General features: G+C 37.7%; 1 protein-coding gene across 1 annotated transcript; it reads left to right on the top strand.

The window, feature by feature from the left end:
- The first annotated feature begins 21,784 nt into the window (after positions 1–21,784).
- On the top strand, positions 21,785–68,098 carry LOC139718033 (uncharacterized). The gene is made up of 17 exons (XM_071629523.1): positions 21,785–21,860; positions 40,094–40,230; positions 41,655–41,766; positions 42,998–43,093; positions 44,721–44,812; positions 45,534–45,599; positions 46,981–47,053; positions 49,212–49,444; positions 50,337–50,393; positions 50,910–50,994; positions 57,360–57,627; positions 58,198–58,409; positions 60,451–60,635; positions 61,190–61,294; positions 64,819–65,033; positions 66,178–66,315; positions 67,108–68,098. The coding sequence occupies exons 1-17, from the start codon at positions 21,785–21,787 to the stop codon at positions 68,096–68,098; spliced, it is 3,141 nt and encodes a 1,046-aa protein (XP_071485624.1).
- Positions 68,099–72,089: the final 3,991 nt, after the last annotated feature.

The raw sequence follows: 72,089 nt of genomic DNA, 5'->3' as shown, positions 1-72,089 counted from the left end.
GAACCAGAAGGCATACTTCCTATCCTGTTTCAACCGTTTTTGGCAACGAACAGGAGACGTTGATATTGATATGTCACACTGAGAGAGGTTTTAGCAAAGGTTGTGTTACAACATACATGTACCTTGGTAGAAGGAAAAAATGACTACCAGTATTTTTACCTTTTGGTATTCAATGTGGCTTTGAAAAAATTTGGATCACATTTCATGTCATTTGTTTCAATAGTGTTCACACACACACACACACACACACACACACACACATGTACATATAATCAATAGATTTTAGAAATCCAGGATGAATATTTGTGCTCTTTTTTTAGCTTGTTCAAATTCTACAAAGCAATGCATATTGAGTATAACTAAGTTTGGTTGGCTTGCTTTGATTATGTTCTGGTCTTTCTTGGTAGGGGCAGGGGTGAGGGAGGGGGAAGAAAGAGGTTGGAGGGGAATCTCTTAAATATTCAATACATGTCCTTGAATGGAGTCAGTGTAAAGAAACTTCCCTCCATACCCACTGATGACACTGTGATTCACCTCTTAGCTGTATATCTCAAGATGATTTAGTGCTTAGCACTGTATACAAAGACTGAATGACTGACTTGATTGATTACCAAACCTGGTTTCTTCTTCTTCTCTTCCTTCAGTACCTTCACTTTTTAAGTCCTCTTCTTCAATATGTTTTCAAGGCATCATACATTTTTAACCATTTTTCACTCCTTTTCTGTATTTGCCTCTCTTTCACTTTCTCTCTCACTCTTCCAGTCAGATTATTCTTGTTTTTCCTATATTCAGATTATTTTCTCAGCATGAGATGCTGTCTTTTGTGGGAGTGAAAAGAAAAGGAGTGCTGATAAAATGTGAGCCTCATGTGTGTCACCCAGTAACACAATTTATTTCAGTTGACTGCCTATGGTAATCTAAGTGGTGATGGCAATTGATTAAGGTTCATTCTGATTCTATTTTCTGTTTTCCTCACTCCACATGTCTTTTCCTCATGGTCAAATCAAAGTGTATTTTCTTGTTTGTTGTCATTTTTTTAGCCATCTCTATGAATACTTATTTTATATTCATATTTCTTTTTTATTACTTTGCCTCATTCATATGAGATTGATATATCTCTATACTGATGTTTATTTCTATCCTTAAAGGGTGTGTACAGTTCTGGTTGAGGTGAGGATTTAGCTTTTAACGTTTTGCGAGATATTCAGAAGCCACTGTATGAGATGTCAAAGAGCATGCAATTCTAAGGGGTATCAAAAGTTTATTTGATGAAAATCGGTTTTGAAATGGCTGAGATATCCAAAAACAAGGTGAAACAAAGAGATCCTAATAAAAGGCGTGGCCTGTCGCCTTTTATTATTATCACTTTTTTTAATATCTCAGCCATTTGAAAACCAATTTTCATCAAACAAACGTTGAATCCTTCTTGGAATTACATGCTCTTTCATATTTCATAAGAGGTTTCTCATTAGGAATGTTAAAAACATGAATCCCCACCTCAACCAGTATTGTACAATCCCTTTAGAATATCACATCTTAATATTTCCACACCAATAATCATGCATTACTTATTGGAGTTCCTCCATGTCAAGCTTTGTATTCTTTTCTACAGGAAAACTTAATGAAATTATCTATGAATACCACCATCTGGTTGATTTTGTTGTAGTTTCAATGCACACATATAGTTGCAATGTGTTGTTGATATGCTACAAGAGCTGGTGTTTACAGCTGAGGTAGGGTACCTTTGGAATAAGATAAAAACTATGTATGATAGGCATTTTTGTGTAGTCGATGATGTAGATTCCTTCTGTGGTAGTGTTCATTTGAGTTTACTGAGCAGAATACATGTATGTGCCTGCTAGTGTAGCAAGCATACCTCTAACTTAACCCATTCCATACTGAATTCTGAAATGCCCATAGACTTAATACGCAGGCCACCAGGCTCCCGTACAGAATCGGTTAAGGGGGATGTGACATGGTTGGAGTGTTTGTATGTCTAGGTGTGTGATGGGTGTTGATTTGACCCAGATGTGATAGGGGCTGTAAAGCCATCTTTCAGGAAATCTTAATTTCAGTGGCAGCCACCTAGCACCAAGCCAAGGCCATCATTGATCCCAGTGTCCCTTCATCACTGGGGATTACACCAAGCATCACAAGCATGGATATAATTAACATGTTGGAGACACATTAAACCAGCAGGTATTTGAGGTTCCTTTTTTCAAATGCTTGAATGCTTGAATTCGGTGAACTTTCTTTGAACGCTCCATTTACGCAGATATGTGTGGCACTATGGCAACCACCTCCGGCTTTTTAGTGCTCTTTATGTGGGGTTGAAGATCGGATTTGTTTTATTGTCACAAACATTGGTGATCACTGGAAACAGAAATTTGTTTGGGGAGGTATATTATTATACAACAATTTATGGCATATTTATTGAGTCCCCCAAAGGAAATCCAGAAGTAATGACCATATAATCTGAATAGAAAGTTTGTTTCTGTAATTTGGAAGAAAATTATAATTCTCCTCAAAATGGATATTATAGATAAAGTTTGGCTATACAGTATGAAAGTAAGTTATTTTCGAGGCTAGTTTGTGTCAAATTGCTGATTACCTGAAATATAGTTGTTACGTACATCAATGGAGAGGTAAATGTTGTACAAATAATTACATGTGTGGTCAGCTGCCTATGTTTGTCTTCATAAGATGTGGAAATAGTTCAAGTTCCAACAGAGCTAAAATTGTATCAAAATGCATTGTTAAAAGTCTGCAATTGGATACAAACATTTCTACTGTGAAACCGTGTTCAGATCAATCCTTGAAAATAGTTTTCCCACAGACACTATGCATATACAGAGGCTTTTGCAGATTTCCCAGGTATTTACAGCCAGAATTCTTGCATTAAGCAATCACCCACATCGGGAGAAATGTATGAATATGAAGGAATTAAAGGCAGCCGATCGCCATCCCTCATGGTACGTAAACTCCGAACGACCGAAGTTTGTGTAATGCTACCACCGAGACAAGTTTTAGTGTATGTGTGTGCGTGTGTGTGTACGCATCATACACAAACATTGTCACCGCGAGCTGCGGTGATTGGAGGAGAGAGGCCAGAAGACGCTGCGGCGTGTGTGTGTGTGTGTGTGTGTGTGCGCGTGTGTGTGTACGCATCATACACAAATATTGTCACCGCGAGCTGCGGTGATTGGAGGAGAGAGGCCAGAAGACGTGAGGCTCTTTTGGCCTCTCTTCATGCGCATGCGCACTGAGAGTGTGCGTCCATTCGGAAGCTCTCGGGACAGCCATTTTGGGTTAGGAGATAAGCACAGGGAGCTCTCTTGTAGCCTACCGTATTTTCGCTGACCCATTGAGCCAGCGCTATTCTCATTCGGGGGTCACTACATTTGATACAGAATGGGGGAGGCAGCGCGTTGCGTTCGTCTCCGTGCCGCACAAACCACTCGCCACGACCGAGTGTCTTTAAGATCATAAATCACTTTGAAAACGTTCTAGATTGATACAGCACATGTCCATTTAACAAATATTTACATCTGTGGTATACACCTGTTGATTGTTTCTTCAGCAGGTGACATTTGTACTGTTTATATCTGTAAAATCCAGAAAGTGTAACCCAAAGTCTAGAGCAAAATCATTCATCTGCATGAAGGGGAATGGAAGGTTGAAATATGCCCTTCATCAGATATATTTTTAGTGCCAAAATCCTCCATTTTTCTTGTAGAAATTACTGGGGCATTCATGTATTTTTTGTATTAGACAAATGTGAGTCTTTTTTTTTCTCTTTTGTCTGTTTCTTCCCCTTGTGTGTCTGTCTTTCAGTCTTTTCTTGTCTCTCTCTATCTCTAATCTACATGTACATCTCTACCTTAAAGGACGATTTCACTTTCATATACATGTGGATTAAGTGAATGCAGCAATATTATTAGAACACATTAGTGAAAGTCTGGGGAAAATTGGACAATTCAAAAGTTATGAATTCTTAAATTATCTGTGCAGTCACTGCTGGATGAGAAGAATACTACAGTGTATGATGTCACATGCGTACAACGGTATAAGGAAAATATAAAGAGAATTTCACAAAATTTTATTTAAGAAAAAAAGGTGCACATTTTCTCAACCTGTCACTGACGTATGTTAAGGGTAATATCATTTCCTCTGCCTTCCGAAAGAGGTGAGTTAAGCGTTCTTTTATTATACGAGAAAAGTGAAAATATCTTGAATTTTCTTTAAGTATTCTTTATATCATTGTATACATGTGACATCGCAAGCTGTAGTAGTCTTCTCACCGAGCAGTGTCTGGTCAGAAACTTCAAAAATTCATAACTTTTGGACAGGTTGTCCAATTTTCCTCAAACTCTCATTGGTGTGTTCTACTAATATTTCTGCATTCACTCAATCCACATGTCTATGAAGGTGGACTTGTCCTTTAAGATAATTGTCCTTCATTCACTTTTGTTTTTCTTTATGACTCATGGTCTTTTATGTCTCATTCACTGTTAATTTGCATCTGCTATTGACAGGTGTATTCCTTACCCCCAGTGAAGCTCCCATACTCTATGGATATCTTTATAGTTACAGTCTGAAGTGACATACCACTTACTTCCAGAAGGCTTCACTTCAGAAAAACTCCTGTTCACTAGACTACTTCAGGGCCGACGCAACGTGTGTGTTGGGGGGGGGGGGGGGGAAGGGGGCTGAGGGGGCTCGCTCCCCCCCCCCCCCCCCACACACACACACTTTTTTTGCACTATACAGAGGAAAACATGGGATGTAACCACTTTGCCCCCCCCCCCACACACACACACGCACACACACACACTTTTGGAATTTTTTGCACATTTCACCTGACATGAAATAAGCACAAAAATAAAAGCATGCAAATTCTTTGCTTGTTACACATAATGTTATTTTACATCTTTGATTTCAAGGTACATTGTAGGGATATATGTTAACTGCAATTTATTTGTAAAAATTTTCTTCATGTTAGCAAGTCCTGTAGTGTGCAGGAATTGCTTTCATTATGCGAATCAGTTAACTGTTACGGTAGTACATTGTATGTGCTGCCAAAGCTGAGGACGGGCTGATTTTGCTACAACACGCACTTCCCATAGACACCTGCCTAAGTATACCCAGGACTCGTCTTTAACGGGTTGATTGCCAAAGCTGTATGAAGTGCCTTCTCCAGTTGTCCACAAAGTGAAAAACATGTGAAATCCATCTTACCTGGCCAAGCATGAAAATTTGCACTGTTACAGTATTCAAAATACTGGAATGACATTACAATCATGTACAGCTATTCTGTGAATTATGACTGCTTGCCATCATGCCAAAAGAAAAAAATAGATGAATAAACCAACAAAAAACAAAAACTGCCTGTATAAATGCAGTCCATTCATGCCAGTGACAGACAATCACAATAGAGAAGAAAAAAAAAATCCTGATTGCCAGCAGAATGCATTATTTGAGGACTTAACACAAGCAAGAATGAGATACTTACTACTTCCATAATCCCATCCATACTTTCCAGTAATTATCAAGTGAGTATCTGTGTGCTTAAGTGATTTGGCCTTCGTTGTGAAGAGATGTCATATTTCTGCAATAAATGAGACCCGGTTACAATTGGATTCCTCCTTGTACAATTTTTTCTTTTCTTAGGACTCTGTTATAACATCCCTCTCAAAATAATTGCTTTAGAATTTGCATGGACAGCATGCATCACAATCACATGTTTGAGCTCCATTCATCAAACTTTTAAAAGTGCTAATTTTCCCATGTCTACCTTCCAAATCTAGTACAATTTGTTCATCGAAATGGGGTTCAAATCCTTTATGGGTGCAAACATTTTGATTTTGTCCACAAATGCATTAAATTATCCTATTATAGGTAAATACATGTAGTTGGATAAATTTGTCATTAAAGAAAAATGTGTTGATTATATTGCTTACTGCAACATATTTGCATAAATCTCTCCAAGGTCGGAATTTGCTAACTTACTCTTTAATGATGCTCATTTTTTCATCTTTTGCTCGGTTCTCGATTGCAAATTTCATCAAAATCTCATGCTCACAAGATACAGGATATACAATATATAGCACTCTTTTCCTGTTCCACGTTGGTCACTCTTTAACTCCACAAAACAGTGCTCCAACTTTGTGAAGCGATTGAGAGAAATGTACATCATTGGTGCATCCTGTGTATTATTTTGAGTTTCACGGTTGTTACGAGAGACGACGACATCGGTGCAGTGTAAATTTTTTGACCTCTCCAAAGAGCAGTTAGAGTGTAGCGGAACAGACACAGAAGTGAAGAGAGTGCGAGGGGTGTATCCAGTGTGTAAGGTAAACCAGCACTCTACTCTGATTGAATGCTGTCATCCCATACATCCCTTGGGACATTGCACCCTGTCTCTCCCTGGAGGCCAGTCCCAAACTCTAGTGGCTACCTTCACTCCACAGGTGTTCTGTCTCACCCTGGCCTTTGTTTGCAGCTGTGTGGGCCAAGCACTTACACTGAAACAAATTTATCAAGTTAATGGCCTCTAGCTCCAAATTCGTTTTTCCAATGTGTTTTGGCCTATCTCTACCTCCACTCAAAACCACCACCTTTTTTGTCAAACATGGTAAGTATCCAATTTTTCCTGAGCTAAGGATGAAACCATTTTGACACCGTTGCCTAAATTACTGTATTTGTTACAGCTATATTCATTTAATTTGAAATAAATCCTAAAGCTCTTTTAATGAAAACTGTTGGTGGTATACTGTATGATAGAGCTTTGATGGTTACTTACCACAGATCACCCTCTATCAGGAATGGATGCTAGTTGTTTCAACCTTATGATCATGATGATTGAGTGTCTTATAAGCCAAGATCTCCTATAACCTTGATTCATAATGTTACAAGCTCTGAAATAGTTGCCTATCATGACATGTGATTTCTACTTTACATTTCGTGTTCATTATTCCATAATCCACTGGATGACAATCTTCACCAATCAGCCCACATAGCACCTTAATCTTAATCCTTAAACCTTAATCTAGCATTCCATGAAGTCTGATCCAAAAATTGATATTCATTTCATTTGTACAACAATGACTACCGAGTGGAACTTTGTCTTTGTTTCACCTTGGAAGACGGTTGTAACTTACATGCAAGACTCAGGTCTCAGGGAACTATGCTGAATTCTTATGCAATTGCTCAGTAACTCAGAACTGAGCGCTTGGGCACAAACATTAAAGTCTCATTCATAAATCACAAAGTCTCAACAAGAATAAACTGTATAAGCTGTTATTTTTGCAAGGGTTTGATTTTTGCAAATTTCGCGAATCACAGTTGGACTGCAAATTTAACAACACGCGAAAATGTCACCATATGCTAAGGTAGTAGTGCGCTTATAGAGGCCTCTCTGTCAATTCACGAAAATAACATCTTGCAAAAATGTCCGTGACCTCATTTGTGAAAATATCTGTATGCGAAAATGACAGCGTATACAGTAATTATGTGACTGTTGCATAACAACCAGGACAGACTCTTATTCCCTATAACAAAATATAGATAATCAGGTCAATTTGAACAAAAAGTATTTGCTGCCCTGAGAAATCACTTGAATCTGTGATTTGTTGGTCATTTTTTAAAGAGGAAAATGTCATTACATTAACCTGTAATCTGGCATGCTGTCAGAGCAATGTCAAGAAAAGTCCATCCGAAGGGTGGTTTTAAGTTACAGGCATGCAGCCATGAAATTGGGAGAGTGACAGTCAATATTCCCAATAGGTTTCCCAGAAAACTTGATGGAATAGAATTTTGGTGGCCACTTCTACGGGCAGTTCAGATGACGACATGCAAGACTGTCTGGTTAGGTTGGTAAATTGAGTTTGGCATTTAACCCTTTATGTGCATATGAGTCAAATGTGCACAGATTTAACACAAAAACCTATTGATTGATAATTAGTGTGGCTACCAGAGGGTTTTGGTTGTTGTAACACTAAGACTTCTGGTAAGATTTCACTGGACAAGAGAGTTTTGCCATGAAGAAATGAAATTCATTGCAACTGATTGACAAATTGCCCTACATTGACGTAAATAAGCACTGAATTGATCAGCATTTTAGTAGTAGCCATGATGAAAAATCATGGGCGTACACACTCGAGCAGGATTTGAACCGATGACCTTCTGGCCTCTGAACAAGGATCATCTCCACTAGACCACTGAGCTTCCACCCAACAGCAAGTGTTGGTTCTAATCCTTATAGCATGCAGTCGGTACTGCTTGATTATTATACCCCCGCCAAACGAAGTTTGAAGGGGGTATATAGGAATCAGCGGACGGTCGGGCGGTCGGGCGGTTGGGCGGTCGGTCGGGCGGTCGGTCGGGCGGTCGGTCGGGCGGTCGGTCGGGCGGTCGGTCGGGCGGTCGGTCCGTTGCAAATCTTGCGTCGCGAACTACTTCCTCAGTTTTCAACCGATTCCCATAAAACTTGGCACAGATGTGTGCCTTGGGTTGTAGATGTGCAAGACGTATTTTTTGACAGTACCCAAAAGTACGTTGCCATGGTAACGGCATATTATGGGCAAAAGTGGGTACAAATCTTGCGTCGCGAACTCCTCCCACAGTTTTTGATCAATTTTTATGAAATTAGGTACAGATGTTCATCTGAATATGTTAATGTGCAAAACACATATTTTTGCAGTGGCAAAAAGTGCGTTGCCATGGTAACGGCATGTTATTGGTAAAATATAGGGCAAGATGCTTCATGGCAAAACTGCTTCATCAGTGTTCTTCCAATTCTCATGGAATTCATATTGAATGTTTGTCTTAGGATATAGGTCAGCATGACACATTTCTTGACAGTGACAAAAAGTATGTTGCCATGGTAACAGCTCACATATTATGAGCCAAAATGATGGAAAATTTTGTGTTGCAAACTACTTCCTCAGTTTATTGCCCAATTTCCATGAAACTTGGTACAGATGTGTGCCTTTGGTTGTAGATGTGCAAGACGCATTTTTTGACAGTACCCGAAAGTACGTTGCCATGGTAACGGCATATTAATGGCAGAAGATCAAGGAAAGATCTTGCGGATTTAACTACTTCCTCAGTTTTTTGACCAAAGCTTATGAAATGTGGCACACACCTTGATCTTGGTGGGAAGATGTGGAAGACATATTTTTCGGATGTGTCGGAAGCTGCGTTGCCATGGTAACGGCATATAAATGGCAGAAGATCAAGGAAAGATCTTGCGGATTGAACTACTTCCTCTGTATTCGACTGAAGCTCATGAAATGTGGTACACACATTGGTCTTGGTGGGAAGATGTGCAAGACATATTTTTTGGACGTGTCGGAAGCTGCGTTGCCATGGTAACGGCATATTAATGGCGGAAGATCAAGGAAATATCTTGTGGATTGAACTACTTCCTCAGTTTTTGACAAAAGCTTATGAAATGTGGCACACACAATAGTCTTGGTGGGAAGATGTGCAAGACATATTTTTCGGACGTGTCAGAGGCTGCGTTGCCATGGTAACGGCATTTAAATGGCAGAAGATCAAGGAAAGATCATTCCTTGGGTAAGACTGTCGTCATGGGGCGGGGGTATTAATCACCTTCAGTGATATTTCTAGTTGAAATGAGAGATGAAATTCACTAGCCTTTATGGGTAGAAGCTGTAAATAACACCTAAGACATGCAAATTGTTGCTGAAATTACTCAATGAGAGATTAATTACACTGAATTATGCTATTCATTGATCAATGGACCAAATGAGATTTTTTAGACCCGTTTTCAAGAGAAAAATTGGAACCAAAGCCAAAATGATATGGATTAAGTGAAAGCAGCAATATTAATAGAACACATCAGTGAAAATTTGAGGAAAACTGGACAATCATTTCAAAAGTCATGTGAATTTTTATAGTTTTGGTGCTGTCATTGCTGGATAAGGAGACTGCTACATTTCATGATGTCATTATTGACAACAATTATCTCATAATGAAAATATAAAGAAATTCAACATATCACTTTCACTTTTCAAGCATGATGAAAGAGCTCTTAACTTACCTCTTTCAGAAAGTAGGAGAAATAATATTACCCTTAACATATGTCAGTAACAAGTTGATGGAATGTGTACTTTTCATGGAAAAAATAAAATTTAGTGGATTTCTCTTTATATTGATGTCCAATCTACATCATGAACTGCAGTAGTCTTCTTATTAAGCAATGATGGCACTAAAACTTTATAGAATCCCCAAAATTTTGGGATAGATTGTCTGATTTTCATCAAGCTTTCACTGATATGTTTTGCTGATATTGCTGATTTCACTCAATTCACATTCATATTTGTTCTTTGGTCTCCTTTAAGAGATGTTAAATGTCATCTTTGCCTCTGTCATTTTGAATTCTTAGTCCAGAAAGCCTGAAGTTGGCTTTGGTTTTGGGGAAGTTAGATCATGTTGTGTTATACTTTGCATCACTTAGTATAAATGCAAGAAGGGTTTTTATTGGAATCAGGCTCAAAATCAGAACTTTACTATCATTTACTCAAGGAAATGTGTTTTCTAACAGCGGAATACAGAATGCACCAAATCAGCAGAAACAGCCATGCCCAATTAGTCAGTTTTCCCAGGATAGAATTCACCTGTTCCGTCATCATTATAGACCCGGCCTTAAGATAGAATGGTTTTATCATAATTAAAGATCCCTGCTATCTGTTTTCAAACATTGTGTGCATTCAATTTGATTTAAGCAAGTAAACTTATATTGATCTTGCTAGATTCTTAGAATAGGCAATGCAACACCAGGTGGAATAAGATGGTTTGAAGCTGAGTCAGGTTGGGTTGCAGTGAAAGATATTTCTACATCCTCTGTAAACTGAAGCATCTCAGGTGACTATTAATGTACACCTGTTGTATGTTCAGAAGTAGGTTTGCCTACTGACGGTGTAAAGCAACCCCAAACTGTCTAGTTTCAATCAATACTCCTATCCAGTTAGTTGTCTCCTTCTCTGATATCCAAAGTTTACTTCTGTCTTTACCTCCTCCAGGTATTTCCTATTTAGGGTTTGTTTGTTTTTTTCCAAGATAAATTAATCAATGCCTTTGGCACCATAGCAAATGGTATTATTTGGGATGAATGACCTTTTTTATGCTGGCAATAGATTTCTTTACAATTTGGTTTTGTTTATTCACAGAGGTGTTACCGATGGAGAAGGAACTACATGTATTGCTCTCCTTTGAAGTCATGCTCGACACCGCCAAGAACATTTACTTAACTAAAGTGGGACTAAGGTGCTTTAAGAAAAGAGCACATCAGTACTCAGAACAAGTGCTCTCACAGCAGAAAAGATTTTTTCCTGCTTCTGTTTGCTCTCCCTTTCAATATGCTGGAAACAAGTGGTGTGTATGCTGTGAATTGGAGCAGCAAATCATAATGCAGTGTAAATATTACACCCTATCAGGGCAATTATCCCCCCCCCCCCCCCCCCCCCCCCCCCCCCCCCCCGGACAATTATCCCCCAGCTAAATACTGGTTAGTGATAAGGTTAGAGTAAAGATTAGGGTTAGGGTTAGGTTTAGGGTTAGAGTTTGGGATTAGGGTTAGGGTCAGCAGGGCAATGGTCAGCGGTAATTGTCCAGGGGGTAATTGCCCTAGAACCAATCAAATGTCCTCGATGAAAATATAGGAAACTAACATGTGCAATTTAAGATTTGATTTAAGATTTGATGTTGAAACACAGCTTGTGATTTCATTAAATGTAATTTTGTAAAGCATAGATTAATGTTAGATATCCCATTACAACGCTTTAAAACTCAAATGTGTGTTTGCTTGGATTATGAATTTGACTTGACTATTTGATTTCTTTTACTTGTTCACTATGGGTTGGCAATGCATATTCTTGTTGGTCAAATATAGTTTTGATGCTTTATTTTTTGCTTTGTTGGACTAATCTCAATAATTTCTGTGTATGATTTCAAACTTCCATTGTAAACATTTGTTCAGAAAGTATACATAATGATACATAATGATACATAATTTTGAAATATGTCAGGTATTTGCAGAGAAAATGCCTGTTTGCTTTAGTTTTCTTGTAAAACAGCATAAGTACAAATTGTACTAAAGGATATAAACATGATAAACATTCTTATTGAAATTTTGTTTCTGGCTTTCAAAGAAAGCTATGTTCCAGATTTCTGGTCACAATTTTGTAATGAAATAAGGACATTTAAGCAAGCAGCATGACTTCTATTTTAGAATAGTTGAAATAAAATTCACAATCACTGACTCTACAGGGGCTTTGATTTCTTACAATGCAGTATCAGAGTTTCAGGAATTGTACAGAATATGCCTTTCCCTCTGGCATAATATACATTAAACAAAGACTTAATCCGATTAAGTGATTTACAAACATGGACAGTTCTTCCCAGGTGATGTCAATCTTACTTCTCTTTTTTTTATTTCTTTTATTTACATCATGGCAGATCTAGGTTTCTTCTGTTGATGACACATTTTTCCTCTTACTCTCTAGTCTTCAGGCTAGCTTTTTTTTCCTTTCTATTATTTTTAGTTCTCATTCTGTATTAGACATTAGACTTTTTGTCTATCTACCAAAAGCGACAAGTACAAGTAGGTTAATTCTTTCCAGTTCTTCAGTATTACATGAACAAATGTAAGTGGCATGATTTCTACCCTTCTTGTTTATAAGTACTTGTATGAAAAGATCAGGTTCTGATATAACATTTCAATATCATATATAAGTGAAAATGAAATCATTAGCAGATATGATTTTTGTGTGTTAATGGGAAGGGCAATTTTTGAAGATGTGAATTTCCACAATGCAATATTTTTCTTTCAAAACAAATACTGCCAGTGTTGTGAGCATTCATTTCTTTTGATGAAAAAGAAAGAGTTATAATGCTATATGCTGCTGCACTCTACCAAAGAATGCTTAATTGGAAGTATGTGTAGTTCAGGTTTAAGCAGGGGAAAAACGCAATTACATACATAGGCCTCAAACTATTGCACTTAAATTACTCTGGGTTTTTGTTTCTTTTTGTTTGTATCAGAAAGGTGAATACAAGTTCCACAAATCCATTTTCTGTGCTGATACTCTCTTAAATATTCATTGACTTATAACTTGAAACTTCCTGGCAAAAGTCTTGATTCTAGCTGTTAAATGTTGTGTCAGGGTGTTAGTAAAAACCTCCACTGGACCTCCAGATCCATAAACTTTCCTCAAAAGCAGTTACCCCCTTGGATACACAGTGACTGTCTGTGATATTTCAACCGCCATCATTTGACATCTCCACCAGATATCTGAGTCCATGTCATGTGTTTATAGAATCTAGGGAGGAGGAAGTGTTGGCTGTAACTTGTTGACTTGTCCTTTGTGTGGTAGTATCAATACCACTCCATATCAGGCAGACAGGTTAGGTGAGACTGTGAGTCTGGTGCGATGAAACCAGTTAGTATTTCTTTATAGTTTCTTCTCTCACAGGAAGCAAGTATTGACCAGCAGCCTGCAGAATCAGCTTTCGCTTGGATTTAGCAACATTCGTTGGTCGATCGTTTCCGCTTACGTACGCTCCTATTACGTGATACTCTACCTCAGAGCCATTGTTTCATGATCATCAGATTTCCTCAAAATCTGTTTTTAAACACAGAATCACCTCTCACCAAAACCTTTGGCTCACCTTTTTTTTTGCTTTCTTTCCCCTAGATATGTATACACACACACACACACGCACACACACATACCATGTTTCTATGTAGATTCCTCGTATTTCACATGTTTAATCATCTTAAATGCTGTACTTGACAATTCACCCATACAATTTTTTGTTATTGTGTTTATGGTTTATTTGCTGAAACGTGGAATATGAAACAATAAAAACAAACAAGCAAATATAAATATATATATATATATATGTATATATGTATTTACAGAGGTATAAATGGGCAAATAGAGAGATATAGAGATGTTTGTATATGTAACAGGTATTTGCTTATTGAAACTTTCATTATCACATTTCATGCAATGTTGTTGTTTTTATTGTTCTGTATGTATTTTGTCACATTCCTGTGTGTTTGTTTTGTTTTTGTTTTTGTTTTTGTTTGTGTTTTTTTTGGGGGGGTCTTTTGCCATTGCAATCAAATGTAACCTATATAATGACACATACACACACACACTTCTAAATATGTGCATAACATTTATATTGGAAGTTGACTCAGTGAATGTGTCTTTAAACTCTGCCTTAGTGAATGTGTCTTTAAACTCTGCCTTTAGCTAGAGAGAGAAAGAGAGAGAAAGAGACAAACACACGCACCAGAATAAGAGATGAAAATACATTACACTTACAGGTGAATGATTGAAGAGAAAGAAAAAGTTAGAGATGAAGAGTTTATTCTCATTCTTTCCACATCTCCTGTCCTAACATCACACAGATGATGTCCTGGGGGTTGTTTCATCAATGTTTGTCAGCGCAAAAAGTTGTCATCGCTGACAATCACCATGTAACAGTCAGTGACCAGAGTATCTCATCCAATCAAAACCAAGGATTTTGCTGAAATTGTCAGCACTGACACTTGTCAGCGCTGACAAACGTTGATGAAACACCCCCCTGGTATGTTGTGATACTGGTCCCTTCCATTCTATAACCACTCTCAACTCACACACACATTGCTAGTGCTAGTGTTATTGTATCATGTCATCTCTCATATGTGATTCTCAGCCCTGGATCAAGATAGCAGCTACTCCCCTCTTGAAATTAGATGGAGAAAATTGTCTAATTTTGATTTTTCCTAAGAAGACATAGAGACCAAGTTGATGCATTGTAGGAATGAGTTGCAGAAATATGTTCTTGATATGTTGGAGACACTTGGTAAATGTTTACATGGAACATTGATATGCAAGTATCAAGGATAAAATTTCTCTCAGATACAGTTTAAGTATTTTTTCAGTGGTATATTTCAGGGCAACTGTAATGTATCTCTGTAAGCACCAAAGAAACAGAAAATTGATTTTATGTCTTTTCCTAAACCAAATACTGTATTATTTTCAGCAAGAATTTTGTGATTTTTGGAATGATTTGCAAAAGAGGACTGCTACCTTTAATTCATGGCAGATCTTTGAAAATACATAGAGGTCTGTTCCCCTGATTTTTGTTAATCATCAAGCACTGGGAATATTAGCTTTCCTTGTGTGGCTTGTAATGCTATAGAATTACTGATATTTGCAAGAGGTATGCATTTAATTGTAACATTAATGGCACAGAGCAGCTCAGAAATGCAAAAGAAGGATTCTTATTGCTTATATTTAAGAATCTGAGACATGATGTTTGTGGTTGTTACTTGTATCTTGCTATTACTAGTCTCCTGAGGGCGAGCTAGGATGTGGTCAGTATTTGTCCGTCTGGTTTTTTCTGGCTGTTCATGTTTATGTAAGCACTCATTGAAACACCCCCTTGCCGTTTGAGGAGTGAGGTGAGATGTTTGCTATGAGTTGGTTGGTGTTCTCTTTGGGACTGATCTATGTTTACTAATGACATCCTGTTTCCTTCGCTTGGTGCAAAGGGGTAGGGAAGGGGGGAAAGTGGTAAAATCAATGTTCACTAATGTCCTTCAAGACCCCTGCTGTACAGTGTTTGATGCTGAGACTGTGTTGCCAAACTCTGTCTTCTCTGACCAAATAAGTATTTCTCAGCTACATTTTTACATTGTATTTATTGAAAACATTTCTAAACACTTCTGTCATTTCTGTCCATTAACTATGTATACTTTAGTGTAAATATTTAAGTATAAGTATAAATATATTAAAGATAAGTATGGTGCTATTTCTTTCAAAAAGAGATTTTTAGTTTACTGTCAGAGAAGATGTGATCAGAATATAAAGAGAACTCTGCTCTGGCACTATACAGGTGATCATTCAATGTCTCTGTAATTCATGTCTGTTCTCAGGATGCACAAAAATTCTTCACTTGCTGTATTTAAAGGGACGTCACTACATTGCCAAAAATCTTGCATGGCAGAAATACATTCTGTGAGACAGTAGCCACATTGCAAAAAAATCACAGTACTTATTAACAAAAAATAATGACTGATAATGGCTTTAAAGGGTTCTGCTAGACAAGAGCTTTATTCTTGCTATTTGACAGAGGCACCACCCATGAACATATACTGTAAAGACTGTTATTTTTGTGAGGGTTTGATTTTCCTGAATTTGCTAATCACTGTTGGGTCTTGAATTTAACAACTTCAAACTAGAATGTTAGTGCATTTTATATACGATAGCCTAGATGTCAAATCGTGAAAACAATATCTGGCAAAAATGTCTGTGACATCTTCATTTGAGAAAATATCTGTACACAAAAATAGCAGCTTTTTACAGTATTATATAACTATTTTCATCTAAAAACTTCTTACTGACTCCTCAAAGGGATGACATTTGTGCAGCCCTTGGTGAGGTTGACCCTCTGTAATGACACACCACTTAATGTAATTGATGTGACAAAGAGCAATATGCTGCTGGCCCCTACATACATGATGACATAGCTAGTCTATACCTTTTGTACATGCGGCTGATGCTTTACTGTCATTGATACAGTGGACCCAATGATTCAAAAGCAATCAACTTTGAAAGTATGTGTATGGTCAATATACGCAAACGATTTGTTAACTTGATAAATTCTGTAAATGCCATTGATTATGTCTTTGTTTTCTCCATGCTGAAATAAATTTTTCATTGTCATTTTTTATGATGATAATTATTATGATAATAATAATAATAATAATAATAATAATAATAATAATAATAATAATAATAATAATAATAATAATAATAATTATATTATTACAGGGTACTTAAAATGTGCCAATTCCACATGACTAATATGCTCAAGGCACAGATGTGCTCAAGGAGCTCTATGTATAGGCCTATTGTATACATTCTGCTCACAACTGTTTCGTCCAACAATTTTATCCTGGGCAAATTAAAAAAAAAAGATGTTGTGAGGGAAATCATCTCTGCTTTTTTTTTCAATCAGCAACTGACATATGACATTATTATACTAATTAGTAATCATCACACAAAATGAAATTAAGCAGCATGAAATCAAAGCTGTTGATGATATTAAACTCTGATGATTTTCATATATTGCATGTTTTAAAATATTCATATGATTTTTGGCTGTGAAGAATGTGTACTCCTTCACACCTTACCACCACCTGTTACTAATTATACCAAGCTGGGTTTTCCTCCAGTCTATGACCCCGTTTACAGTGCGGGGCCGGGCTCGGCCGTGGCTCGGCCACAGCCGAGCCCGGCCTCAATTGTGCGGCCGAGCCCCGCAATTTTGTCCGTTTACACTGCTGGGCTCGGCCGCGCTTTTAATTCTCCATATCGCATATAGCTATAAAAGAACCAATGTTGGTGGCACACTAATTTAATCGGCGTATTTTGGAGCGATTTGCAGTCAACCCCACTTCCGGTTGCAGCTATCGCTCCGCACGCTATTATGCATGCATGCACGCTGCGTGCAGCAGCGCGGCTAGCGTCCCACACACTTATTCATCGCTTTCATTGCATTAACACGTACGTATACTTACTCGCATTTTGTCTGACCCGATTGAGTCTTATTTCGCTGCAAATTCACCGAATTGGAGAATCAACAGTAAGATTTTTGTGTAAGATAAGTGAGTAGATAAGCGTAAACATCGCTAATACGAACGGGTGGTAACTGCTTCAAGTCCCTAGTCCATGTCACTGCTTTCCCGTTGAGATCGCGAACTGAGCCGTCCGCTGTAGTCACTCTGCACCGCTTCCTCTCGGAGGCTGCGTGGTCGCACTCCTCCAAAACCGGATAAATTTTTGCGGCTTTTTCGGCAAGATTTTCTACCTCAAATCGTCGTTTTCCAGTGCAAGGCACACCCCTTTCGACAAGATATTTCTTCAGTTGAGGAACTGTCATGTTCTTGAATCTTTCGCGATCATCCATGATTAATAGCTTTTAGAAAGACACTCGCTGAAAAGGAAAAATTTGCATGACTGATGTTGAGCAGACGCTACCGATGCAAGTAAAACTGTGCGTTGGCGTGCAGTGCATGCATTGCATACGTAACGCTTTGGTGATACCGGAAGTTAAGCTGGCTGCATAAAAGCCAGGATGTTGATTGCGCAATACATTCTGGGACGATATTTTGCTATATGCGATATGGAGAATTCAAACCTTTCAATATTTTGTCGTAGTGGCGCTCTGCTTGTAAACAAACGCAATTTGGTATTGTCTGGTTTTCAGACCCTTTGCCAACTGAATACCGTGGCGACGAAGTCGCCGTTCGGGCAAAGGCCTTTGTCGAAGAAGAAAATCCTTTGCAGGACAAAACCACCTTAAACTATGCTAGTTTTCGACGTTGAGGGGGTTAATATCCTGATTAGCGAAATAGTACAGGCAGAGGGTTTGGAAGCCAGACTGAAATTGGCCGCGTATTTGGCCCAGTTTGCGTTTACACTGAGAAAAGGCCGGGCTCGGCCGCGGCTCGGCCACGGCCGAGACCACCTTCAGAGCGAGGCCAAATGCGAGGCCAAATGCGAGGCCAACTTTGGCCTCGCATTTGGCCTTTTGTGCGTTTACACTGAAGCGGGGCTGGGCCGGGCCACGGCTCGGCCACAGCCGAGCCTCGCTCTGTTAACGGGTCCTTATTTCCATTTCAAATCCAGTAATCACCCGTTTCTGTAGTCTATACATGGTTTGACCAATTGCTGCATTCCATTCCAAATATATATAACTGGATGTGACTTAGTGGAGATTAAAAGTTAATGAAGCTAAGATCAAGAAGGGCTCTGGCTTTGGCATGCTGTGAAGTTTAGGCATCTCCCGTGAGAAGCAATGACTCACTCATACTGTAAAGACAAACCTTGTCAAGATTTATTCTTTCTACACTTGACAGTATGCAGCCTCCAGTAGGTTGCCAGAAAAATACTGATGTCTAGAGGAAGATGCTGTATTTTGCGAAGCCCGGACGGCCTGTGGATATCAAACCCTTCACCTTGCTCTTAAAGTCATTCTGGGTGTCATCTCATTACTAATTCAAGGGTGAAGAAGAACCCGACTTTGTGATTAATGGTTCAAGCTCTCTTCTTTCCTGCAGTATTTTAATCATCTGTTACCATGTTGTCAGTTCCTACTGACGTCATCTCGCCTTTTTCTGAAAACAAATTCTCAATTGATAAATGCTGGGATCTTGCTGAAGAACTTTGCTTCACCATGCTGATGTGATGATTAAATGGTCTTATAGATTTTACCTTGAGAAATCCATGAAAAAAGGACCACCGTTTCGCCCTTGGTGCAATGCAAGCAATAAAGAAGCATGATCGTCATTGTTCCATTCATGGAACATGAAATGTGTCATATCATTAAATAACCTGTACATGTTTGTAAGGGTGCACATGCATGCATGCCTTTGAATGAGGACCTCTATAACAAGATGTAGTGGCCAGCCATGGAACAGTTGTGAACCTTAATGTAATCAGGTGCTGGACAAATCATGTATTGTTGTGGAATGCAATACGTGGTGGAGTTTGCGTATCGCGTGAAGTTACATAACGCAACACCAGGCTGATTAGAACCCTGACTTTTACCACATTGAGCAAAAATTCAGCAGGCTAGTGTTTGCATGCAAGAAATTCACCAATTCACAGTCAATGAAGAGGAAGCACATAATATTAAAAATCATTCGATGTATTACTTTTATGGTGAGGCAGCTTGTCTTCATTGTATGCGCAGTCATCTGGCGGTATCACATTAATTGTTTTTATCTTTTACTGATGTAGAGTTAATCAGTGTCATTCAATGCTTCTTGATACTGCTTTAGTATAATTCATTTCCATCTAGTGGCGCTTTAAATCTGCTATAAATACTTTAAAGTGGAATTGTTTATTGTGTAGGTAACATTTTGCACTCAGTTGGGTAAAATGAAATTTGCATGTTTTAATTCTGCTGCATCAAACAACAGATAAAGTATTATCACATATTTTAAACAAGAGAAATTGTGTGCTTTTATTTTCAAACTAGTGTCATGTCACATGAAAATTCCAAACCGCTAAAATATTCATGTTTACAGTAGATTAAGCAATAAGCTTGCTAATCTGTAACATCATTTGAGCAAACGCAGTATCTACCCTCTTAGCAGCTTTAGTTGTAAAGACAATAATTCCCCTCATGATTCATAATTGGTAGACCCATCAATTATTTCCATTTATGTGACAACAGGATGCTTGCTTGATGCAGACCTGTTTGGTTTGGGTGAGTTGCGTTTTTTTTTTTTGATGTGGATGTCTATCTTCAGTATGTCTAACAATAGCTGATTTATGTACTGACATAGCAATGCACCTGACTCATTGCATAACCTATCTTTTCTCTCTATATTGCAAGCCCCCCCCCCCCCCCTTATGGCTGACATAAGCTAACAATGTTCTAAAACCGAATAGTTCTATATCGGAAGTGATGATTCCAATCTCCCTAAAGCATGCATCACACACACACACACATACACACACACACACACACACACACACACACACACACACACACACACACACACACACACACACACACACACACACACACACACTTTGAACTTTCACTGATGTTTCCTACTGACATTGCTGCTTTTAATCAGTCTTCATTTATGTATTGGTTTTCATTTCTTTTAATGTAATATAAAAAAATATCATACTATAGCTTTTATAAATTGCTGTCTTGAATTGCAAGATTGCATGCACATATAGGTGTACATAGTTTGAGTAAATCAACTCAAACACAAATTAGATTATAGAGTTTTAAGAGTATATGGGAAGATTTTCATTCGATAGCGACAATGATTTTTTTTGAGAGTCTCTTCCGAGCAGAGATACCGTCATATTACTGTCAGAAGGGACTTGAGAAAGAAATAATTCAACCCCCCCCCCAAAAAAAAAAAAAAAAACTCGACCCAACCAATCACTGCCTTTAATAGAGGATTTGCCAAGATGAATAGCTAGAATACAAGGGCAAGACATGTTTTTGACAGTAAAATCTAACCCCAAACCTTGAGCAATGCACAGGAGGGAAATTGAGGACAAGTATCTGATCCTTTATGGGTCCATGAGCTGAAACCTGACCGCGATGAAAGAGAGATCTTTTTCTGTTGTCTTTTTTTGGCCTTTCAGGAGAATGCCAACATTAGCATGCTAGTCTTCTGAGCACGATCCCAAGGCTGCCCAGGTTTTCTGAGACACTTCATATCAGGCAAGATTTGTTAGGATGAGGCAGAAAGACCCCTTTGATTAGCTAGAGTATGAGAGAGAACAGTAAGGATGCAGCAATCATGAACATTAGAGAGGAAATAGCACTAGGAGGTTAAATATTTTAAGGTTCTATGTATACGGCCTCAGTCATCATTGATATAGCATAGGAAAAACGCATTCATCAACATGCGTGCTATCATTAGTGTATATTGTCATGTTAAGTTCTCACTCTGCCCTTTCAAATTCATACAGTGTTTCCCCATTTGTGTTAAAATCCTAGACACATTTCTATCAGTCATGCCCTGTAACATTCATGTAATTTTCATAAATTTAAAGCACCATTGTGCTGTAGGCCTGCCATGTCAGTTTCTCATTATTTCCAAGAGCAATCTTTTAGATTTCTTGTGAGCTTTCTTCAATTTGTCTCCCTCTACAAATAGAATTTGCAAGATCACAACTGCTGATCCATAATTTTGACAAACATGTCAGAAAGAGGAACCATGGGACTCAAACCTGTCATCTACTGCTTTCCAGGCAGCAACTCTACCATCAGGCTATCATCCCTGGTTGCCGGCGGTGACACGATGAACTGGAACAAATACCCAAGCTCCAAAATTCATTTGTAGAGGGAGAAAATTAAAGAAAACTCATACATCAACCTTCAACCATTTCCTTGATAATTTCTTGTTTTCATCAATCTTTTAGTTTGATGCATTCTAACTTAAGCCCAATCAGAGATCACTGAAACCAGAATTCTCTCCATACAGAGTTGATATATTCTTTATATTGTCTGTTAAGAGCCAATGATTGTTAAAATTGCCATATCCAATAAGCTATATTTCTATGCTTGCATGCTTAGCGTACAAGCCTCGCTGCACATTACCATCATAGATTTTGCACCTGATTTGTACTGAGACACACCATGTGTCAAAAGATATGAAGAAAACATCACTTCCAGGTCATCAAACCCAGTCAGTGACAGGCATTAGAAGGAAAGAAATCACAATCTGGATAATTTTTTTTTATTCATCCCCTGAAATTTGATGACAATATCAAAATGTAAATGTGAATATGATTCAGTGAGCTATACGTTCTTTGTTATCTGATCGAAAATATTGTTCTTATTCTGAATTGCCCCACCGCCAAATCGTGTGTTTAATCTTTGACTCTGATCCCTAAACATATTCACCTTCAATTCTAACCCTGCTGCTGTATAAGTACCTCCGCATTTCTCAGCTGGAAGAGGGCTAATGTTAGAGTCAGGAGAAACAACGATATATCAAGAAAGAATTGAAAAGTTCCTCGAATCTGTAAGTGTCTATTGTTTGCCTTGGTCATTCATGGAGCCTTAAAGTGCAGTCTATAAACACACACAAAGACGGAGTAGATAGAGATTGCATAAACTGTATGAAGTGGAACAGTGTCTCCTCCAAATGAATGCCAAGTGTACTTTGTAAAATGCAGTTTCCTTGACCTTTAGTCTCATTTATGTCAACATCCTGCAAGGAAGACCCTTATTCCGCTTTCTTTCATTCAAAGACAAAAACAGAATGTTTAACCTTCTTGTGTGGCTGACATATTTACTGATTTGTATAGATATCTTAGAGCTGTCTGCCTTGGCAAGAAAGGAGCCACTTAAGTGAGAGGTGTTGGGACTACGAAAAGTACCGCCGACAACAATGTTATTTGTGCGACCTCCGCTGTGGCGTTAGCCTGGCGTTAGCCTGCCTGTGTGCTGATTTGACAAGAGGCAAACACTGGGGTATGGTGATACCTCGGCTGCTTCCTGCAAGCCGTCTGGGCTGAGCATGTTTGAACGTCTGAGATTGTGACACGCTTGATCTAGAAAGCACATAATGACGGTGTCGTCAGTGAAGGCTCTCTTCAGAGGGAGACGTGGCCATGCACTCTCTTGAGCAATCAGCAACGGGGAAGTGTCTCTTCATAGTACGTGTCTCATTCCAAAAGATGTTTGCCTTCTATGCCGATGTAACATCCGCCTTTCATAGGATTGTCCCCTTGTCCTTCAGCTAAGTCATTGTAAGGGGATTATCTTATCAAGTAAGTTTTTTATTTTCTTTTGCCTGTAGACCATCGATACCATCATGAAACTATAATGCATTCTCTCTTTCTTTTTGCCCAGGTTATTCTGTGAAAAATGGGAAAAACATTTATTGCCTTTGATAGATTTAAACAACTTTACTCTGACCCTTTACCATCAAATTTCATTACATTGAGTCTTTTTGGCAAGGACATTACACTGTCCTAATGATTAAAATATTTAAGAGATGTATTGCATTTCAAAGATGACATGTACAGGAAATGTTGTTTAAGGTAACAACATACCCTTGATATGAAGTGAAAAGCATAGTAGAATAGGGACACTGTCAAGATTCATAGCTCACTTATTCATCAAATACAATATCAATCTTGAACTCTGGATCAGTCCACTTTAGGAATGCTCATAGACAGGGTGACCAAAGGCATACTACAGCTATGTTTCTGCAGGAGACCAGAGAAGCCACCTCTCCTAGTGTTTTCTATTCACACCAATATTGTCTTGGAAGCTTTAAAGGAGGACTACCATCAACACAGCGATTACCTTTTCCAGCGGAGTGTTGCATGACATCACACCTTCATATATTGTTATTATACAAATGATGCACAGGATAGAGTGCGTTAGTGTAGGCGTAGTGCACTCGAGGGTATTTACAATTGTGAAACATGCACGAGGCGAAGCCGAGTGCATTTTGCCATACATTGTAAATACCCGAGAGTGAGCTACGCCTACACTAACGCCACGAAATAATCCTGTGCATCATTTGTTTTATAAAATGGGTCGAAAATTCGAAAACTAACATCATTTTTCAGCGTTTTTCACGTACCTTTGTGGGTCAAGACGTCCGAAGATGTTCGTCCCAAACTTTTACGCACGTCGCACTCGCGGAAGTCCCGCACATACAGTATAAGTATAATGGGGGGTTGGGTTTCCGGACACCCGCATGAAAACTTACTTATTTTACATAGAATATGCACCCTTTACCTTAAAGACTTGATATAGACTCCTCATATAGGCCTACTAGACAACATACTCTGAAAACGGCGTGAGAATTAACCTGCTAAATCGTTGGATTTGCTCTTCAAAGTGACTCCATGTACGCGTCCGGTCCCAAAACGCTTGGTCTACTGTACTGTACAAAGTGTACGTATAGTACATTATACGTACGTACGCCACATATTATGTTATGCACAAGGGAAGACAGGCCGGCCGGCCGGCAGCCCGAACTAGAAGTTGTTTACAGGATTGACAGCGCGTACGCGTATGCATGCAATTCATCAAAGGAGCCGCCGCGCGCACAGACGATCAGCAATCTACCATAGGATTACAGGCAGTGCAGTTGTACTGAAGTAAAGGAAGGAGGTGTGTCTCATTTCAGCGCTTCCTATTGGCTACATTCTTGAACTCATTTTATAATAAGTATTGTCAGATGTAGCATCAACTAGAGTGAGAACAGTACACAATTCAAGTCATTTTCTTAGTCAGCCATCATATGTAACAGAATAGCTACTAACTTTTTGCCTTAAAAATTCCAGGGCAATAGCAAAGGGTATGAATAAGGATAGGACAGATTTTAACCTGATCTGTTGAAAAGTAAACCAAAAAGTGATTTGAAGTTCTCAGTATTTGCATCTTAGGTCTGCATGATTGTAAACACATCTGTCTGTCTGCATCCTTTATAGTGGGCATTGGTCTGGTAAGTGCTAGTGAGCCTGGGTGCGTGTCCACATAGGCTAATTCATGTTACCTCATATCTCTTACCTGGCCTGAGGCAAAATCTAGGGTTCTATTATCTCACTAGGAGGGAATGCCTATCCAGGCAAGGTTTGCCCAGTGTATGATTTCACAAATCCAAGAATGGGAGCAAGTCTTCATGTTCCACCTACTGTTGACAATTTCTAACCTGAAATCTGATCCCCCTATTTCGCACCATTTTCCTTGAAAGCTCTCTGCATTCAAGTACAGATTTAATGGCTGATATAAGTGATGTTAAATAGAGTATCTCCTCTCACACCAGTAGGAGTGTTTCCGTCTCTTGGGGAGAAATCTTTTCATTACACATAGCGGCAGAAAGTTGCAGCCTCTTTCCATAATTGCTTTTCACTGGACAAAGTCTGACTTCTGCTACAAAAAGAGATTGAGATAACTCTTTCCAATTAGGGGGCAAATCTTTTCTCTGATTGGTCAAACTTTAGTTGGCACTCCTTCTATATCCCTCAGTTTTCTGGGAAGAATCATGTGTTTGTTTAATATGAAAATCTTCACCATGTCTACTGTAAGTGATTAAGATGACAACCAGAAATCAATCCACCTTGCTCCAGGTTTCATAGCCAACTTGGTGCTCTCATAATTGGTAGTCTCATGGTGCTGGACAGACAAGGTAGTTTTCAATTGTTTCGTTTTCAAGTGTGTACCATTAGTCACAACTTAAATCTTTAAACAGTGGAGTTTTCTTTGACTGGTAGACCAAACAAGATAATCATTAAGACGTTGTCCATCGTCTTTGAAGCAACATAGAGACCTTCTGACAGTAATGGATACAGCAAGGTGATGGGTCCCCCCATTTGGACGAGGCTAGTGGTCTGATCAGTAAAGGCGTAGATGTTGTGTGGCTCATCTGGGACTTTGTGCAAATCACGGTTGATACCAGAATCTGGCCTTCAGACTGCATCATCCAGCTGAGACTCATTGGCGGACCAATCTACCCAACCTCCCTTAACCTCTTGACTCCTAATTACACTGATGGACTCATAGAGTGGATAACTACCATTAGTTTATTTTATGTTTAAAAAAATAAGGATAAAAACTATTGAAGAACCCACTGAGTATATAGCATTTACAAATATACTGTTACTTTTTTTGCAGTATTTTGTACTTTTTTCTCGAAAATACTGCAGGTTTCATGGAAAGTATTATGTTTCCCTAGATTGTATTACTAAACATGGCGTTGCAGGAGAGGTTAAAAAAAACCTGTGTTTTCCACCAAAATACACCATTTTAGCTCTCCTCACATTGCAATGCTGCACACCTTGTAAACAGATTGAAGAAGAGAAGTTTGTTTTAGCAGTCATATTGCACAGTGTGTAACATGTAAAAAGTTACATCCATTGAAGACTATCAAGGGAAAGTTAAAATGTATGAAGACTGATAGATTTAGAACCATCAAAAAGGAGCCAAAAACCATGAAACAACTCTAAAAAAGCTCAAAGGACAGAGTCTCGAAGTAGCCTTCAAATGCTCTAGTTTCGATGGTTTCTAAATACTTTCAAAACTTACCTTGTGAGATAATCAAATATATGGAACCATTGAAAGAATGGTGAGGTTTGAGTTTTATGGACTGTGAAATGTCATTAGTATGAAAACCAGGCAGCTCCTATTGCTACAACTTTCCCCCATTAAGACACTCCTTGCCTGTGTGTGAGGATAGCAAGATAGATGTGGCCAATACTAAAGTCAGGCTACTTCTCTTCAGTATACATTGTTGGAGATATCTTGTCATTAAGTTGACTTTATACTCACCTAGCTCTACAACATGACAGATAAAGTAGTGTTGCAAAGTAAATGTGGGTAAACTGATAAATCTATGAAAGACACACAAGAAAATACACAGTGAATTCAGTATCACTCATTTGATTTTGAAAGAATAAATGCCAAGTCCAGTATTTAATGGTGAGATGAGAGGGAGAGAGAGATAGAGAGATAGAGAGAGATTATGCTCTTAACAGATCATGAAGCTTCATCTGGCTTTCACCACTTGTAATAGCGGTATGATGTAAATGTTTCCAAATCAAAGCCAATTTCTGTTCGCATTAGTAAAGTGGAATTATCACCATTAGGGTTAAAAGGTTTCCTTTTCTCCTCCCAACACACCCATTTTAACCTGTACTCCCCTTCCAGCCCTCATCCCAACCCTATCTGGTTTCCAGCCCCACACCCCCTTGACTGTAATACCTAGACTGTAATTATATCTCAAGTGTTTGGTACTCACCCGCAAACAGCCTCATTGTCACATGAAATGAACACCACTCGAGTGAGAGGCAGAGAGACCAATCTCAGCCGAGGATTTATCTCTGTCTCTTCCTACCACACTGCATCAACTGGCCCCAAGGGGCCTCGTCTTTCTCTCCCCCCCCCCCTCTCTTGAAAAGAAAGATCCTATCTCCCTCACTTGTGTGAAGGTTTGATCAGTTTTAAGTTGAAGACTCTACACATAGTTTGATTCTCTGTAGCAGTAATGGACTCCATGGAATATTTCAGTTTAATTTGGAGCATGTATGGAAAAAAGGTGACTGGTGCTGTCGGTCTTCCTTAGATGTGAAGTAACAATAAGCGTTTGGACAATGTAGGGCTGATAAATGTATAGGTTTACTATAAAAGCACAGCCACAATGTTTTCTTCCTGGATGATAAATCTTCTGAAGTAAGGTTAAAAAGTTTCCCTACATGTTAGTCTGAGTCATTCTGACTACATTTATGGGTCAGATTGATTTAGCCACCATTCTGGTTGAAATGCAAGAAATATCATCTGGTTTGAAAATAGCCACATTGGGTAAATTGATCACATCATTATCATTTTGTTGTTGTTGCCTGTAACAGCCTTAGAGGACAATCATTATCTCTATCTATGGGTATTTCACAATAAGTAACTTGAACAATTTTGTTCTTTGATATATTTTGTCTTTTACAAGTTTGGTTGCCAGCATAATAAACTTGGACAAATGGATCAAGAAAACATGATAGTACAAGCTCATACTGAAAAAGTGTCACTGTATTTACCTGTTAAAGACTAATCCTCAGTATACTTGGGCAGGTGTCGATGGGAAATGCATGATATAACAAAATCAGTTGTCCTCAACAGATTAACTTCATCATTTCAGTTATATCTGTACACTGAAAAGTGTTGTACAGAGACACAGACACACATATACCCATATGTTGAAGCTACAGGACATGTGTAATAATAGAGAAGTCTTGTTGTAAGACTATCCATCATTCTGAAGTGAAGCGATTTGTGGTGTGCTGCATGGGCAGGGTTCTGAGGGTTGGAAGGTTCTGAGGGCTCTTAATTAGTAGACAGCTTGTGACGTCTAGAAAGCTGAGAACATGAGACTCCTCAAGAGAGCTATTTCTGTGGATTTCTCTCGTATAATATGAGAGGAAAAGGCAACTGATAGAAAAACTAGGGGAGTCATAGAGGGGAGCGGTGATCCATTTCAAGATTGCTTTGAAGAAACTTTCCGTGCTGTGTGTGTTAGGGCAATATTACTTGCAACCAATTGTAATTTGCAACTTTTTATCAGTGATTTATTATTCTATTGGTAAGAAGCTGCAAGAAGAAATTACTGATTTTCCATTCAAAGGTTTATTGACCTCTGTTTCTCAGTGATGTACTTTGATTGTTGTTTTTTCCACCTAAAGACATATTCCATGGTTATAGTGTGTCTAAAATATGAGAGAAAATTAGCTATCTTTTATACCTGAAACTGCAAGAAACAAAGTAAGTTGATTTAATCTCAACCCTGGCATTCAATGGAATAGTGCATTTGCTCGATGCTTTTCAACGGTAAAAAAAAGAATAAGTTTAACCCAGGAAGATCAGACAGACATTGTTTCGTTTCATTCTTTCCTGTCTGTGCTGATTTTTTTCTCACAGCCGCATCATCAGATTTCCTTGACCTTTTGAAAATGGTGACATAATCTCTCTCCATGGTCACTGGCCAGCAAAAGACTGTTTGTAAACAAAGCTGTTTTCAGGAAAGTACTGAAAGTGTTCCAGTGCTGTGGAAGTGATATTGATCATAAAATGGGATGTTTGCTGAGAGTATCTGAAGGACCTTGGAATTCTTCTCTTATGAAGCTTTCGTCCAAACAACTTCCTTTTGTCATTTGTTGAGGATCTGAGTTTTGATTACATCCTTGATTTCATCAAGACACTTTATTAAATTCAGTGTAACCTGTTCATTACAAGCCAGTAGCACAAATCGGTAGGGAGCACTACAAGTATAAATTGCTGTTCTATGGCCACGGTAGATGGATAGCATTTTCCAGAAGAGTTTGAAGAGATGCAGAAAGTTTGTAATGTGTGGAGCTGGAGTAAGAAGTGAAAGTGATACTGTGAGGACAGATCATCTTCCTGCCCATAATCCACCAATTGGAAAAAACAAAAACAAAACAAAAGTAGGAAAAACAGCCAGCCTTTTTGGAAAGGCTTCCACGAGACTGCTGAGTGTAGTATCAGTGATAACCAAATACAGCTGTGAAGTGGGCTTGCTGTGTATATGTTGTGAATATATATATCTTCATTCAGACTAGTGTTAAGAGTTTTGTGGGTTTTTTTTTTTTTTTTTTTGGGGGGGGGGGATGATTGCATATTTTCCCCCTTCCGCAGGAGTTTAGAATATGAAAGAAGAAGATCCAGTGGGGTGATACAAGATGTGTATATGCATGTATGTCTGAATTTTGTCTTGTATATTATAATGTATATCATATGTGTGTGTTTTTGTGTGTGCATTTATGTATGTAATCATTCATTCGTTCATTCATTTATTTCCATTTCAAAGCACAAATGATACACAAAGTCATTCATGCCAATTCTCCCTACCAGGATAAATTTGGTCATTTCAGACAGAAGACCATTAAGCCAGGTTTAAGAACATAAACCTACACAGTAAACCTTGCATTATGTGGATGAATGCTTTGAGATGGAGAAAGTACATCAACCTGTGTGAAATTCAACTCTGCTTTAAGCCGATTATTTATTTGCACATTTACTCATATATCAACAAAGGAAGAACTACCGGTATTGGGCAAGACCATTCTCATGTTTGAAAGTGCATCAAATCATGTCTCATGTTGCAGAGTCAGAGCGTGTCTTATCTCCAGTTCTTTATCTTAAATTCTTTTATACACCAAGAGTGTTGTTTGACAAAGCGACTTACCACATCATGCAAATTCTGGCTCACACACTGGTATGTTGAATATATGATTGTTATTGCTTTAGGTTTTTGTTAATAAAGACACATGATATATTGATAGATGTTTGAATGTTTTCTCTCCTGTCAGCAATAACAATGGAGTAAAACTTTGTTATAGACAATTAAATCACTCTTTTATGAGAAAAAAAAACAACAGTGATTATGAAAATGAGGAAAATAATCAGTACAATACAGAGTGAATGGGACAGATGTATCTTTGATGAACAGAACAGCAAATTTATAATATCTTCAATTTTAAAAGAGCTCTGAAGCAGATCCTCACTGTGTAGATTCCTGTACTGTAAAAGCTGTTATTTTTGCAAGGGTTTAATTTTCTAGAATTTCGTGAATCACTGGTTAACAACAGGTAAAAATACTACAATCGAATGAGCATTAGTGGAATTACATTAGCCTTGGTGACAAATTGTAAAAAAAAACAACATTGTGCGAAAACATCTGTGACTTTCTCATTCACAAAAATATCTGTACATTGAAATAACATTTCTTACAGTGGTTTAATGAATGAAATAAATATGCTATTGATGTTATCATTTCCATACTTTCGTGTGTATCTTATAATTTTTCATTATCATATGGAAGATAAGCAAAGGCAGAAAACATCATCTGCAAATTTTCCTGTGTTCTTTATAGTGAATTGAATAGTCATTTATTGAAAACTGTGGATAAACTGTTCTTATTCTATCCACTTATCATAAATACAAGTCTGTTCCACTTTGTACAATAAAGATCTACAATCCACCATCTTGTTTTCTTTCATTGACCTTTTACTGTTATTCAGAAAAGACTGCAAAATGGTCATTATACATATTTGCCTGTTACCCTTCGGCAGCAAAGACCTGATTTTCCAAGCCAGTGGTTAGCCTGATTTCAAGACACTTTGTATCTGTACTGCCAAGAAAGGTTTCCTTCCACCCGTCTTAGCTTAGTGAATTAAGGATCTAATGAAGACATTGCTTAATGATCATGATGCAATAACACCTTGAGTGAATCCTACATTAACATCATTACATTTCAATTATTATTTTCAGTCATGATATCCCAAGTGTCTTTGTGCATCCCATCTAGAAGCTGGGATGAGAGACTTGGCTTTCTGAGACAAAGAAGAGCCAGCTAATGTGATAGGAAAATAAGACAAGCCTGTTAAAACCCTTGATGGTTTTGGTTTCATCAAGCTTGATCCTGCTGGAATGAGGTAGACTACAAAGCTTAAAGTTTGTAGATACCTTTCTAACATCCTGGAGAAATCTTATGAGAAGCTCGTCAATGACACACTGATACACAAAATAAGATTCATCAACCTTGTGCCAGGTTTTCATGGCTAGGTGATGAGTTAAGATTTGACTCACTCATCTTGAAAAGAGTAAATTGGTTTTAGCGTATCCTTGCTCATAGTTTCACATTTTAGATGCATGCAGTGGGCTGCAATCAAAATTTGAATAATTCTTTTTTTTTATTGTAGTAGATATATTACCATTTGCATTTCTAGTGTAAGTAGCTTAATGTAGAAGACATTTTTCACAAGCTCCAATCCATCATGAAATATGCTAGTCTTTTAGTCAAGGAACAGCAAAGGCAACAAAGAGAACAAGAGGCACTGACAAACTTCTAAGATATAAAAGTTCAGTGGGTGGAACCTAACCTGAGCTCAGCACGTAGATGAAGAGAAGTATTTCTTTTTTTGGGTCAATTGCCCACTTGTATCACTCTAGCCCCTTTGACAGCCCCCGATGCATACCCAAGGGACGGTGTCATAAAACCCATTCAGCAGAAATAGTCACCTTACATAACCATCATGTTTCATATCATACTGCGTTACTCCATCCACCTAAGCCGACATCTTTCCGCAGGAAAGTTACAAGCTGACGATGAATTGTAACTGTATGACAGAAGTTTTCTCCCCATGCCCTGTGACACTTGGTCAGTACATTTCCTCTAGCATATAATGAGCATACGGACACTCTATTAAGTCAGGTGACTCGAACAAAACTGAAGAGAAATTAACAGACTGTTTTATTTCAGCTCCTATTTATACCCTAGACTAAATTCCTCCCCTTTACCCAAACAAACCTGGAGATGTCTAAATGTCCTTATTTTAAAAAAGATAAGTTGTTGGTTGCTGAATGTATAAGGTAGCAATCTTACGCACACTTTCTTTGGCCTTGTGGTGAGTTATCATCATTCAGTGATAATAATCTAAGTGATTCCCTCTGAATAGTTATCATGTGGATGAAGTAAGATTGGTCATCATGCCATGATGTATGAGAAAGTCAATAAACCTTACTGTCACTGCTTTGCCCATATTACATGTCATTATACGATGTTGCCAATCTATGACACATCAATGGTATGTACCTCGCTAAATACCCCTGAAGGATCCATTCACAATGACCGTCTATGAGGCTAGACAGGAAAAGCCTTACATTAATGATGACAGTATGGCACCATTCTTTTGATTGTATTAAGATCACATGACCTTAGGGCTATGGTGTAGACATTGTTTCATCCAGCACCCAGTCCTTCCCCACTTCAAAGTTCCATCAGGCATTTCTAATGGATCTGTTATTGATAGAATCCTGACCTTGCTGTCTACTCCAATTCTTCTATCTCATGAGATGAGATGAGGACCTCTGACTTCAATCACATGCCCACCTGTGTCACTGACCATGTTTCCCCATTCATCAGATTTGCTCAGGGAAACATATAAAGCACCCATATATCAGTGGTGCCTCACATACTTCCTTCTCTTGGGTTTCTAGAGAACTGTTTAGAAGACTTCCAAGTATTCTCTGTATGGTTGAATAAGTGTAAGGAGAATTGTTGTTGATTCTTGTCCATAGTTGAAACAGTTGATAACCTATTTTTTCATTCATTTTTATCAAGACCCTTAAAGCATATCAGCCATTTGCATTTCAGAAATATTAGCATGATAAATGTGTAGAATAAAGAAAAGATGAAAAATGCAGGAAGCAATACTTAGTACCAATAAAGTGAGTACACTTCACCGATTACAATTATATTATAATTGAAATAGTATTTGATATGTTTCTCAAGTGAAAGTGGAAAAAGAAAATAAAATTTTCAAGAGAGATAAATTGCATTCTGGTCTATTTTTGTAACTATATTTCTGCATTGTATGTCCTACATTCCAGAGTGATGAGATCAGTGACTGTTTTTGGCTTGGCATGAAGTCCAATCAAAGACAATTAATGAAAAGTGACAAAGCTTTTTTTTTTTTTTTTTGATTAGCACAGGTCATGATATCCTTTCATATCTTCTCTATTTATTAGAGAAATTTCTGTAATTCGATAATTGATTCTACGATGGTTGAAATCACTAACCATCCCTCTGCAAATGAAAGGATTATTCTCGGTAAAAAGCCCTTTGAGTGGTAATTTTGTATGATGTATGTTGCAAAAACTGAAGTATGAAGCATCATGTTTTTGCTAAAGATGTTATTGTCTCATAATCCTATAGCTGGCATTTTTGAATTCCAATCTAATCCTGATCAATAGTCAAGGGCTCATGTCCCTCACTAATCAAGGGTTATTGTGGATCTCTTGTTAGTATCAACTGTTATTGGCTCCTTGTCTGACAGCCGTGTGTATCCAACCGCCAGCATATACCATCAAGCTGCAATGTCATTCTTAGCTGATGCATTGATATCAAGTGTCCACTTTCATTTTTGTCTTCAAATCAAATGAATATCATTCTGCATGCAAAACTAATGATTACCTGGTGAAATGTAAACCCAAAAAGTATTGATCTGATAAAGGCATAATGCTGTTCTTACCTTGCTCATGCATGCTATGTATCATCTGAAACCAATATTTATTTCACTAGGAGGAAAGTTGCTTTGGCATACCTTAAGAGATGCCAACATTCATTTGAGATAGAATATTCACATGTTCATAATGTATCTGTTTATGTATGTAGGTATTACCCTCCCCCTGTTTATCTTGGTTCTAAGAATGTTCAGATGTTGCATTTTTAGTCCCTGATTGACTTTTGTGTGTGGTTATGAGCAAAGTCATCATTAGGTTCAAACGGAAGAATGTGCAGGAGGGACATTTTGTGCTCAAAGTAGAGCCTGATCCCTGCATAGTATCATCATGCGTGATGTGATGTTACCAAGGCTGCTTGAGAAATTTCCACCACTTGATATTGATGACAACCCCTTGATGCTCCCAGGTAGCCATGCCCCGGAGGTCTCATGCCAGGTAGATGGTAGTGAAAAGACCATGTACGCAGACGAGAGATGACTTTAAGTCCTATTGAGATGGAAAACCTACCATCAGCCACCTTAATCCTTGGCCCAGTATCATGTCTCTGTACTCAGTCCTCCTGTAAGACTGCAGAAAGTGTTTAAGGACTCTTACAAGACCTAGTATATAGCATAGTCTGCCAATCAGAGCATACAAAAGTCAAAGAGTTATAGGTTGCTTTGAACCATTTATTAACCTGCAATATACCTATTATTATTGGCTGGCATGCATAGGAAATCTAGAGAGGTGGAAATAAAATAAATGCTTTCTACTTTTTCCTTCTGTCTCTTTTGATATATCACCCTTGTATACAGTTTAAACAGTTATTCTCTTTCAAGAGTTTTTCACCCTTGTATACAGTTTACACAGTTATTCTCTTTCAAGAGTTTTTCACCCTTGTATACAGTTTAAACAGTTATTCTCTTTCAAGAGTTTTTCACCCTTGTATACAGTTTACACAGTTATTCTCTTTCAAGAGTTTTTCACCCTTGTATACAGTTTAAACAGTTATTCTCTTTCAAGAGTTTTTCACACAAACAAAAGCTTGCTATTTAGTTTATGTTTACAGTGAGAGAGTGAACTTATAAGAACAGGTGATCTCAAAATATGATTGACCAGTTAGGAAGTGGACATTATGAAACTGTGCATCACAAATTCACCAAGAAGTCACCAGACATAGATTTTTATCTAAGTGTAGATTCTAAAAGAGCCAACTTTCAGCTTTTATATCATGTATTACACAATACAGGTGGACTTTCTCAGCTTATCTAAATAATAGACAGAAAGTACACCCTTTGGCAAAGTGTTTACTGAGAAAAGAGTCTTTAAAGGTCGAGGCATCTCTGTTTAAGTATAGTTTATAATCTCACCACCCACCAGTGCTCTGTGCAATGAATGGGACAAAGAACCTGATATAAAGCTCCACAGCAGCCACTATGAAGGAATTATCAGATTAAGCTGAAATTGAGCACTTAGTGAGTGACTATTATCAACTTTCAACACAATAGCATCATCCTTTCAAAAGTTATTAGAGTTGAAAGTGAAGAGATTGTAAAGGGTTTCTCATGCTTCGAATCTGCAAATTCAAGAAAGCATAAGTCAAGTTGAAAAAAAAAGTGTTTTAGAAAAGCTGCAATAAAGAAAATATTCAGTTTGTGTTATGATCCAAAAGTTATGAATTATACAGAAGAATGATTGCTCTTTCAGAAAATAGAATTGACTACTTTGATCCATTCACCTATTGTAAGTCCCAAAGTACAATAGGGGTCGTGTGACTTTTTGTATAGTTTTGTGATGCTCAGTCACATATGCAAAGAGTTTCCAGCTGCTGCTGGTGTATAATGTCTATAGCATGAAAGGAGAATGAAATCTAAATAAATATGTGAATTGAAGAAATGCAGCAATATTAGTACAACACATCAGCAAAGTTTGACCCAATTCAGACAATCTGTTCAAAAGTTATGAATTTTTTAATTTTTGGTGCAGCCATTGCTGGATGAGAAGACTACAACTCTTTGTGATATCACGTATGAAAAATGGTTTAGAGAAAATGTATTAAAAGAAAATAAGATATTTTCACTTTTATAGTATATTGGAAGAGCACTTGACTTATTGCTTTCAGAAAGCAGGGGGAATAATTTTACCCTTACCATATGTCAGCTATAAGTCGAGGGAATGTTTGCTTTTCTTTAGAAAATGAAATGTTGTGGAATTATCTTTATATTCACTATATATAAGTTTCCATACATGACTGCACTGAAAACTTTTTAAAAAATTATAACTTTTGTATGGATTGTCTGATTTTTTTTCTTCAAAACATCGCTGTTGCTACAGTTACTCAATCCACATGTACGTTTGGGTTTCATTACCCTTTAATTTCATGCAATGGTAATGAAAGGTGTTATTTTACTCGTTTTAGTTAGTATGATATCTGAGCTAGGGGTGTATGGACTTTGACAGAAAGCATGCTTACTTGTCATCATTTGCTATTTTAATAGATACATTATGTCGTTATTCATTTGGAATGCATCAAATGCATTATCTAGGGTTCCTTTATGCTTTAAGATATAATTTAAACAATGTGTTTTAAGTCATAACTTTCATGCATTCTTCAACATTTTTTTTTTTTATTTATCTCCTACTCGCAGGGATCATGGAATGACAGTTGCCGTGATACTTGTGCCAACACAACAGGCTGTGTAAGTTTTTACTCCGCCTCACTTGATATTTGTTTGTTTATGTCTCACTCTGCATGTTTATTCATTTTGTTAGAGATAGTTATATGCTCATCACAACGTATAAACAATATAGCTTGAAGAACAGGCATTAAACAAGGACAGATAGATAGTTTTGTGTAGGTCAAATGTTCACCCAATTATCTAAACGAATGGTTTCAAACATGCACTCACTCACTTTTCAAAATTCATTTTTGAGACCCTCTTTTGATAAGACAATGTTTTAGTACACATAAAGACCGATAAATTAGATGTCTCTTTTCCTGAGCTTCATAGACTTAGAACAATTAGGGAAAGGAAGGGGAAAGTTGATAAGAGCATATAAAATGTATGATATGTGTATGTTTGTTGCCTCACTTGGGAGTGAGGGACACTGGAGAAATAGATATTGTCACAGACTGATTCTGATAAGAAAAAAACAGCAGTGAAAGAAATGACTGGTCTGTGTATTTCCGACCCTAGCACTGCAGGAATCAATGCTAATAGGGTATATTTGTATACACCACTTGTTATATACACTTCACCTTTTTACCTCAATGTCATTTACAGACAGTTTGATTATAGGCAAAGAAACCATTTGAAGTCACACACAAACTCAAGGTGACCAACTTCATTATTGTTGCAGTTTCCTTTCATCTTATTCTGTTGATGTGTGCTTGAGTATTTTAGGCTAGCTTAAAGGTATAATTTACCATTTGCAGGTGAAACAAAAACCCAGCATTAGTGCCTTAAAATTGTTCTAAAATGTGAGTTTGGGATAGAAGCAACCACTGTAAAAATTTGAATCTGTATAATCAATGTTAAGTATCATTGAATACACGAAATGTGAACAATATTCATAATAAAAATGTTTTCAGACTAAACCATCTACAGTTATGGTTTCATGAGAAAAATACTGATATCTCCTTATATTTTAAGCTTTATTGCAAAAATGTTTATACGGTTGGATGTTTTGTGATACAGCAGACCTACACATGTGTATCAAATGTGATATCTTGAACATTTTTTGAATCACTTTTCCCAGAGGTAAACAGGACCTTTAACATATTTACAACATGTAATAATTCTTTTGAAGCTTTTACTCTCTCATTACACTCACTTTCTCCAAATAGTTATTTAACCAAAAATATGTCATGATGTTAATGTTGCACCTGAATATCTCCTCTTTTCACTCTTACAGATCAAGTGTTCCAAGCCCTGTATCATCATTCAGTCAAGTTAGTATGAAATATCTCCAATGAAAGTGACATTGCTTGAAATTACAATCACTTTGCCGTAGATTGATTAATTGTCCTCCATTGACAGAAATAAACAGTGATTATTCAATGTGTGAGTAACAGGCAGTAGTCTTGTCAGTTAGTTGCAGTAGAAATAACAATCACTTTGCCATAGATTGATTAATTGTCCTCCATTGACAGAAATAAACAGTGATTATTCAATGTGTGAGTACCAGGCAGTAGTCTTGTCAGTTAGTTGCAGTAGAAATAACTCCATGCCAAAACAAAAACAAAAAAAATCATTAATTTGAATTTGCAGTACCCACTGCTATAGGAGAACTATCACTCTGTGCCCCACTTGAGCATGTATGCCCAAGATTTTATCATGGCTACTACTCAAACACCTTATAATCAGTTTCTATTCATGTCAATGAAGGACAATTTGTAAATCAGTTGCAATGAAAATAACTTGAGGCAAGTATCATTAATTTGAAGACACATTAATTTATTATGTGTCATTTTGTCATTGTTGCATCGTCCAGCGACAATAATTCTACTGCATGCATTTTTATCCTCTTATTTTGTGCATTTTGAGCATTACCTTCAGTCATAAGGAAACAGAGTGGTTTAGATAAGAATAGGAATAAGTGTAGGTCAAGACTTCCATGTGGGAGCCTTGTAATTAGTACCCTTCTTGTCTTTATGCTAATAATGGTGTGACACTTTCATAGCACACAAGGCTACTCTTTCTACCCTCACACACACAACACACACTACACATATAAGCCTTACTCCTCCTGGCTGAGACTACTATATATTTGTAGTGGACAGATGTGAAATCACAGGTATCAGGTAGACGTAAACCTCCTGTATGCTTGTGAGGGAGCTGGCATTGCCCTGCCAGCCCCCAGTAGACTGATGCCCAACACACATCCCACCATGTGAACTTGGTATCCTAGCAACAAGTGATGGAGTGGATAGATACCATTCACATCATTCAAGACAATTTGCCATGTATTATCTTTAATAGTAGAGAAAGTGTCCTTTACTTTCAAATGGGACTTGTTGCCATGGTAATGGATGTTGATTCTCTTTTCATTGAGGTCATCCTCTGAAGCATTAGACTTGGATTGCTCCTTCTCTTTCTCTCTTCCTCTCTCCCTCTCTCTCTCTCTCTCTCTCTCTCTCTCTCTCTCTCTCTCTCTCTCTCTGGGGACACTCTCTTTCAGACATGAATATAACCCTTCTTCATTTCAGGCTTGCTAGCCATGTAGAAATATATTTTCTTTACATCTAACATGGTAAGTTTGGTAGAATTATCAGAACTCCTTAATTAGGATATATAACAAAAACAGTGTACACTTATAATATTGAAGAGATTCCATCCTGGGGGATTTTCATCTCTAAATCTAGGTCTATCTTCATTAAATTGTTTCTGTATTGCTGGCAACAATGTACTCGTACTCATCACAGTTCTGTGCCACATAACATGGCAACGTACACTGCTGTGACCAGTGGCGGATCCAGAGGGGGGCACGCCGGGCGCGCACCCCCTCATTATTTTTTGTTAAAACAAAAGAAATAAGGAAAAAAGTGGGGAGGGGGTATGTGCGCCCCTCCCTCCAATTTTGTAAAGGCGCCTCCCCTTTATGGAATTCCTGGATCTGCCCCTGGAGATATGCCATGTCACAGCATAAAACGAGTGCCACTGTACTATGATGGAATCCAGTGTATTACAACATGCCAAAGACATGTTTCTGCGCTTATTCAAGCTAGGGATAACACAGATGTCACTGGTTGGAGCAAATAAAAGGCTATGGCTCATTAGTGGGAACATCGGGGCAAATGAGTTTGGTCTTAGTTAATGCCCACTTCCAAGGTATTGTTATTAACCCTCCCAGGCCCAACATCACAAGATGCCATTGGAATTGTATTCAGAGTGATCACAGATAGTAACAGCAGGGTTAATGTGAGACTTCAGAGTGCACAGTGTTCAAGTTTCCTGCTTTCAACTCTCTCGTTGTTTTGTTTGTTTGATCACAGACTCAGAGACAGTGTCCTGGGCCAGGGACATTGTTCATCTCGGTCCACTACAGCTCGAATGGACAACCCAGAACTATTCCATCCACATTCTACAGAAGATGTCTTCTTCCAGTCCTTCCTGGCATACCATTGCCATGGTAACCCCTCATTTCTTTCATATCTCTTAAATGTAATGTGCCTTCAAAGAATGTTCAAAAAGTGTTGGTGCCAATGGGATTGCATAAAATATACAGAGAACCTGCACCCACACTGAGAAATGTTTCCTAATTTACTGGCAAGCTTTTCTCATTTATATAGGCACAAATGTTCTGAGACTCACTGCCAATGAAAAGAGATTCAAAAAATTGTGTTTACTCTGTTCATATAACAGTGACCTTTGACTGTGACTGTTCTATTCCTCCACAAACTTGAAGCCAAGTTTTGGTTTGTATAAGGTACCAAGTTAATGCCATAATGAGTTATGGCCCAAATAGGAAAATGTTAGGATTTGAATGAGGTGTTTCTTCTTCTTCTTTTTTTCAGAAATATGAACTTATGAAAGAGAGTCACTATCCTTTGGTCAAATGTATAACAAGCTACAGCTGTTGGCAGTGTGTAGTAGCCATGTACATTATTCTTGTATAGAGGAAATATGATGGATTATAGAATTAAAGCCTTATCTGTTTACTGCACTCTCTTGTGTGTTTGTAATAGCTGTTTATTACAAAGCCTTAAGCAGAAAATGGTAGTCAGTGATGAATTACTCTTGAGGTATCTCAGTACACGTTTTCAGCAAAGACTTCAAACAACCCATTTCCACTACCTTGCCCAGTAACATCATTAAAAAGACAGATTTAGCAAGTTGGTTGTTTCTCAGACTGAGAGCAGATAACCTTGTAGAGCAAGTTTATCATAGTGCCACTTATTTCTGTTTTATTCTATTTCCCTTGTGGCGTCATGTTTCATATCCACTCAGATTGATTCATTTCCTTGGCTAGTTAAGAGGTTGAATCATTAAAGACTAATAAAGGTACAAATCAGAGGCTAAAAAGTGCCTTTATAGTTTTCATGTTTTTCATTCTCAGATGAGTGTATCATCATCAAAAGTTGTGATATGTCATTAACTCTCTTTCCAAAAGATATTTTTCATGAGTAAGTGTGATAAAACCCCCCAAAAAATATCCCTTTTTGGGGACAAGTCCCGAGACTACTCAGGCAGGTCTCTGTGGGAAATGCATGTTGTAGCAAAATCAGTCCGTCCTGAGCGGATTAAAAGGGACTTCGTCTAATTCTGAGAACATAGAATATGATAATATTGAGATTTGATTCAGTCCATATGATTACTCTATAAATGTTGTATATCCACTTAGCATCACCAGGCACAAGATAGGATTAGCTTTAGTCTTTCATGTCAAAGGCTGTTGTCAAGTCTTTTATTCTCTCTGCCCATCTCACTGTATTGACTGCCCACCTCACCATCCCTCCTTGACTGAGCCACATGATCCATCGATGGCTAGTCACACAGAGATAAGAATGAACCACCTTTAGCCAAAGTTCAGCTTCGATCTTGTCTCCTCCCCAGACCCCCAAATCCTCCCTAAGCCTGTCTAACCTGGACTTCTGCAGGGATCAGCTGAGGATCTCGGCCGTCAATGTTGGCGGAGTCGGTACCGTCTGGAAACCAATACTAACGAGTGAGAAGGCCCTCCTTGACATGTGTGTGCTTCTCCTCCTGTCTTTGTTTATCAAGCAATGCATAAGATATTTGTAAAAAGTGCAAGTCACATTCCCAGGTCTTGCTGTACCTCAGTTTCTAACTGCCCTGTAAGTTGTTGTTGTTGTTGTTGTTGTTGTTGTTGTTGTTGTTGTTGTTGTTGTTGTTGTTGTTGTTGTTGTTGTTGTTGTTGTTGTTGTTGTTGTTGTTGTTGTTGTTGTTGTTGGTGGTGGTGTTGTCACGTTACGGCAACATCCTTCTTTAAAAAGCATGCTTTTGAAAAAGACAAATTCACATGATATGAAATATCTGAACTGAGATTTGAGATTAACCCAGACTTCTGATAATATTCAATGATAGTTCCTTTAAAAAGTCCACCTGTGATTATTCCAGTTTTGCAAAGCAGGAAACAGATCAATTTTCATTCAGATGTGACAGTCTATCCCTCATGCAAATAGTGTGAGATTTTATTGTTCTGACAATGTACGCATTAGATCTGGCACCCAAGATGATTTGGACCCTCGTGAAGATCTAAACAAATCACGTTAGGAAATCAAACTGAAATGTGTTGATGTTTTGTAAACTGACTGAATTGAAGAACCTACCACAGATAGCCATGAGACTCAATGCGAAGTGAAATCCTATTCGACAAGATATTGAATATAACAAAAAGAGAGCAAAACAGTCAGGAGCTGACAAAGTACATTTTTTCAAGGGATTCCATTTCTTCTCAAACCTGGCCTACTTCAAGTGTATGGTTACCAGGCTCTTTGTTTGACTATGGGCAAGAAATGACAGGGTGATATCTACTGTCTAGAGTAGATCTTAACTTACTGGCTGTTTCAAACACAATGAAGCATTGTATTCTTGATTTGCTTTAGAACTTGTGAGCTTATAGGATTTTTGTTTCCATTCTGTGTTGTCAAATTGTGAGTCATTTTGTAATGAGGACATTTAAAGCATCATGATTAATTGTAGCTCTTAGACAAAGTACCGTGAGTGAAAATCTGCCTTATTATCCGCAGCCCAACTTTAAGGAAATAGCTGTGATTTTTCTGTCATCCTGTCAACAGACACATAAGAGATTCATTATCTTCTTTGTCTGCATTACTTGTGTTGATTACCTAGCAAATTCTGTTACAAGATATGAAAAGAGTTTGATTATTTCATGGCAATGCATGTTGAAACTTGCTTATCCTTCTCAATCACAGACAAGCTACGTCTGCCAGCGGTCCAAATTGTGTCTGAGAATTATTCCAAAGGTTCCAGCGAGGTGGTAGTTAACCTATCCTGGAGGGCCCCAGAAAGTAAGTGGATCCATCAAGACTAATCAAAGTACTACAAGGAATTTATCATTATATCCTAGCCTGCAAGCTTTTGGGGGCAGCTAAATTTCTTATTTCTTACAGATCTTTATTCTGCTAATGAAATTACCATTGGTGCCAGTGGTGAAGCCCTGATATTAATTTGCAATTTTGACAATGTTTTTGAAAGATCCTACTTGAAATTTCTTCTTCTGGGCTTATTATACTAATCAATTACATGGTAGAAATTGTGGGCCAGCCAAAATTGAATAAAACCATTTTTAGGCAATTTTCATACTTCATGAGCTTTTTTTTTTTTTCAGCACACCAAATGTTAAATCTATATGTACAGTAGTTATTAAAGTCTGTCTATCTATCCATCTATCTATCTATCTATCTATCTATCAATATATCTGTCTGTCTGTGTATCTACATTGTATCTATCTGTCTATCTATCTATCTATTAATCTGTCTATCTATCTTTCTTTCTCTTTTTTTTTCTTTTTTTCTTACCTACCTGCATATTGTTGGATTTTACTGTCTCTTGTTGACAAGAAGAATAATGGAGTTTTTATGAAATATTGGTCTTTTTTATTCATTCTTCAAATTACTTGCCCAAACCATCTCAGCTTTTATTTTGTCAGTATATTTGGATTGCAGTCATAACAATGTGGCAAGTATGAAAGTAACAAGATATTTGTCTTTTATCATAATTACCTCCACCAAGGGAGGAGGTAATGTTTTCGTTGACATTTATTTGGTTGGTTGTTGGTTTGTTTGTATGTATGCAAAATAACTCAAAAAGTTGAGAACGGATTTAAATGAAACTTACAGGAAAGGTTGAGAATGACACAAGGAATAGATGACTAAATTTTGGTAGTGATTCAGGAATTTTCATTTATTTTATGAAGGATTTCCAATATAGTGGCAGGTAGGGTGAATGAACTTGGGAGTTCAAGCTGTGCATTTTCTGAGGTTTGGATATGTGCACTAAAGCGCATGCTCTAGTTTCTGCTAGGGTGAGGCCGGCCGCACAGCTTGAAGTTAATGATGTAACAAAAGGCTTCTGTATTGGGAAATCAGGTGACTTTCAGCACACATTTGTACGTATGGGTGGAAATCACTGATCTCTAAGGAAGAACAAGATCAGTGGTGGAAATGAGCTGCTTGACGGAGATCTGCGCTCTTAGAGTGCTTCTCTAGTTTCTCTGTGTGGTATTAATGACAGCTCCTCCTTGTGGCAGCTTCACTCTCAAATCCTTTTTCTTCTTTTTCAAAGGAGCAAAAAAAGGAAAGTTCAGGGTGTAATGCTCAAAACTAGCTGATCATAGATGAAAGTTAGAGTACATCATACAGGTATATCAAAAGTTTGCCACACATGGTACCTATGCTTCACATGACATCAGGTTAAGGTAATCTTATTGTTTTAAAATTAATTGAACAAATCATTCAGGTACCAAAAAAAGTAATAAAACATATAGAATACATTAATTTGTGTGTGTGTGTGTGTGTGTGTGTGTGTGCGTGCTTGTGTGTGCGTGGGTGTGTGTTTGTCCATGTGTTTGAGTTTAAGCTGAAATTGGTGAGGTATTTTTCTAATATCTCAAGCACATTTCTTTGTCTGCAACAGGTTGGGAGAAAGTTGTAGACACATACTCCGTCTCTGCTTTAGCTCATCCTCAGTCGGCAAGATCCTTTCATCATTGGGACATTATCAAGGAGGTATGCTCTCCTCGTAAATATCCTTCATTTAGTTCTGATTCTTGCCTTTTGTTTCATGTCTATTCCTCCAAGATAAAACCGATCTAGAGATGATCGAGTTGGCAATCGTAGAAAAATGAAGGAATTGGAAGGGATGAAAGCTATGAAATGACGACAAGTCTGCAAATAACTTATAAAACAAAAAGCAGAAGGTGTTGAAATATGTAGACAGATTACATTGTAAACACATTACTGATTGATATCTCCTTAGGGATGAAGAGAAAAGTCTTCTTTACTTTTAAACAGAAGTCACTTCAAGAGGAATTATCAATTAATTGTAGTTTCACTGAGATCAGCTGCACACAGAACAATGGCTGAGTGTGGTTGAGAAGAATTTCATCAACCATCATAGACTCCTATGAATTTGGTCATACACTGCACTTCCGGTATTTAACGAACATGGTCATAACGAAATATACAAATTTACAAAAGTATACTTGATACAACTAAGTAAACATTTCGGTCAAAAAAGTATCATCTATATATCTTTATGCACCTCACTGTTTAGGTATAACAAAATTTCAATATAGCAAAAGAAAACCACAGGTCGGAAATGCTCTGTACTAAATCTTTAATCAAGATGCAATGTTTTGATCCAGCTACAGCAGTTACTACCCACATGTCCACTCAGATAATGTCAAACATCAACTGACTTGCCTGAATATGTCTGTTTTTTCTGAAGGTAAATGGAACATCAACAGCAATCAGAGTTCCTCTTGACAGAACAGATGCTGCAATCACCTTAATTGTGAGTATAAACATCTCTTTTGGAGTTGAATGAACTGTGAAATATGTCGCATTCGTATCATTGTCTGATATTATGACTATAATGACACTTTCCTGAGGGCAATTTCACTCAAGTTTAAGTTTCAATCTTTATCCATTCATCTCCTGCATTTTCTAAACTTCAGAATGTTTTTGTGCTCTTTCTGTTTCACCTTATCAATTGTGTATTCATATATTTCACTTATCATATTCTGTGATGTTGACATATACATGTTCTTATATGTTATGTTTAAAAAAATGTATTTACAAATTTTGTTTGAGATGAAAAAATGAACTAATCAATCAATGAATCACTGTATTCATGTTGCCAAGGAAACTTCTTGAGATTGTCTGCCATCAGCTTCTTGTACAGCTCAGTGGTGTCACAATGTTTCGCATGCAATGGATTAAGATAACTTTGTGGGATATGTTCCTTTAAGTCTTACTGTGCTCACTTTCTTTGACGATGATTAGCACAGTTATCATGGAAACTGATTGTCAACAAAGAATTATGTAATCCTAGAATCCCTATCATATCACTATGGCCTTTATTGCAGAGTGTGTGTTTTGTTTGTTTGTTTTGTTTTGTTTGCTTTGCCTTCGTTTCTCTGTGGAATTTAGATCATATCATATTTTGGGGAATTATAAGCTAGTAAATAGGGTTGTCACATTGAGACTGAGTGCAGGGGCGGGCGAACCAAGGGGTGGGGGGTGGGGAGGGAATCTTCCTTTATCACACTGATATTAGAGGACCCTCAGCCATTCCATGATGTGTTTAGAACCATGACTATCCTTGTTTCTGGGATATAAATGACCCTTTTATGATGTTGAGGGCACAGAGTTGATGACCAAAATGTGTTGGTTTACCTTCAGTCTTCACTTCTTGTTGGACAGAGTGTTATTAATGCTTGTACTAAGTAAGAGGTGAGAAGTGTACGCAGACAGGACTTTTGCTTTCCTAATGACAGAATAAACAGACAAAGTGTCCATGCATTAAACCTGTCTATGCTGATGTTAAGTACAGATTAGGAGTGGACACTAAGTTTTGCGCCTTAAGAGAGATGTTCCCAGATATAGCATGTTGGTTTTCTTGACATATCCCTTTTGTCATTATTTTCCTTTGCACTTCATCTTGTCTTCTTTTTTCTTTTCTTTTTTTACTTTTGTGTGAGTTTACTGTAAAGATCTGAATTTTCTACTTTTCCTTTTCTGTCTCATATCCTTCTCCTCATTTTGTTTTAGCTTGTAATTTGTGGTTTGTCGCATGGTTGTTGTATGTTCTGTTATGAAAACACATGAAAGAATTGCTCAAAGTACTTTTTCTTTCTTTCTTCCCAATGCATCTTCCATTCTTTGTATCCTAGGTTAAAACTACAGTCAACTGTGTTGAGAGCCAAAGTGTGCCCAAACTTATCACTCTCGTAAAATCTGGACCTCGTAAGTTTATACCATAAAACAATTTTACAGGATATTATTCATTACTGTATTAAAGGTACATGTAGTCAACATTTGTCATACATTCCTTGTATTTATACGCATGCTACTTAAAGGGGAAGGCTAGTAACTGATCAGTGGGAATCAGTGGAAATGCTGGGAGATGATTGTTCCAATCCTTATGGGATTCATTCAAGAGTTCATTGTATATCTATTGTTGTGTGAAAATGATTTGCTTCAGAATGGTCTCATATTCAAGTAATGTGCAGTTTAAGGCTTCCAGGTTAGCGTCCCTGGTCAGTGACGGAGCATTAATCTGCACATTACTTGAATATGAGACCGTTCTGAAGCAAATCATTTTCACACAACAATAGATATACAATGAACTCTTGAATGAATCCCATAAGGATTGGAACAATCATCTCCCAGCATTTCCACTGATTCCCACTGATCAGTTACTAGCCTTCCCCTTTAAGAAAAATGTGTGTAGCTGTGTCTGAATTGTGTTGATGCTATTTCAGTTTTGTCTTTGTTGTTTAATAAGGAGGTCTCCAATTCTTTTCAATGAGATAATTGATTATATGATTACCCTATATAATGCTTGAGATTCATTTATTTTTTTTATTCTTTTTTTTAATCAAATTGAGTTTGTGATGAAAATTGTTCTGTTTTTCCCAAAGAAGACATCAGGGAAGAGAGTGCAGATCCATTTCATACATATTGAATACAGTGTAGAGCTGAAGTTAGAAAGTGAACTGTACTGTACCGTATTGTACCAAGCCAAAAGTGGACTACTTCCAGATGTGCTCCAAAAGCGTACCAAAGCGTACCAAAAGTTCGTTGTAAAGCATGCGCGTATCATGCGCATACGTCACAATGCAAAGACATCATTCTCTTTGTTCGGGACAGCTGTAAGTACTTCAAGCGCCAGGTGAATGACATTCTTGCTACAAACAAACATGACCTTTTCTAAAAATAACTCGTGAGGTACGCTTTCTCCACAGAGCGCTCGAACGCTCCAAAACTGGCACAGTTTGGTACGGTACGCTTTGGTTCAGTTCACTTTGGTTCGCTTTAGAGCGCTTGAACGCACCCTTAGAGACTCAAATCCTCCCACTTTCAATGGGAGATGTCCCGCCAAATGCTCCCCCCCCCCAAAAAAAAAAAAAAAAGAATAAGAAGAAAAGAAAAGAAAAGTATCGACTAAAAATCATTTCCCATGCTTGAAATTTGGCTGTAAATATTTAAAACACAAAAGAAATAAAGCAGCAATGTGACAGTTCCCGTGAACCACCAATAGTGACTGTATGGTATGATACTGCATCATGTATACGCTATTCACGAATACAGTCGCAGATGCTGCACAGTTACACATATGACTGCATCAGAAGATAGCGTACTATCAGTCTCCCACTTATCAGTGTCATGCTTGCAGCGTTGGTATATTATACAAATAGGACATGCTCTATTATGCACTATAGTGGATTAGACAACGGCAAATAGTAAATTATCTCGAAAGCTGTTTTGTTTCACAGAGGCCGTAGGCCGAGGTGAATAGAACTGCACGACAGATAATTCATGCTGTAAGCATTCAGTATAGTGGTACAACCATGCTACTATACCTAAATTTATCCACAATCATGTGATGCAATCTAACCAATCACAGTGCATGTTATACTCCACCTATTTTACTATAATTATTTTGTAAATCTCCAGTATGGAAAGTATACAGGTGGTAGAATTTCTGGGTTGAAATGTTGTCAGTGGGAAAATCCACAGATCAAAAGGTGTTCAGGGTTGGAGTCTCACAATTGTTTTTTTCATCAGTGCTATGTAATGTTTGACATATTTTCTCTTAATACATATTGTATCGCTTCATTCTGAATCAATATGCAACTGCAAGTTTACCGCAGATTGTCTGATTTTGGTACTGTGCTGAATGATTTGTGTCTTCAGTATCACAACTATGTTCATTATTACATGCTAATTTTTGTCTCCTGCCTTAAGCTATTATGTCAGTGGAAAGCAGAAAACTGCATTACTTTAAATTTCAGTGTTTTCTATATTGAAGTGGTTCCTTTTCACAGTTAATTGCATATTATTGGCAGTGAATAAAATACCTCCATGCTTACACAATGCCTTTAATGTTTGGTCCGTCCAGAGATGGCGTGGTACCGACTTCCTGCTGAGAATCTGACCATCAGTTTCTTCATTGAGTCTTACCCGTCATCATCTCACCCGGGATCGTATGCCGCTATGGTTGCCTGGGGCGACCTGACGTTTTCCAGAATGGCTTCACTCATGCTCTTCTGGGGGGAGGCGGTAGAATCCAGAGTGGTTCCAAGATGGTACACTTTCCAGCAGAATGCCATCAGGAACATCACCCTTCCCCTGGTCAGTGGACATAGAGGACTAGGAAACCCTGCTTATTATGGCTCACACAATAAATGATTCACGCAAATATTTCTGCTAGCATAACAAGAACTAAATGCTTTTGACTGATTGGTCTTGTAACTCAGCTGTTGTCATGGTATTGTGAAAGTGGAAATTTTCACAGTTTTGAAATTTTTGCGCATTTCACACAACCAAAAACTAGCACAAAAATAAAAGCCCATGAATATTATTGCTTACCATTATGTCCCTGTAGTTGATGTTTTGATTCCGCAGAATTAAACACACTCGAAACTCATCTTACGCGGCCGAGCGCAAAAAATGACTCATGTGGAAATATCCACTTTTACAGTACAATGTAGCTTCAGGATTGAGAGCTGCAGTTTATATCATGCTTCCACACAGGTCTCTAGGAGAGTGAGAGAAGTCCTTCAAAATGGCTTTTGGGAGGGTTATAAAGATATAGAGAATAAACAATAGCACATCATGAACACATAACATGCAGTTGATGATTTATGAAATGTGATCTTTAACTTTGTGATATGTAGTTTAAATTGTGAGATTTTTAATCAATCATACATCAAAAATATTATATGAGTCTGGAACATGAGATCTGTGTATATCGTCGGGTGCCCGTGCATAGGCCGCTAACGCAATACAAATTGTATTGCGTTAGCGGCCAATGCACGGGCACCCGACGATATGTTTGTGGTTTGTGTTTTTGTTCTTGTTTTTTTGTGTGTTTGTGGGGGGACGGATTTGTTTTGTTTTGTTTTGTTTTTTGTTTGTGTTTTGTGTGTGTGTGTGTGTGTGCTTGTATTTTGCATAGTTGGAGCTATGTTGTGTAATTAAACAGAAAGTTAACATTTTTTATACTCTTTTCTCTTTCTCACAGAATGCAACCAGCTTCATAATTACCTCACTGAAACCAGAATCAATGTATGGAGTTGAGGTAAGATTGTGCAGAATCTATGGCTTGCATAGTCATTATGCACCGTGCTGCCACAGAGGGCGATGTGTTGCATTCAAGATTTCATTAGTCTGTCAAATTAGATATCCTTCACCTTGACATAGAGCAAGTTATGAGCTGAATTAAGCTACAGCCATCCATGATGATAGAATAAATGTAAGGCAGGTTCATAATGTGTTTTGATAATCACATGTCTGTCAGCTACTAGCAAGTGAAAATGACTGTATCTCTTTAGTCTGTGATATCTTGTGTTTTTCTGAAAACTCCTTGCTTGTAATCACCAGAGAGATCCCACACCTATTTTTTGTATGCAGTGATGTACATGTGCTGTTGTTGCCTAGTAATTGTTGGTTGTCATGGTTACAGTAGACATGTATGTAAATTATCACAGCCCAAATTATATTACCAGATCAAGCAAGCATATGTAGCTCATACTTTCTAGACTGAAAGATTTCTGAAAAATCTGTGTTCCGATCCTCAATCCCATCTCCTACCCAGTTGGTAGCCGCTTTCCCCAAAGGAGTGAAGATGCCTGGCAGAGTCTTCCAAAGAGGCCGACACACTGACAAAGCTTTTTCTACAGGTGAGTGCCAGTTAATTCATTTTAGTACGCTTTTTGTGGATGAATCTTTCCTTTTCAGTGAGGTAAATATGCACTCCTTTGCTTATAGATTTTAGTTGTAGATTCGAAAGAGAATTTTTCCATTATTACATGGGATCAAATTCCATTAAACCCTATGATCTTAGTGTGAAATCATGGGTAATTATTGTTCATTACAGGACCAGGAGATTCAGAAATTATTTTTGTTGGGCCCACCAGAGGTGTGGGGAGACTAAGGGATCGCCTGCGGCGTCTGCCCGTCCGTCGTCCGTCCGTCCGTCCGTCGTCCGTCCGTCCGTCCGTCGTCCGTCCGTCCGTCGTCTGTCCGTAACGCTACAAAAACTTGAATAACTCTCTACTGAGGATTTCAATTTCAATCAAACTTGGAGGGAAGAGTGGTTATACAAAGTTACACATTTTACCAAACATGAAGGGCACCTTAAGGTCAAAGGTCACAGGCAGAGGTCAATGAACTTTAGGGCCCAATGTTAAGTTTTTAGGGTGCGTTTCGTTTATGGCTCGTAACTTTTGATGTATCTGTCTGTTTGTGACCAAACTTAGATGGTAGACGTCCCTTGGGAAGTTGAAGGTTACCACAAGGTCAAAGGTCACAGACTGGGGTCAACGAACTTTTGGGGCCCAATTTTAAGTTTTTATGGCGCGTTTTGATTATGGCTCATAACTTTTGATCCCTTTGTCCGTTTGTGACAAAACTTGGATGGTAGATGTCCCTTGGAGAGGTGAAGCTCATCACAAGGTCAAAGGTCACAGACAGGGGTCAACAAACTTTTAGGGCCCAATGTTAAGTTTTTATGGCACGTTTCGATTGTGGCTCATAACTTTTGATCCCTTTGTCCGTTTGTGACCAAACTTGGACGACGGTAGATGTCCCTTGGGGAATTAAAGGTCATCACAAGGTCAAAGGTCACAGAAAGGGGTCAACAAATTTTTAGGGCCCATTGTTAAGTTTTTATGGCGCGTTTCGATTATGGCTCATAACTTTTGATCCCTTTGTCCATTTGTGACCAAACTTGGATGGTAGATGTCCCTTGGGGAGATGAAGGTCATCACAAGGTCAAATGTCACATACAGGGGTCAACGAACTTTTGGGGCCCAATGTTAAGTTTTTATGGCGCATTTTGATTATGGCTCATAACTTTTGATCCCTTTGTCCGTTTGTGACAAAACTTGGATGGTAGATGTCCCTTGGAGAGGTGAAGCTCATCACAAGGTCAAAGGTCACAGACAGGGGTCAACAAACTTTTATGGCACGTTTCGATTGTGGCTCATAACTTTTGATCCCTTTGTCCGTTTGTGACCAAACTTGGACGACGGTAGATGTCCCTTGGGGAATTAAAGGTCATCACAAGGTCAAAGGTCACAGAAAGGGGTCAACAAATTTTTAGGGCCCATTGTTAAGTTTTTATGGCGCGTTTCGATTATGGCTCATAACTTTTGATCCCTTTGTCCATTTGTGACCAAACTTGGATGGTAGATGTCCCTTGAGGAGATGAAGGTCATCACAAGGTCAAATGTCACATACAGTGGTCAACAAACTTTTGGGGCCCAATGTTAAGTTTTTATGGCGCGTTTTGATTATGGCTCATAACTTTTGATCCCTTTGTCCGTTTGTGACCAAACTTGGATGGTAGATGTCCCTTGGGGAGGTGAAGCTCATCACAAGGTCAAAGGTCACAGACTGGGGTCAACAAACTTTTAGGGCCCAACGTTAAGTTTTTAGGGCGCGTTTCGATTGTGGCTCATAACTTTTGATCCCTATATCCGTTTGTGACCAAACTTGGACGGTAGATGTCCCTTGGGGAATTAAAGGTCATCACAAGGTCATAGGTCACAGAAAGGGGTCAACAAATTTTTAGGGCCCATTGTTAAGTTTTTATGGTGCGTTTCGATTATGGCTCATAACTTTTGATCCCTTTGTCCATTTGTGACCAAACTTGGATTTTTTTTTTTTTTTTTCAAATGATAGAATTTATTGATTTCTCGAAGCAACATAATTTTACAGAGGATAAATGAATTACAAAGTTATTACTTCAACACAAAAACATTTCTTTGATACAAACAATTTAAACACATATCTGTGTTTTTTATACTTTTTTTCAAATATTTAAATATCTTCTTACTAAAAAACATACTATAAAGGGTCGTACATGCGAGAATGCGAAAATAGGATAAAATAACTTTTGGCAGTCCGAAAGCCCGCCCAGGCCCGCCCGACATGGCGACGACGAGTGCACATTGAATAACTTCCACAGGACCATTGCAATTGACTATACACAGCCCCGACGCCGTACACAAGTGTAACACTTGAGCACATCGACAGGGCCGCGCACAGCCACATTGCAATGTACAGCTAATAAAAGGAAATTCGTAAATACTAATAGGCCCCATGGACAGAAAATCTAGAAATTAGCAAACAACATTCACCCGCCGTCCCCACGCTCAGGCAGGCCCCCAGCGGACTTCCGGCAAGCCATTGGAACGCCAAGGATGCACCCTGCCCGAAAGTATGTACAGTGTATACATTTACATTACACACGCCACACCCAGGTAGGCTCCTAGAAAGCCACCAGGTTGCCACGAACATACCCTGCCCGAAAGCATGCATAAATTAAATTACATCATAACAACGTTAAAAGAAACTCGCGGGTACATAGACCTTTAAACTATTTTCATGCATACCTCCCCGGCAAAGGTTGCTCCAGGCAACCCGTAAACACGTCAATATCCACCTGACGTTGCAACAACTAAATGTATGCAAGGTGGATTCCAAGTATGGAATTATTTTTTTACAAACAAAATCGAATGTTACCAGTTTCCGAGAGAAAATACCTCCATATATTTGACTACGAACCAAATGAAAGTGTTGCATCAGCCCCATCCTTGAATCATCAAGAAACATGAAATACACGATATTAACGAAACAACATCAGACAGTTCAAATAAGTTGAACATGTCTCCATTTATCTAAAAACACAGTGATTTTACCTTGTTTTAGATATATAATTTCTTCAATTTCATAATAATGTTTCAAAGCTCTTTGAAATAACGCCAAAGATAATGTACCGTTCTTACATCTTGTGGCGAATATGTAATATTTGGCATATAAAAAAACAGAATTCAATGTAGTGAAAGGACCATTTAAGATTCCAAATATGAAATCGTTAAATGTAAGAATAACTTCGTCTTTCAAAACTTGTCTTTGGAACTCTCTCAAAAAACGTTGAGTATAAGGGCACTCCCAGAACAAATGTGTAATTGTCTCGGTTGTATCTAAACAAAAGGTACATAAATCAGAATCTGACAAACCAATTTGTTTTAGTAGTTTATTCACCCCGAGGATGTTGTGTAGAATCTTGAACTGAAAATAACGCAATTTTGTCGACAATGAACTTTTAAAAGGAATGAGATAGATTTTTTTCCAGTCAGTGACTGGTTCTATCAAAATTGAATTCCATTTTTCTTGTGATTTTGGAACTTCACGAAAATTATCTACGCATTTTCTATGAATAAATCTACATACTTTAGGAGCTTTCTTAATTTCAAGAATCAGTTCTTCTTGATAATTTTTATCTTGAGTTTGAGGTTTTTTAACAAGATTTTTCCAGTTAAGAGGAATTGCAGATATGATGGAAAAAAAATCCAAAAAATTGCATTGAATTTCATATTTATTTCTAAATTGTGAAAATGAAAGAAAATTACCCTGTTCATTCAAAATATGATAAATTCTCATAATACCTTTATTTATCCAATTATGCTTAATAACAACTTTTCCATTAATTCTAATGCAAGAATTATTCCATATAACTTGATTATGAATATATCTGTCAGGAGGGTTCTGAGAAAAAACTAAATTACTCCAGCAGACAAAAATTTCTCGTATGAATATATTTCCGACCTGATTAATCATATCCTTGCAATCAAGATTACAAATCCAAAATAAGTCTCCACCGAGATCTTTCATTGACAAGTCAAAAAAGCATTTCCAGCTACCCCTACTATCAGGGTTTAAAAAGCGTTTTACCCATGCGGTTTTAAGACCAACAATCATTGACTGAATGTGTATCATTCGTAGTCCTCCCTCACTATAATCTCCAATAATAATTTTACGTTTAATCTTATCTGGCTTCTTGCTCCATATAAATGAATGTATAACAGACTCAATTTCTTTTATGAAATCATCTGGAGGCTTTGGAAGAACAGAGAATAAAAATACTAATTGAGATATACCGAGAGATTTAACAAGAGTAATCTTACCTATTGGGGTTAAATTTCTAGGAGCCCAAACTCTAAAAATTCTTTTCAGTAATTCCATTTTAGGCTTAAAATTGAGTTCAAATAAGTCATTTGGGTTTGTAGTAAAACGTATACCCAAAAGGCGATAAGGCCCTGGTGAATATGTGAAACCCAAAAAGGATACATCTGGAGGATGGGCTTTGTAATATCCTAAAGCAATAACATCTGATTTGTTGCGGTTAATACACAAGCCAGAATATATTTTCAGTTGATTTATAATATACATAATTCTGGCAAGAGAGTTTGTGTCTTCAACATAAAATGTTGTATCATCAGCATACATACTTATCTTTATTTCAACATCATTGATTATAATCCCTTTAACGTTATCATCTCTTTTAATCCATATACTCATTATTTCATTGCAGATTATAAACAGTAACGGGCTAAGGGGGCATCCTTGGCGCACACCTCGCGTAAGATTAAAGAACTCAGAGGCATGACCATTATTTACAACACAAGAATGAATATCAGTATACAAAATTTGCACCCAGGAGATCAAATCATCTCCAAAGTTAAAGTATCTTAAAGCTTGAAACATATATGACCATTCCAGTTTATCGAATGCCTTTTCTATATCTGCTAACAGCATAAAACCAGTAGCTTCACAGTCAATCATGTCTAATGCCAGTCTAATATTTTCACCAATGAATCGCCCCTTCATAAAACCGGTTTGATCACAACTTATTATATCAGACAACACTTTCTTTAACCTTTGGGCAAGACATTTTGCCAAAAGCTTGTAATCAGTATTCAGAATAGATATGGGCCGCCAATTCTTCAAAAAAAGTAAATCCTGATTTTTTTTTGGAATAAGGCTAATGATTGCTCTCCTTTGGTCCAGGGATAATTTGCCTGAAGTAAAAGAGAAATTGAAACTATTAAGTAACATTTCTCCAAGATCTGTAAAAAAGAATTTGTAAAATTCACACGGGAATCCGTCAGTTCCTGGAGTTTTATTATTCTTCATAGTTTTAAGACTGTGTAGACATTCATTGAGTGTGATCAAACCTTCACATTTTTCTTTTAAATTTTCAGACAATTTAATTTCCTGAGTGTCTCTAGGTAACAAATGTTCAAACTCTACAGTAGGAGGATTACACGACGTGTAAATCACCTTATAATAATCTTTGACAGTGTTTAAAATATCTTTTGTCGATGAAACAAGTTCACCATTATCATTGTAAAGTTTGGTAATAAGTTTTTGTCTTTGATTCCTTTTCTCCAAATTCAAAAAATATCGAGTGTTCTTTTCACCATTCTCGACCCATTCTCGACCCATCCAAACTTGGATGGTAAATGTTCCTTGGGGAGTTGAAGGTCACCACAAGGTCAAAGGTCATAGGCGGGTCAATGAACTTCTGGGAGTTAGAAAAATATTAATTTCGTGTACGCGAATGGGCGAGACACAATTTTTCACTTGCCTTGCTCATGATATGAATTTCAATTTACCAGAAGATTTAGTGTACATGATTATAACAGGGTTAGTGCTGTAAATGCGTATGGAGACTGCACAAAGATTTAGGTGTGAATTTTTCTTCAATTTGTCTCCCTTTAATTTTCTTCACCCCTCTGATTACTATTCTCTTGCTTTCCAGACAAAGCATTCATTAATGCTTTGTCCGCCTTTGAACTATTTAACATAACAATGTCAGAATTTCTAAGCTTGGGTATTTGTTCCAAGTTCATCATATCACTGCCAGCAACCTGGGATAGCCTGGTGGTAGTGTCGGTGCCCGGAAAGCAGTGGATGTCCGGTTCAAATCCCAGGGTTCCTTTTTTCTTACATGTTTGTTAAATTACAGATCAGGCAGTTGTGATCTTACAAATTTCATTTGTAGAGGGACACAAATTGAAGAAAATTCACACCTCAACCTTCACCCCTCTGATTAATATTCTCTTGTTTTTACACCAAGATTGTTGCCTTTTTTTTCAGAAACACTAGACTAAGTGAAATTTTGTGTACATTGATTCAAATTATATGAGTTTGTCTGAAGCAGATATATCTTATTTCTTTGTGCCCATGAGAACAGGTGAAATAAAGATGCCAACCACCACACCAGCTGCCAGGACTCGCCCCACCATCCTGATTGATAACCAAGGACTATTCCTCCGTAACCACAAGCTCAGTATCTACATTGTGGTGCCTGTGGCTGTAGGTTTGGTTCTGGCCTTCCTTACCTTCTGTCTGGTGGGCATCTACCGTCGCCATAGCAACTCCAGCAAGGCCAGTCTCTCTCGGGATGAAGAGAGTATCCCAAACATTTATTCCTCTCCGTCCTATCCAGCACTTCTCAGTTCGTGAGTCAAAATTTATTTCTTACATGCATGACCAAAATGATTCAAGCAATGGCAAGATTTTTTTAACATCATTTTTGATACAAAAGTATAAAGTTTTTGCCATGAGTGCAATGCATCAAGAAAAAAACACTTTTACTTATGATATGAAAAAAAAAAGACATTCTGATCTGTGTATCAAGCTGCACTGCTCAGCTCATGCGTAGCTTCAAAATCTATCTCTCTGATTCGTGCTAATCAGTAGAGAACTCCAACAGTCAAGATTTAAACAGGTGACTTGCAGAAATATCCAGATCCTTCACTCTCATAATGTCTTTTCCTCCTCCTCCTCCTCCACTTCCTCTACCTCCCCTTTTTCCTCCTTCACCTCCTCCTTCTTCTCCTCCCCCTCCTCCTCTACCTCTTCCACCTCCTCTACCTCCTCCTCCTCCTCTTCCTCCTTTCTCCTCCTCTTCCTCCTCCTCCTCCTTCTCCTCCTCCTCCCCTCCTCCTCCCCTCCTCCTCCCCTCCTCCTCCTCCTCCTCCTCCTCTCCTTCTCCTCCTCCTCCCCTCCTCCTCCTCTTTCTCCTCCAGGTGCCAGGTGAAGCCAGATGTGATGGACCGATGGGAGATAAGCCCCGCCCGCATCAAGGTTGGTGATGTGTTGGGGGAGGGGGCTTTTGGACAGGTCCTGAAGGGGCTGGTGGTGGGGCGCATCTGGAGCCACCAGTCCTCCCTCTCTGCCATCGTACCCCGGGAGGCGGCCCATGGAGAACACACTGTGGTCGCTGTCAAGATGCTGCATAGTAAGTATGAAATGTGTGATGCCTTCTGAAGCGCAATGACCCTGGCTGAAATGCAGAGGTACTCTCTTTGAAGAGGCACATATGTGGAGATTAGATGATGCTGAAATGATCGGGCTGGTACAGATCAGAATCAACTATAGAGAGAGGAATGGGGTGTAAAGGAGAGAGAGAGAGAGAGTGGAAAAAGGATGCTTGGATGATGTGGTGGTGTCATGAGTCGAGAAGAAAATGAATTCCTGCAATGTGACAGGCAAAAATGCTATGTGAATATGAAAAGATGATATGACATAATGTGATTAACAAGGATTAAAGTGTGTCATGTGACTGAGGGTGATCATTTTAGACCCAATGTAGGCTTAGACAGGATGATAGGGAGGGTAATACCAAGAACATTCTACCAAATAGTTTGGTGACCAGGGGTGCAAGTTGGTTTAATACGTGATACAAGGCATCAAGACTTTTCCCAGAGATAACTGTATAAACTCTCTATGTTGCATTAGATGATATCATAGAATGGATGTAATGTCTGATTTCTATCACCTATAAGATATGTGATTTTATACAAAGCCAAGGCAAATAAGCAATAAACTCTTATTGAATTGTCTGATAAGCAGGACAAATTGTTGCGACATCAGTTAAGAGTACAGAGAAGTGGAATACTACTACATCTGTCAGGTGTATCTCATTTCTACATGCAACACTGCATTGCCTGTATTCTCCATCTGTCTTTTTCTTTCTGCTTATTATGCCTCCGCCACGAAGTGGTGCCGGAGGCATTATGTTTTCGGGTTGTCCGTCCGTCCGTCCGTCCGTCCGTCCTTCCGTCCGTCCGTCCGTCTTTCCGTCCGTCCGTAATGAATTTTGTGGACAAGGTAACTATCAAAAGCTGTTGAGGTATCCTAATGAAACTTGGCATGTATGTGTATTAGGGGGTGAAGTTGTGCCTATCAACTTTTGGGTGCACGTGCTCAAGGTCAAAGGTCAAAAGGTCAAGGTCAAATACATAAAATTTCACTATTTCCACCATATCTATGCAATGCCGGAAGATATTTTCTTGAAACTTAGTGTATACATGTATTACCCAATTTAGATTCTCTGGTGAAAGTTTGGGTCATGAGGTCAAAGATCAAAGGTCAAAAGGTCAAGTAAAAGTATTAAAACTTCTTTTTTTTTCTCTGTAAATTGGAAAATTGTTCAAGGTATCTTCATGGAACATAGTATATATACATGTACTGACTGGCAGTGATTATCTAGAGAATGTAGGGTTCATGGGGTCAAAGGTCAAGTGCAACACTTCAAGATTTTACTATTTCCCTAATGTTCATGCAATGCCAGCAGGATTAGTATTTTTTTTTACACTTGGTGTATGCATGTGTAACCTAATAGAAATTCTCTGGAGAGTTTTTTTTTTCTTTTTCTTTTTTTAATTGCCTCAAAGGTCAAAAGGTCAAAGATCAAGTGAAAGTGCGAACGAACTTTTTCCTCCATATCTCGGAAGTGGCTCAATTTATCGTGAAACTTACTGCATATCTATGCATGTTCTACCTGAAAGTGATTATCTTATGAATTTTAGGGTCTAAGGCCAGATGAACATGGTAACAATTTACTATTCAGTACAGAAATTGCACTTTTTCTCCATACCGGTACCATGAAAATTACTCAATGCATAAATGTATGAATGGGTCAAAGTCAAGTTAAAGTCCTTAAATCCCCAAATACATGCTCTCCTATTCATCCAATTAAACCAAGTTCAAGGAAGGTGAACATTCAACACATTTCTGACAAACTTGTCATTTTAATATTTTGCCAGTTTTGTGAAAATGTAATCACACATTGTCCACATGTACTATCTAGACCTATTAGGAGAATTATGCATTATGGCGGAGGCATACCAGTCGCCATAGCGACATTTCTAGTTAATATTACATTTCTTTCTTTTTTTTTTCAAGCATTCATACCACTTTTATTGTTGAGCTGAAAAGTAATTGAGTAATTGACATTTCTTGTTTTGGATGTGTGTTTTGTCTGTGTCTTTTGACAGAATATGCTGAGGACACACAGAAGCAGGAATTTCTGAGGGAGATTGAGTTAATGAAGGAGCTAGGTTACCACCCCAATGTTGTTAGTCTCATCGGCTGCTGTACCATCCAGGATCCTATATGTCTGCTGGTGGAGCATTGTTACTATGGAGACCTGTTACACTATCTCAGGAACAGACGATCTGAGGTGAATACATATTTGATTATTGCACACTGTGTGTTTTAAACTTTCATGTGGCAATCATCTAAAGATAACTGTTTCTTTGCTGTCAAAAATTTTTCATGCCATTTTTGTGTTACTTTTTGTCTATTTGGTACATTTCCTGTGTCGTATTCCTGTTATGAAAGTATGTGCCCTAGATTGGCAAACAGTTGATAATGGTTAAAAAAAGAGTATGCATGTGGCACATTGAATATATGACATGATTTTTGTAAGTTGATGATATCATGAAGGGTCATTATTTTCTAAAACTTGCTTCATGAACCCATGAACATCATTTTCAGCAGGACTAGGACCTCCATAGTGACTTTTCCATGCAACATTTATTGTACTCATAATTCCATTAGATTTTATCATCCATGTGACTATGAATTATGTAGATATATTTGAAGGAACACGGCATTCACAGCATTATCTTTTCAAAATACCAACACTAGATGATAACATCCATTAAATATCATAACTTGCAGTGCTAAATTCAAACTGAATTTATGTTTCTGTTTTTGTTTTGATTTTGGCAGATATTTGACCAATTCAAGACAGGGAGGGCACCACGCACCCCATGCAAGGACACTCTGCGACCGCTGGATCTTCTCTCATTTGCCAGACAGATAGCCATGGGAATGGTAGATAGCCTTTTGCATTCAATTTCATTATTCCATATTGGCAGTGCTCTCAGGCAGAATAATGTTATCATTGATTTTGGCTAAGAAATATTTACACTATCACTTTGTCTTTTAATGGTATAGACATGTGTATCAGGATGGTATGTCAAGATATAGTAGTAGTAGTAGTAGTAGTTTTTTAGTAGTAGTTTATTCTTTAAAAATCACACCCGTCACAAGGACGGCCGGCCTAAAAAGGCCTATGAGTGATACATGTGTACATCAAACATTATAAATAATACAAAATATATAAATGAATCATGTAAGACATACAGACAATAGAAAATAATTTAACATAACAAAAGAGAGAATATGGTGGGCTAAATAATACATAAAAGAGATATTCAGCTGTGGGAATATAATAAATCGTTACGGCACGTTAAAATAAGGTTGGCAAAACTGGCTACTTGACAGCACAGTGACTCTGATGACATTAAAAAAAGGAATTGTTGGTAAATAGGTAACTGAGGGAAGGTGGGATCTCTTTCTGATATAATACTGAATAATTGTGATCTGAAATCATCATATGCCGAACAAATCATAAAACAATGAAACTCATCTTCTACATCACCAGAATTACAGATTATACAAAATCTTTCATCGTGTGGGACATTTTTATAACGTCCAGTTTCAAGGGCAATAGGGGCACAACCACTTCTAAACAGAGCTAATGCTCGCCTGTTAGATCTATTCTGACATTGCATAACATAATTAGAAGTATTCATAGAATGTTTAAAATTACGATATGTTCTGAGTTTATTTCTGGATTGGGGAACTCTCCTTTTATCATCAAACAGTGAACATTTCCACTTATTTTCAACAAATAATTTACATACTTTGGATACGGTGCTCACAAAATTATGTGTACTAACAAGCTCCGCCAATGGTTCAACATGCATACACTGCAATTTTGCAAATAATTGTTTAACCTTATAACACCAATTCTTAATACCATTATTTGCCAGGGACTTTGACCACAAGAAAATTTTTCCAGGGTAACGGTCACTAGTATACTTACTCAGGTTACACCAAAGCCTAGCAATTGATTGACACTGATAATAAAAAGGGGGATCCCAACCCATATCACCCAAAACTGCATCATTAGGGGTATATTTCCCCACTCCAAGGTAGAAACGACATGCTCTATAAAAAACACTATTAATGGCTGAATATTCTTCTAAGCCCCAAATACCGTTTGCATATTGCAATATGGGCAAAATCATAGCATCATACAATTTTTTATACGTCATAAACAGAGAACCACCTATCAATTTAAATTTACTAATAACCACTCCAAGGGCTCTAGTTGCAGATTGAGCCAATATCTTGGTTCCTTTTTGTAAACTTAAAAATTCATCAAACCACAATCCAAGATGTTTATATGAGTCAACAATATCAAGCTTTTGACCATTACAATGAAATAAAGATGTGGTTTTCGCTTGGGCTTTTCTCCTGAAATGTACAATTTGAGTTTTTAAAGTATTAAATTCGATCCTCCACTTCTGAGCCCACAAACATATACTATCAAGCTTCAACTGAAGATCATTTTCATTATCAGCAATTACCACAATGTCATCTGCATACATAAGCATATCAATGTTTGTATCTAACACCCGGATACCTCTGTTACACAGCCTCACACTATCAACTATATCATTAATGAAAATATTAAACAGGACTGGGGACAAAAGACAACCTTGTTTTACCCCTAGATCCACATTAAAAAAATCAGTAAAGTTACCATTCACATTTACAGTACATTTGGTATCTTGATAAAGAGCCTTTATGGAGTTATACAACTTGCCATGAACACCAATAGACCTCAGCTTGTACCATAACAAAATCCTGTTAACACGGTCAAATGCTTTTTTTGCATCAATAAAGCAAACAAAAGTATCTTTTTTACACAGCTTTCTGTTTTCAATAATAGAATAGAGGCTATATAAATGCTCAAGACAACTCCTTTTCTTTCGAAACCCGTTCTGTTCCTCATTAATAACACATTCTTTTTCAAGGAAATTAATCAATCTTTCTTTTAAGATATCACAATAAATCTTACAAATCACAGATATCAATGTGATACCTCTGTAACTTAAAGCTTCACGTTCATCCATACCAGGTTTAAGAATTGGATGAATAATACCTTTTTGCCATATCTGAGGGGAAATACCATGTTCAAAACAAAAAGAGTATAAAGCATGCAGGAACTGAATAGAAACTTTATTTTTTACTACCTCAGCAATAAAGCCATCTATTCCTGCTGCTTTATCTAGTTTTGCTCTGTTTACTGCTGAAGTTACCTCTGATAAACCAATAGGATGATTCAGGTCATCTCCCCGTGAATCAATTTCCTGAACATTTAATTCCAACTCCAATAATTTCTTTTTTATACCAAACAAAAAATCATCGTCAAAACCAGCATCATTATCAGTAAAAAGAGAGGAGAAATCATTTTGCCATTTACTCAATACAATATCAAAATTCTCAGTTATTTCTCCATCACTATTGACTACCTCCATAGGAATTTTATGACACCTGTTACTTTCATCTGAGCCAATCTTCCCTATCTCCTTCCAAAAACTACTAGAGTCTTTATTAACCATTGCATTCAATGCATTAATTTTTCTATGCTGATATGCTCTTTTTGCTTGACGTACCGCTTTATCAAAATTTCTATGTACAGCTTTATAATCATCAAACTTCATCTTTCTATCATAAGCATTTTTACATTTCAACCATTCTCTTTGTTTACATTTCACTCTATTCCACAAAGATTGGAGATTTTCATCCCACCATGCTTTAGGAGTGTGAGGGAGACCTTTTACAGGTCTATTGGTTTTCTTTTTCCTACAATGCCTGTGTACTGCATTTTGCAGAACTTTTTCAAATTCACCATATAGTTCATCCAAATGCTCTTGAGATGGTACACCATCTACTAATCTTCTCAAAAGAGAATCTATTGCATTTTTACTTTCCTCATCACACATAAATCTATCATTTATATCATTCAAATGATACAGTTTAGACAGATTTTGAGGACTAGAATTAACATGCTCTGTGGATTTGGCTCTATCACCTGAAGGATTTCTGTCGAGTGACCAGCATAGTATAGAATGGTCAGGAATTGAACCTAACACTGGAATAGAATGTTTGTCAATTAACTCTGCAACGAGCAGAACATAAAAATTGGAGTATAGGTTTATGATATATGTCATGATGAAATTTGTATTGTTCCAATATACACTGGAAGATAAATAGCAACAATATCAGCTGTTGGATATTTCATATCATTGCAAAATGTCATTTTCATTAGTTCCTCAATGTTGTTTTGCTGGTCATTTAGGCAAGCTGGACATCAGAAACTGTCCATCTTTATTTTCCCAATTATTGTTGAGTCTTGATAGAATTCTGTTTCCTGACCACGTTGAAAAGTTTGATGCCATTAATGTAATTTTCTCCCATTTTCCCCTCTGCCTCTTATCTAGGAATACATATCTCAGAAAGGTTTTGTTCACCGGGATCTGGCAGCGAGAAATGTAATGGTCGCAGACGATAAAAACGTGAAGATCGGCGATTTTGGATTGACGCGTTATGTTTACGACGATAAGGTGTACGTAAACAGACGAGGTGGCAAGTTACCAGTAAAGTGGATGTCCATAGAAGCCATCTATGACCAAGTCTTCACCACCAAGGGAGATGTGTAAGTGGAGTCTGAGGATGGATGCAAGAGTATATACTGCCCTCTTGAGTTGGATTCATAGCACTTTAAGTAAAGAAAGCAGGCGTCAGTCCTGAATCATAAAATGTACCAGCGAGTCTTTAAAGGGACGCAGTCCTCACGAAATTTAAAAAAATATGTTGTTGTTGGTACTTCCGATGAACTACTTTCATCAAAAACAAACTTTCAAATCACCAAATAAGCTCGTACATTTCGGTTAAAAAAGTGTGACTCTGCAAATGAGCAAGTCTTGGCGGAGAGTCATACGTCATCGATGCACAACTCTTTCCAGCGGTGTTCTGTCATCCCTAGTTTATTTATAAATACATGTTTGCTATTTATTTTTATATTAATTGTATATATAAATAAACTTGAAATATTTTGTTTGAAATAATAAAACCACATATTGTCACATTTTATGAAAAAATCAGATATGATCATTTTGAACACTTACATTGGTTTTCTGAGGCACGGCTGTCAACTTGAGAGTAGGGCATCAATGACGTTGCACCTTTTGGCAGGCTCACACGATCGCTTGCAGGAATTATTCTTTAAAAATCGCGTACGGAGACAATTTTTGATGTCCACGCGTATAAATTGGTGAAAGGTTATATTTTTTACTCTTCTTGATTATCAGTACAGTGAAAATCTCAGGACTGCTTCCCTTTAAAAAGTGACACCTGTAAAATTGCTTTCATTTCTTGCAGAGCCATCGTCTCACATGTAGTTTGCATGGAATAAAGATATTGCAAACATAATTACACAGCCGTGGCTGAAAAAGTTATATTCAAAATATTTATATGAAATGGAAAGCTTGTTCCTGCAAGGTATTTATGAATAGTGAAGAGGGAGTGGAAATGCCTATATCGAGTACCATCTCAGTATAAATCATCTTTTTGAGGTCATATTCATTTAGCCAAAGAAATTTAGAATGTCTAGCATTGTTGAAAATAATGATATTGTATTGCTCTTAGCGCTCTCTTATATCAGCTTCTTTTGATGGAATGATTGAGATTCCATAAATGAATATAAGTGCTACCTTTTCCTTGATCATCAAATTGGCAATGTTGCTAGCATTCTGTAGGCTTCTTCAACCTACCAATGTGTATTGTCCATTTCTCCACAGGTGGTCATATGGTGTGGTGCTGTTTGAGATCATGACCCTTGGTGCCGCACCGTATCCTGGCATCCCGAACAAAGACATGCCTAAACTTCTCAAGGGGGGCTACCGTATGGAGAAACCTGAGAACTGCTCACCAGAAATGTGAGTCACTTTCACTTGAAGATAAAGCATTTCAAATTCTGAAAGTGTCATCAAAGTAGAATGATGTACATGAAAATGGTATCAATTATTCCAAAAGTGTTGTATGAGATCTAAAATCGGAGTACTTACCAAGTGAGGCCGACAAGGATGGGGCTAACAGAAGGAGACTTTCTTTGCAATTTGTTGATGTGGGATGAATTCAGGTATCAATTTTATTCAGATTTCATAAACAATAGTCTACCTTCTAATTAGGTCTATGTCTATGTGTATGACTGTTCATTTAAGCTACTAGAAAATTCTTTGTTTGGTTTAAAGTGAAAGAAGTAAAACATCACACTGACAATTATTGTCATACACTTTATTGAATTGTTGCTCAAGTTTCAAGATTTTTCTTTTCCAGCATACTATGTCCAAACGAGGAGATAAAAGGAAATTGAAAATTTTGGTTTTGATCTTTCAAAAACAACATGAGAGTATTGAAATCAGTCTATGAACAATATATGTCCAGTCAAGTGAAAGTGTAATATCTCCGAATTTGTGATCGCAATTTTGGCCTCAAACAACATACAATCTTCTTTCCAACTACATACAGGAAAGATCTTTGTTTTAGCATAATACAAATTAAGATTTATTGTATTGTGAGTTGGAATTCAGTGAATTATAGTATCAGAACATAGAACATCATATAATTATAGCATCATGATGGGTCATCAATTATGTTTCAGAAAATATCAAAATTTTAGCATCATACTTACTTGATTTATTCATATCCTTATACTGACTTGGCTTCAGTTTCAGCATCATGCAGTCATGCTGGCGAGACGACCCCGAGGCCCGAGAGGGTTTCACCCAACTCCGCAACCGTCTAGAGGAAATGATGGAGCAGAACGTGTGTTACATGGAGTTTGATTCCGACAAGCAGCAGTGTTTTTACTACAGCTCATCCAGCTCCTCCTCCGATGAGGAAGATTCCATCATTGAAGGTGTGGAGGTGGAGGCGGAGGAGAGCCCGATGCTGGAATCAGCCAAGCTGGAGATGATGAGAGACGGTCACCTAGCAACACCGATGCTGAAGATACCCTCGGGGTGTGCCAATGCTCTACAGAGTCGCAGTACTCTTAACCTAAGTCACGTGAGTCCTTGTAAGCCCAGTGCCGTCGTGAGCATTAGTCTCAACAGCCTGGACCACTCCAAGCAAACTGAACTACCCTGGCTACCATCGGATACCGTCACGTTTGGCCGCAACATTGACAATCGGGCTTATTACGCTGGACACCTAAGCACATCAGACGATGCAATGGCACAAAATTCTGCACACATACAAGGGGAAGATCAGAGCAGTGAGAATCCTTATTCTGGGGTCATTGGGTCACTGGAGGGTGTCCATGGTCACAGTGTACCTATATTTGCCCAGATACAGGCAGGAAGCTTGGAGTCCAGAGAGGGTTCCCCAGAGGAACTTCCACACAGCAGTGGGGAGAGCAGTCAGGACAGTGACTCCTGCATCGGAGACGAGAATTCATCAGACGAGGAGCATCATCACATGATCAAGGACTTTGTTCATGGAGGAGACCTCTTTGATTCATGTGACATGTCACCTGATGATGTGCAGTGTATCCAGTACCCTCCACTCATTGCTCTCAAACACCGCGATGAAGGTAAGGAGCTCATTAGCCCTACCAGTCTGGATTCTGGGGTGTCATGTGATATGGCAACAAGCAAGCTGATGATGGATGCTTGCATGGAAGTACATCCCACTTCACTAGCAGACTCAACCGTGTGAGTTGACATGAGAAGCGTCACATAACAATCATATGGAGACAGGTTTTCACAGCCCCATGAGTGAATGTCAGAACTCTGCATATTTTCATGCTTTTTTGTCGTAATGAAATTCCAACAGAATATGACTTATTATTGACTGTCTCTTCCCATGTCCAAACCTGTGAAAAAAATACCAATAGTCAGCTAACTTCAGAGCATATATTGGGCATATAATTGTGTTAAATGGTCTCTGCAATGACAGGGAAACTATGTTTTACCATGCAATTGTTCAAACATGCCTTTATCTGCTCAATTTGTTGGAGAAGATAAAAAGCACGAGCATTCATCGGTATAGCTGTCTGTCTGTTTATGCATCCTGCACATTTTAAGATCAGAGCTGGTTACGTTCTTCTACTTGAGGCACCATGTGCCTAGTTGATACCATTTGCTGAGTATTGCTAGTCACTTTGGCCGAACTGCGAGGTGTTGGCATCTCCGGCTTATTTTCAAGTTTGTATTATGGGCAGACCATTTTGCTGGGTTTGCACTCTAATCTTTGTGAGGAATTGAAGTTTGATTGCATTTCAGACGTACTACCCACTGAGCCACCCCACAATTCTATAGCTGATGAGGCAAAGACTACTGAAGAGAAGGCTCACATACTAAAGTCTGTTATCAACACACCAAACAAATTAGATCAAATGTCAAGATATGAAATATTCCTTGAAAAGTATTTTCTTTTCCTCAGACAAATGGTAAATATACTGTCAATAGTGTCATTGATGCCATGTTGAGAATGAAAAGGAATGCAAAGTTTGTCATTCTCTATTGATGTAAGTTGACATGACTCAATGAATTATTTGTACAACTGTGTAGGATTGGCAAAAGGTAGGCAATGTCCCATTTCTGGAGTCACTATCAAGCCATCAGTCAACATGACAAAGTCATTGATTTTGTCTCATGCATGTGATATTTGATGACTGATTGGATTTAGGTATTTGCATTTATCCTGTTTCTGCATGGTACAGTACTTGTGATTATAGCGAGGAAATTTAGATAAAAATTGTAGATGGTATTCAGGTAAGTAAAATGAGCAAACGTCTTTCATATCTGGTTTCAGAAGGCAAAAGTATTCAGTTTTGTTGTAAAAGTTATCAAGTTGTTTTTTTGCTTCTTCTTCTTCTTCTTTTTTCTACTATAAAGTCAAACATTCCTATCCAAGGACATTGAAGTCATTCTAGCAGTTGTTAGATTGTGTTAGCTTACAAGGCAGCAGGAGAATGTGTGTGTTGTAGTATAAATTCTTATTTGTGTGATAAACCACAATATATGTTTCTGGTCCATATTCATAGGCACTTTAGCCACATTAACCAATACGTACAGCTGTATACTGGTTTTATTGCCAAGTAAGCACTGCCACTTTGTTGGGTAGTTTGAATCTGTTTCAGAAGACTTGTGATTTGTGGACTGGTCAAAGTTCCAGGTGGCATTGTAAACAAATATTGTGACTCCAGGTGACTGTGATAGCCTGCAATGTTTTTTGTTAATGATGATCATCTTTCAATTCTCACAGCTCATCTATCGTGGTTCATCCATTTAGGTGAGTCAAGGAGGTGTAGTACAGCACAACTCAGTTGGAGATACTACAAAAATGTTTGACATAATGTCGCAGAGCAGCTGACAGAGAAGACATTATATTTCCTGAGTTTCAGTGCAATTTGTGATTCCACGATGACTTCATCATATCAAGATTATGAATATATTTTAGACACAATGAAATGAATGTGAGTCAGTAAAAAAATATTTATAAATGATGTATTTCAACCATGATATGAACATGTAAATTGCCAGGGGGATGTCAAAGGATCAAAGTGTAGAAACCTGATGTCTATACATTTCTGATTCTCTTGTAAGACTTAAGATGTCTTGGTGGAGGATGAGAAAGTATCTGTAATATATCATGATATATATAATTTACAGTAGAGATGTTGCGTGGTCATATTTGCAACCTAATGCTGGCAATGAAATGGATGTACAACAGAAAAAAAACCATATCTTTCTCAAATATATCGAAAATTGCTCAAACGTTCACTGTCCTGTTCCTCTGATCTTTCTACTTCTATTCACACAAAGTAATTTTAGGGATGGAATTCCCACTTAATATTTTCTGCATCACTTTATCGATGAAATCATAATTATCTTTATTCAGGATAACACAAAATATGAGACTGTAATGCTCATCAATATTTTGCAGTAATATTCAAACTAGTTGGGATTATGAAAATGTTTTATGAACTGAGCTCATTTCTTTTTTCTGTCAAACTATTACCTGCTACATTATTGACTCTAGAAATTTGTCAATATGAACTTGCCATGTGGAACCATTGGGAGCCTTGCAGCTCTATTACAAATATCTTTTCTCTTGCTTTCTTTTAAAACACAGTTGTATATCTTTGTTATTCTGAAAGGTTTTTAGTATGATGGCCCTTGGTATGAAACAAGGAAGATGTGCAAAGGTGTATTTTGTTCTGTTTTATCTGCAATATTTGAAGGATTTGTCTATCACTTGTGCTGATCTATTGATAATAACTGGGCAGAATATCATTGTAACACCTATATCAGAAGTCATGTTATGAGATGAGACTATGAAATTTGTTGCACCAAGAACCTACCATACTAGGCTCATGCAGAGTTTTCTTTAATCTTATTTACATAAAGCTCTCAAACAAAACTTTCCAATCTGTGCTTCAAATTTGTCATATACAGAACAACAGTCAAAAGCAGTGTTATATGAATGCATGTGTAATGATAATCTGCATAAATTGATCAGAACAGGTAATACTTGTGCAAAGAATGAAATGTGAGAAATATGTCAAAACATTGGTAATTTTATCGCACAGGAATTGTAGCATTTTATAAACCATGTACAGATAGATATCTAGTGAAATAGATTTGTTCCAATGTACCACCTTGTAAGTATTATGTCTAAGTGTTATGGCTGTTAACATAAATCACATTTTCTGCAAAGGGGTCATATTTTAGTAATTATACAAACAGTACACTCTGTAGGAAAAGTGAATGTAAAATGTTTGTAAATGTACGAGATTTATCACTGTCATTTTAGTTTATATGCTTGGAAGATTTTGTTTGTATATTTATGAGCCACTTCATTAATTGTGTGTATTTTGTTTATTATCTTGAGTTTAGAAGGAAAAATATGTTTCTTGTTGTGATAGCTGTAGTTGTGGACAGAATACAGTGATGCTTCCTTCATTTGTGTTTGTTTGACTGAATGATTTTCCTCCCAAATTTAAAAATTGTGTGGTTAGTACCAGTGTTCCAGTAGTCAAGTTGATGTTTAGAGTGTTGCTTTGTCAATATGTTTCCTCAGTTTTGTCAACAACAAAAAAAACAAAAAAAACAAAAAAACAGACAAAAGGCACAAGTGCAATAATTGATGTCACAAATCAAACAGTGTTTTCATGGGTACTTATTTTGTCTTCTCACTCTACAGGTGAAATTACAGGTGAAATTACAGGTGAAAATTTGTGTATTCTATTATTTTGTCCTATGTGAACATGTTTTATGAATGTGTATAATATTGTCTACAATACTCTCAATACTTGTAGCTGTAAAACACATTCCTGATTTGTCAGTACATGATAGCCATTGGCTAAAAGAAGTGAATGTGAAATGAAAAAAAGGAAACAAACAAACTTAAATCTAAATATCAATAATTGATCATTCTTTCTCTAAAAATAGCTCTTGAAACCATATGATATTTTTTATACTATGAGAAGAAATAAGACTTGGAAAACATAATGAAAACTTTCTTCCAATTAAAAGTTAAATGTTTCTCATATTTACTGAGGTTTATTACAAAAATATCCCAGTTTATGTTGGTTGTAAATAAAGCATAAATATAAAAGCAGGTTTTGTGGGAATACATGTATTTCTTTCTCAGATAGGCAAATACATACAGATATAAAAGAAGGCACAAAGGTGGTGAACCT

The sequence above is a fragment of the Diadema antillarum genome, unplaced genomic scaffold, assembly GCF_040938485.1.
Source record: "Diadema antillarum isolate AM-2024a unplaced genomic scaffold, OU_Dant_1.0 scf00000087, whole genome shotgun sequence".
In the NCBI taxonomy this organism is placed as follows: domain Eukaryota; kingdom Metazoa; phylum Echinodermata; class Echinoidea; order Diadematoida; family Diadematidae; genus Diadema; species Diadema antillarum.
This window is presented reverse-complemented; position numbering and strand designations above follow the sequence as displayed.

Coding starts and splice junctions, on each gene's coding strand:
- LOC139718033 (XM_071629523.1), top strand. CDS start 21,785: ATGGGACTCAAACCTGTCATCTACTGCTTTCCAGGCAGCAACTCTACC. Junction 50,995..57,359: donor TGACAAAGCTTTTTCTACAG/GTGAGTGCCAGT, acceptor CCATGAGAACAG/GTGAAATAAAGATGCCAACC. Junction 65,034..66,177: donor TTCACCACCAAGGGAGATGT/GTAAGTGGAGTC, acceptor ATTTCTCCACAG/GTGGTCATATGGTGTGGTGC.